This window comes from Neopelma chrysocephalum, unplaced genomic scaffold, assembly GCF_003984885.1.
Source record: "Neopelma chrysocephalum unplaced genomic scaffold, ASM398488v2 Primary Assembly neopelma1_159, whole genome shotgun sequence".
In the NCBI taxonomy this organism is placed as follows: domain Eukaryota; kingdom Metazoa; phylum Chordata; class Aves; order Passeriformes; family Pipridae; genus Neopelma; species Neopelma chrysocephalum.
The window spans coordinates 1,341,733-1,413,821 of record NW_020897821.1 but is presented as its reverse complement, the minus strand read 5'-3'; the positions used below and the strand labels follow the sequence as shown (position 1 = coordinate 1,413,821).

The 72,089-nt window shown below is 39.6% G+C and overlaps 2 long non-coding RNA genes across 2 annotated transcripts; one reads left to right on the top strand and one right to left on the bottom strand.

The window, feature by feature from the left end:
* The first annotated feature begins 36,340 nt into the window (after positions 1-36,340).
* On the top strand, positions 36,341-37,324 carry LOC113976384. Its single transcript, XR_003537081.1, has 3 exons — positions 36,341-36,480; positions 36,599-36,735; positions 37,191-37,324. It is a non-coding gene; the product is annotated as an uncharacterized LOC113976384 (long non-coding RNA).
* A 15,624-nt stretch (positions 37,325-52,948) lies between these two features.
* On the bottom strand, positions 52,949-63,250 carry LOC113976385. Its single transcript, XR_003537082.1, has 3 exons — positions 63,109-63,250; positions 60,178-60,182; positions 52,949-52,959 (listed from the first exon to the last, which is right to left on the bottom strand). It is a non-coding gene; the product is annotated as an uncharacterized LOC113976385 (long non-coding RNA).
* Positions 63,251-72,089: the final 8,839 nt, after the last annotated feature.

Here is a 72,089-nt window from a genome sequence, read left to right as displayed (position 1 = left end):
TGGGGCTGTTCAGCCTCCAGAGCAGAGTCTGAGAGGGGCCCTCCCCAGGGTGTGTCAGGGGCTGCAGGGAGGGGGCAGAGGCTGGAGCAGGCTCTGCTCGGGGGGCCCAGCAATGGCACAGGGGGAACGGGCAGGAACTGATGCCCAGGAAGTTCCACCTGGGCAGGAGGAAGAACTTTGCTGGGCAGTGACCCAGCACTGAACAGGCTGCACAGGGAGGGTGTGGAGTCTCCCTGACTGGAGATATTCCAGAGCTGTGTGGTCACAATCCTGTGCCATGTGCTCTGGGATGGCCCTGCTGGAGCAGGGAGGTGGGACCAGATGAGGCACTGTGGGCCCTTCCAACCTGACCCATCCTGGGATTATTTCTATTTGCTTCATGTTTAAGTTTCTCCTGTAATATAAATTGACCATATGAACTTACAAGTGATACATATACACACAGGTATTTTTGTACCTGTACACAGGTCATTTTTGTTTGGCTACCTGACAAGACAACACCAAAGCAAAGAAGCAAAAATTGTAAGAGGTAAACATCACTGAGAATGTGTAGGAAAGGTGAGACATAAATATTATTTACTATTTCATGATCCTGATCAGTGTTTTCCAAGGGCATTAGAAATTCATACTAGAATTCTTTAACCACAAAAAGCTACTCTTACATGACAACATCATGAATTTGAGAGATATGGAGAAATACAATACATAGTAAACATAATATGATAATATATATGTACAGAAAATATTCAGTTGGCAACTGCATTTCCTGTGCTTATGGCAGCATAGAAAACAAAGACAATACCTCAAGCCCTCTATCAGTGTAATTGAGATATTTACAGAAATGTCATTGAAATTTTTAACCAAGGATATTTCTTACCAGAATTTTTAGCATATTCAATAGATCTATTAGTTTAATTTTATTTCTTTTAAAGCAAACAAAAAGTGATAGGACTCCAATTCAAACCCCACTTTCATTTCCACTTACATGTGCTATTCTTCAGTGGAATAAATAAATAATGGCCTTTCCTTTTCCATTTTCCAGGTTCCATCTTTACATAAGCCATATGAATAATTCAGGAGTGTAGCTACTTAGCTGCTCTCTGACATACTATCAAGCTTTTTTCTTTGTACTTTTAATTTTGTTTATACTTTGGACATCTTAGTGGCAAATAAGTGAATTATTTACTGTAATCCATACTGTAAATGAGAGAAGTTCTGTTCTGCCCTGTTATAAACTGGTTTCAGCAAATATATATCACATGGAAGGGACATGTATTTACTTATTTTTATTCATCTTAAATTTTTCCAGTGGAGGTTAGTTAGGTTCCCTCCAAAAAAAATAGCGTGTTGATAGAGGAATTAAAATTAACCGCAGAAATAATTATTGAACCAGTTTTTGATGAGCTGCATTCCTGAAAATCTGTAAACCTGAGGGATGTCCAGCTGTGAGGATGGCACTGCAGCTGAAGGACATTCACAGAGTCCCCTGGTGTCTTTTGATGAGTTACATAAGTGAACGGAGACTGTTGATGTTCCCTGTGTGCTTCCTACTCCTACAACAATTCCCCTGGTTCCTCAGCACAGATCAACCCATCTTAACACATCCACTGCCTAAATTAAGACTTCCAGAACATTTAAAAATTCTCAGCAGCACAGACACAGAATGCCAACAATGTGTGACTGATTAAGAACTGTCGGCATAAGGTTTTTAATCAAGAAAGAACTGTAGAAAAATTACAAATACAGTAAAAGGAAGACTCTTCCCTCACATTGCACCTCGCTAAAATTACGTTGCCTCTGAAAACCCAGCACTAGAAACACAGACTGTCCCAAAAATGCTGTTGCTCTGGGGATATCCAGCTTCAGAATATTCCTCACAATTCCCCCTCCCTGATAACCTGAGGCCAGGAATGCTGGGTGGGAGTCTATAGGCACTTTCAGGTGCTGGTGAACAGTTCTTCACAGGATTTGGGTACTGCCACACCACCACCAGAAACATCTGAACGACTTCCACAGCCAATTTCCTCACAACCTCCTGACATTTTAAGAACTGATTAAGCGTTTGCGTAATACCAGAAGTTAAGAAGTACTTCGCCACAGTTTCACACATTTATTAGAATTCCATTCTCACGCTTGTGACAAAAGATTTTGAAACTTCCTAACAATCAAACCTCTGTTTTTCACCAGCCGAGAAGCCTAATCAAGCAAGTACTGAGAGCTTCCCTGAATGGCCTCAGCTCTCACAGTAATCAGCAGCAAAGGCAGGTGCTCAGCACCTCGAGAACCAGCCTGGGGAACTAAATATTGACATTTGCCTTCTGATGCTTGCAGTCCATGTCAAGGTTACTGGGGTATTTAACAGACACACACACCTTTGACAGAGTTGCAAGTGCTTACTAGCTCCAAAATTCATACTACACCTAGGCATCTAAAATTGGGCTTGTAATTAAGGCCATGTTTCAGAACTTTAGCCTTCATGAGTACTTTGTCAGTTGTTACAGTTCAGTACCCCTAAGAAACTGCTGATGTTAACAATTTAAAGATTTAAATCAGGTAATTGCAGGCAGAGGAAAATCCCAACTGCCCTTCCCTGTTCTGGAAAAGGGGGATGGAAATCTTAACAGCACGAGTCTTCCCAGAGTTCTACTCTTCACTTTAGAAAATGACTATTTGAATAAAGTCTGATGGGATTTGGGTATTTCAACATTTCTGTGTCCTCATCAAAAGTAGAGATGAACTTTCATTACGAAGTTCACTTACTTTTAATAGAGAACCCATTGTCCCAACTAAAACTGGATTAATATATAGTCTAGATTTTAGATAAAAGATGTTCTTCTGTTTGAATCAGTTAATCTATACAAAAGATGATTATTCAGTAGATACTCTGGAAAATTCTATGGTACTGCAGATGTGTAACAAAGTAGTCTTCCAACAACACAGCAAGAAACTATAATCAGGTATCCAGAGTTACTTTTTCCACATTAATCCTTACTGCAACATGCTATCAAAGAAATTAAAAAAGGGATTTTTGGGAAACAAAGTGATTTTTAAAAAAAATTTGATTCAGCTTCCCTTTAGTGCAAAAGTTTGAGATACACAAAATGTTTTACCTCAAATCCATCAAAACCTGGGGAAAAAGACATGGAAGAAAACCAGATCCTGTTCTGCTTCCTGCTGTTTCATCCTAAATCAGAACAACTTAATATTTCTATCACAACACTGTTTAGTTATTATTCATATATGCAGGTTTAGTTTACTAATTATTTAAATGTTTAATTATGGTCATTTTAGATATTTATCTGGGTGAAGTGTAACCAACACAAAATCCCTACTTAATATCCTAATTAGTGCCTAATTACCAAAGTCTGGCTTATCCCTCACTTACCAGGGTAAGATGTCTTGCCTCTTATATAGAATGAGATAGTGGATATAGAATTCTCCACTAACTGGACAAAAAGTCTTTGCTTGAGTGTGCCAAAAATGCCTGAGACAAGCCAAGAAGGTTCCTGCCTCGTGTTGGCAATGGCTTTGGGAACTCCAACAACACATTGGTGTTAAGTTAGAAGTGAGATTTAGTAAATGTCCACATATTTTCTGATGTATTATAATTATTGTGCACGGAATAATTGCTCAGAACTGTGCACAGGCCACAGGTTCCTTTTGCTCCAGGAGGTGCTGGTTTGTTATGATCCCTGTAAGGTGCTCAGCCCCTGCAAAGTGTCAGCTGGAATGACATTTGTTGGAGCATGGATGGTATAGATAATTCTCCATCCCTTCTCATGCTGGGTGACACCGAGTGTGCCCCCAGCCAGGACACAGCATGCCATGGAGAGTCTGTCTGGGCAGAGGGATTTGTGTTCTTACAGCATTTCCTGGACAAAAACAATTCTGTTCGTTCTTTCTGTCAAAAGGAAAGGATGTGCACGTGAGGACCTGTTTCTGCTCTTTCGGATAGGAGCAGGGATGCAGAGTTGGTGTAATCACCAGCCCTAATTAGAAGCCCACAACCTGCCCTTTTACCCTGAACTGGACACATTTCCCCTGCAGCCAAGCCCAGCACAGATCTGAAGGCCAAGCTGTGTGTGCAGCACAACCCAGGCCTGAGGCTGCCCTGGTGGCTGAACATGGATTACTGAGTTCCCAGGGTAAGGTGATCTTCCAGTTTGGAAGCACAGCAGTTACACCACAGAGATCAGAACTTTGTTTCTGGCAACATACAAACCCCCAAACTCTTTCCCCTAAACAAGATGCTGTTTTCAAAATGCAAATTTTAAATGCAGTGTGCTGGGATGCATTTTTCAACGTATGGTCTATCAAATGCACTTATTTTACGCTTTATTCAAGTCACCCCATACAGTAACAAGGAACAAATCTTGTCTTATCAGGGATGCCTAATTTCTCCCTACGTGCCTAGCTTGTACCTTCACCGTTTTACAACACATGACATTCAAAAATTATGAGCAGAGATGAGCACATATCAAAGACACAGTTGGACTTACCCCTAAAGAATGGGGAAAACCAAAAGAATATGAAGAAAAGTCAGAGGTTCTGCTCTACTGACAAGGAAAATGCAAGACTGAGTGAGGAAGAATGGTACCAAAGAAGGAGGGGAGCAGGTAGCCCTTAACTAGACTCTGTTTTTTTTACCATCTGGTAGCACAGTGGAAACCAGGAGACTGATTTCTGCTCTTGGCACTGACCTTTGAAATCATTTTTCTAAGTCTCTTCTCTTCAATTAAGATTTTTCATCTGTAAAATGGGGTAATAACAACCAAATTCTCTTCAATGTGCACTGGGAGCTGCTGAAATATCCACTATATAGTAGCCAGGCATTATTTACTATTAGTTTAGACCAAAGAAAAAAATCTTCTCAAATCACTGCAAGGGACACAGATTTGAGGTAAGATTTTTCTAATGCTTCGAGCTGACGAGAGAGAGAGCAGACAAGTACTAAGATAATGGTGAAATAAAAAAGAATTTTAAAAGAAAAAGATTTTTCTGCATATCTTTTGTATTTCCTTTAATGAAAATTTTTTTCTAATGAAAATATAATGTAGAGCAAACATCTAAACAATCCTGAACTATTTCAGAGCAGAATTCATATTCAAGTTTGAACACCCATAGGTGTTAACAAGTGATGCTGTTGTATGTTATGTGTAATGTGTAATTACTCTGGTTATGCCTTTACCCCGTGACAGAGAGTGTATCTCTAAAAGCAACTCTTTTTGTGTGTGTTATGTGTAAAAAATAACAATGTGAAGAGCTTTAAATGACACAATAATTTAGGAAAATAGATGTAAATTGCTGAAGTTTGTCATACTTCTAAAGGAATTCAGTGATCATTTCAAGAACAAGCTTTCAATTTTTCCAAACAGAAAGAACAGGAAATCCATTATCTCATTCCTTTCATATAATGTTCATATTTCCATAGTGAACACTGAGCTTCTCCTATAATAAAATTATGTTTGAAAAAGTTAGGTAAATACAAGCAGAGAAAGTATTTTTCTCAGGGGTGTTGCAGTGCTGTCCTTGCCTTTAATACTGTCAAGGAGGAAAGATGGAATTCGGGCTCTGTTTATTCTAATGGTCTGAATTTCTCACTCTTCACACTGATCCATTAAGACTTCCATAATTTTTTCAAAATGTGATATGCCATCATTCCTTCAGCTTCTAAAGAAATCTGTCCCCTTGTATAAAATCGTATAAAATGGTTAACAAGAGAATTAGTGGTAACAAAGACAATCAGGTAAGATGGTTCAATATCTTTTTTCTTTATGGACCAGTCCAGTTGTTGATTTCCCCTCCTGGCCTTTTTTCCTTCCTGACTCTATTCTAGTTTACCACTCCAGGGTGTGTTTGGAAGGCCAGGATAGTCACTGGGCTCATGTCTAACACAGCCATTGATTTGAAAATAGGAATACAACTTTAAAATAATTTTAATAATTTTTAATAACAATTAACTGTGGGAGCCCAAACCCAGCTCTCAGCAAAAGGAGACTCGGTGAAGCTGAATCACAAACCTTGGAAAACAAGACTGGCAAACCTCTCGTGATTCAAGAATTTTGGACCCCTGTCCTGAGACCTGCTAATGTGCAACCCGAAGATATAAACCTGGCTCCAAGAAGAATTAAGAAAGGACTATTTGAGATGATTGTTAAAATCATGTCTAAACCCCTGTAATCCCTCTATCCCCCATGTAATCCTACTAGAAGAAAAATTAACTATTTGGAAACTACAGCAAAAATTTGTGTAACTCCCCAATTAACATAGCCAGTCCCCTTCATTAACATGTCCAGCCAGAGATGCCTTTAAATTGTGTTCTCGTGCCCAATAAAGTATTCCAGTTCCCCCATAACTGGGATCGTTTTTAGCTTTTATTTTTCAGACCACCACTATTAACAACCAAATATGAATTAAAAAGTGATCAGAGACAGACCCTTTGGAATCCAAGCATCAACCCTCTGTAAAGAAATCAGTATTACAGATAGGGAGAAACTGGCTTTTTAACACCTGACTCTGCTTCCACCTCCTGAACATTCCCTCTTTATATTCCTCCTGCAGTTCCCACCTGGTATTCTTATCTTGGGACACTTCCCACCCGGGGTTCTTATCTCAGGACGAATCACACTGCCCAAGAGAGACAATCCCAAGGGAGAGGGAGGGGTGTGTGGGAAGATGCACACAGAGACCCGACTATCTTTCATTCCAGCCACACTATTCTAAATCATTCTTTGAAGATTAAGATTTAAAGCCTAAGTCCAAAATTAGACTTTTGTAGTCTTTCAAGAAAAAAAAAAAAGAATAAAAAGAAAAAAAAAAAGGAAAGAAAACATCCCTTTTATTCAGCAGAAATTTGTGCCTAAATTTCCCCAGATTACCTGAGGTATTTATTTTTGCTCTTTCAGAGGGAAAGTGTTACAACTGTAAAATACTGGTAAACAAGTTTCTGTTTGTACAGTAAACATTTTCCTCATGAGTGCCACCTGACAATACGAAGAAGTAATAGAGGATTTTTGTTATGTTTAAGTATCACATCTATTTCAATTGCAGTAGCACCTTCACGAGACTGATCGTGCAGCTTGACTACAATTCCCTGCTGAATTTGATCAACAAAATACAATCAAGGAACTCAGTTTCTTGTATTCCTTGGATTAACTGGCATGATTAATTCTGGGTTTAATATTATCTTCCCTATCATTATATTCTTCCCTACAGCTGCAGACAACTGAGGCCATATCCTTCCATGAACAACTTACAAAAGGCTGCTCACCTGAAGGCAGCTGAAACTCTTACAAATTTTAGAAGGTCAGATGTTTTTTAACTCTGAATCATTTAGAAACCATTTACAAAATCTTGCCAATTGGGTTTGTTGGGTTTTTTTGGTGGTGGTTTTTTGTCTCCTTCATTCTTCTCTGGGATAAATGGAGGAATTAGCTGTCTCTCTGCAGCACCTTAGGATGCTCAGAAGAGACACTGAATTTCAGGATTTAATACCTGGCCCACTGCATTCTAATTTAAAAGTGATAATTCTGGAGGTAAAAAGAAGAATTTAGAGGTGTCTACTGCATATTTATTTTTTTTAATTCCATTCCTAACTAGGATAATGTATTTCAAAAGTCCCCTTTTGTTTTCACAAAGCAGAGAAGAATATTGTATAGTTACATCACATGGTCTCAAAGGTTTCATGCTTAGCTTTTTTCCCCCCAATGTATACAATTTTTTTTACATTTGGCCATGTTCATATAAAATACAGCTATATTAAGAACAATTAAGTGCTTTCCAGTGCATCACAATGTATACTGCTACATAAAAGTAAACCAAACTAATTGCTTGTGTTTGACTGACTGTGTTACTATATTTGCTCAGAAAAGGAATGCTTAGTGCCTGCAATATTGTCACTTTAAACCAGACCCATGGTAATATGTGTTTTTGTATGAGAATAATACATTAAATTAATAACCACATTACAATCACACAGATTTAAAATATTGCTTACCCATGGCACTAAGAGGATTCCTTTCATCTTGAAAGAATATTTAAAAATTAAAATATGATTTCACAAGCATTAATCTGTTTCTTGTGCAGGCCCATAAGGCACATTCTAAGTGCTTTAATGCATCCCTGAGCTGGTGGTTTATATGATAAGATGAGGTTATAATGAGCCACTTCCTAACAATACAATGTACTTGTGTGTTATTGCAATGTATCTTTGCTTGGGAGCAATCTGGAACTCTCATAAAAGAAATAACTATCAGCAACATAAAATAAAACAAAATATAATTTTTTATACTGTTAACCTTTACAGATTAGGATTTGTATCACATGTATTGCATTTACAGCCCCCGTTTCCCCAGCAAAAATTAGTCACACGCTCCCTTCAGGATTTTCCCACAAGTGAAGATCTTCTTGAGGGGAAAAAAAATCTTGTACTTTATAATGCATGCTGGCTTTGGGGACCTCCAGAGTCTTTTCTCCAATTAAGTGCTACAGATGAGACTTCACATAAGCTTCATAAGATCTTCAGTGGCCATTTAAGAGCCACATTAAGGCTCCCCCACAGTTAAAATGATCCTGCATATAGTGCAGCTATTCACATCTTAGCATAAAAATTTGAATATTTTAATAATCTAATGTACTAGGAACTGCTCAGTGTCTCTGTGACTACTGTCACAGAAAAGGGCCTCTAAACTACAAACCTTGTTCAAGCACACCCAGAGACTGTGCTAAGGGACAGACTACAATATGTGATCCTTCCCTTTGAACAGTTCCACATCCTACATATTCTTAAAACAGAAGTGAAAATACTTTTGATGCAGAACCACAGAATGATTTGGGTTGGAAGAGACCTTAAACATCATCTCATTCCACCCCCTGCCATGGGCAGGGACACCTTCCACTAGCCCAGGTTGCTCCAAACCCCGTCCAACCTGGCCTTGGACACTTCCAGGGATCCAGGGGCACCCACAGCTTCTCTGGGCAACCTGTGCCAGGGCCTCCCCACCCTCACAGGGAACAATTTCTTCCCAATATCCCATCTAACCCTGACCTCTGTCAATGTGAAGCCATTCCCCCTTGTCCTGTCACTCCAGGCCCTTGTCCAAAGTCTCTCTCCATGTTTCTTGCAGGCTCCCTTCAGGTCCTGGAAGGCTACAGTCAGGTCACCCCAAAGCTTCTCTTCTCCAGGCTGAACAATCCCAGCTCTCCCAGCCTTTCCTCCCAGCAGAGGGGCTCCAACACTGATCTCCTGGTGCCTCCTCTGGACTCACTCCAACAACTCCATGTCCTTCCAGTGCTGGGACCCCAGAGCTGGAGGCAATATTCCATGTGGCATCTATGCCAGGAAAAACTGGTCTATCTGCTGCTTTACCCAAAATTTCCAGTAGGAAACATGGCATTCCAGAGCTAACAGCATTTGCTGGTTTTGTTGATTGACCAAAACTTAGTGTTTCTAAACCAGAAACATTATATTCCAAATAACAGTAACTCTACCATAAGAGTTTCTTTTCAAGTCCCCTCACTATACCAGCATAAATCACTTATGTCTTTATGTGTCATTGACAGAGACATGAAATTTAACTGAATATGTATTTTCTATTAATATGAAAGTTTTAAGACACCCAGAGTCTTATAGAAGTTATCACTGCCACCCCTCCCTGAAAGGACCAAATCTGCAATGGCAAAAGAGACAGAAATGCAACACAAGGTGGGAGTAAATTCTTTCCATCTCTAAGGCCACCTGCTATCGATGCAAGAGTACGTTTGTGGAACTGCACTCCTGGGGGAGTCTTGTACACTCCCACAGCTCTGCCACCTGCAGAAAGGGTACTGTGTTCTCTGTTAATATGTATGACTGCACAGGGGCCAGAGCAGTGCAGGATTCATGCACAGGCAGGAGGAAAGCAGAGAATCTATGCAGAGGTCTCAGCAAAATCTGACAAACTCTCACCAAAAATATCCTGAGCTCAGCACTAAGTGACCAGTTCACACTGTCCATCACCAACACTGCACAACATTCACACCTACAGCTCCTGCTCAGGCTCAGATCTCCCACATGAGTCCCCAGAAGGGCAAGGAAATGCTTTAAATTCTAGAGAATAAAAAGATTTCAGGAATATTTGGTTTTCAGTTTACATTCACCATTCCTTGATGGTAGCTATGCTGACTTTTAGAGCTCTCATGCTACACAAATTGTAGATTACTCAGGATAAGTCTCTAGCAGAGTGTAGTTCCCTACCAGATGCAGCAGCTGCTTGCTACTTGATTCCCTAAATTTTGAATCCATTTTCAAATGACGACTGAATTCTTATCACTGCCACTGCTTCCAGTTTCATATATTTAAATATATGGGGTTTAGCCATTAATAGCAGATCATAGAGTGAGGGGGTACAAACACCCTCCCTTTCCCAGTGGGTCACCTTGACAACAGGTTGCAACTCCTCTTCCTTGGAGAGTACGAATACAGAGGGCAAACTTCCAGAAATACTCTCTCCCTTTCCCCTCTGAGAAGAAAGATGTGGTGAGGAGAAAGGCAGGAATGGAGCATGCAGAGATCTCCTGGGTTCCAGGGAGATGTGCACTCTCAAATGAAGGAGCAGATTTCCTTCTCTCATCTCAGCAGGGAACCCCTGGCAGGTGGGATGTTTGGGAGCACAGCAAACCCAGGGCACAGCTGGGAAAAAAAGCCAAAAGTGGGCACAATCAAATCTGCATTTTCTTCACAGTCACACCAGTTGCTTGCCCAGTAGATTCTCATCAAGAACTACACCTAAATATAGCATTGCCTTCAGACTATACTAAAATATTGTAAATGTCAAACATGTAAAATAATTACGGCATCATGTTGATTACATTTTTATAAGTTTCCTTTTCAAAGGAAAGTGCAAAGAAATCATGCACTAAGTCTCCCAGGACGTTGCACTAACAAGCTAAAACTGAGATTATAGCACCATCTACTGATTTAATTTAATTTTTACCTAAACTACAATGCTGTTTTCCCATTTAAAGCCACCAAGAACACTGCAGGCAGAAAACACATTCATGGTTATATTGAACTTGTTTTTACAACCTGAGAAAAAAACTTCCCAGATGGCAACAGTGTTTTTGTTTGGGAATACATGGCTGTCACATATCCCACTGGCTGTTCATTAACATCAAACCAGAGGGTCACACAATTCAAAGGAGTGACAAACTCTAGAGAAGCAGCAGTTATTAAAGCATCAGCCTGGGTACTTTTAGAGTCCAGACAGAGATCTGTCAAAGAAACACAGCAAGATTAAGTAGAGCTGAAGAAGAAAAAAGGAAAACAAACAAACAATACTAATTTTTAAAAATCCAAATGTCCCCAAGAAGATACACACAAAAACCTCTCATGCAAGGTAGAACAGCAGGAGATTTCTTAAAAGGGTATTTGAAATCTTTTCTAGCTACTTTTGTGGTTTTAACCACTCCTTTTCCTGTGTTTGCCCCCTTCTATCTCTACTTCATTCTTACATTGATTCTTAATTTCTTTAATTTCTGAAGCATTTAAAAGGGAATAGAATGCTATATTCTTAAAATCTAAATTACCTCTCTTTTGTTACTCTAAGCCTCGTAAGCACAAGGAGATAATTCACAAAAATAATCATTTGTCAGTAATGTTGAAAGACAACCTCCTTTTAGCCTGAAAGCATCAAGTCAAAATACAAGACACATTTGGAGTTCCCTATGTCTAGCTGTTGGAATTTTAAACATGAGACAGTGAATGAAAAACCAAAAAAAACTATTTTGGGAATTTGGGGTATTGCTTTTTCCTAGGCTTTTTTCTTTTTTTTTTATGGTGTAAATATTATATTGATTAAAAAAAAACATAAAATATTATCTTAGACTCTAATGGAACAGTTTGTGACAACAGAAATCCTGATGATATTCATAGATTGACACCTTGTAACACCAGGTAAAATAGATATTTTATATATATATATATATATATATATATGTAACACAAACATAGACATTATAGATTGGGCAAAAAGTGCCATTGATAGAATTAAAACTACAGTAAGCAGTGCTAAAAGGAAAAATTTCATAGTCATGGCTCAGGGAACATTGTACAAAATTCATAAGACATTGCAATTTTTGTAAGAGAAAACTTCTGTCCATCCAGGTTTGTCCATTCATCAAATTCCTGCAGTTTTATTTATACAAATGAAGATTCAGGTCTTTATTAATAGTGTTTAATTCCCATTCATATTTTTATCCCAATCTAGCAAAAAGTTTGTTTAATAAGAACAAGCAAAACTTAGTTGAGGAATACCACGAAAACCTAAAAAAAAGGTATAAAATACTAAATTTTGAATCCATACACTTTAACCAGACAATGCAATTCTAAAATTAAAGCTGGAAATATTAAGTATTAACCTAGAAATGCTGCACAATGTGCTTCTAAGCATGATTTAGTTCTTACTTTTTAAAAACTCTTAAAAGCTGTTGCCCAACACTGGCCTAAAACAAAGCCAACCAAGTTGTTAATGAAAAATAGGCTTTTTTTTAAAAAAAAAAGAGTAAATATTCATAGTCTATTTACATTTAAGTCACTCAGAAAAAGGAAACAATATATGGAAGTAATTGCTTTCTATGACTTTTTTTTTACAGCTAGAACTCCTTCCAAGGGTACTCAACAAAAATTATTTATTACTGCTATGTAAGAGAGAGATATTCAGTAATGACAGGAGGAAAAAAAACCCAGCCCAGTTGAATCATCTCTCTCAAGATGATAGTCTCAAAAATAGGTTTTTATCGATTTAATATTTTTTTTTTAAGAAGGAACTTTTTGAATCTACAAGATCCATAAATGTTTCTGTTGAATTTAGCAAAGCACCCGTGGCTTGTCAATGAACTGACAAGGCATGAGATTAGTGAGGGACAGAAGACAACTCCACATCTCCAGATCCTGACAGAACAGACAAGGAGAGCAGCATCACAGGTCACACTCAGAGCTGAAGGCAGCTGCAAACAAAGCTTTCTAAACAAAAGCTTCCAGGCAGTGCATTAGGCTGGAGAGAGAAGCTCTGAACTCAGAACTTCCCTCTGAAAACTTGAAATCTAAATGAATTTTAGGAACAGTGTACCAGAGTGTTTCCCCTCCTCTCTGTACTGGTACTGGAAGCTGTAAGACAACACGAATACAGTTTGCACTTGAACCAAGTGTTTCAACCTGAGGCAATGGTAAATTATTCCCTATTTCTGAGCACTACTTTAATGGGTTCTCAACGTTGGTGATGCTTTTCTGGAGCGCCACAAGTAGACAAATTTGGCTGAGGAGAAGAAAGCAACACCTACAGCACTTCTGAAGTATCTCCTTGTATTGAAGTGAGGCAAATTCAAAGAATGGTTTCAGTTGGAATGGAACCTCAGAGGTCATCTAGATCCAACCCCCTGCCATGGGCAGGGACACCTTCCACTAGCCCAGGTTGCTCCAAGCCCCGTCCAACCTGGCCTTGGACACTTCCAGGGATGGGGCAGCCACAGCTTCTCTGGGCAACCTGTGCCAGGGCCTCACCTGCCCTTCACAAGAATCTCTTGTGAACCCCAACAAAAGAATCTAAAGCCACCCACCAAGCAACCACATCACCAAAACATCTCACACACAACAAAGGAAACAAAACATGTTCTGGATAATCCAGGATGATTGTTTCCAAAAATGGGGCACGGGGTGGACTTGGAGATCTTCCCAACCTCAGTGATTCCATGAGTACTCCCCCAGCTTGACCCAGCTCCTCCCCTGAATCTACAATATTTGACATAGACCCCTGAATGTTAGCAAGAGGGAATGGCTTCACACTGACAAAGAGTAGGGTTAGATGGGATATTGGGAAGGAATTGTTCCCTGTGAGGGTGGGGAGGCCCTGGCACAGGTTGCCCAGAGAAGCTGTGGCTGCCCCTGGATCCCTGGAAGTGTCCAAGGCCAGGTTGGATGGGGCTTGGAGCAAGTGGGCCAGTGGAAGGTGTCCCTGCCCATGACAAGGGGTGGAATGACAGGAGTTTTAAGGTCCCTTCCAACCCAGCCATTCTATGATCTTATATGCAGTCCTGCGAAGAAAATCGGTGTCCTGGTGGCAGGTCATTAAACTACTGACTCAGAAAGAATATGATTTTAGTTTTTCCATCTGACCTGTATCTAAAACTCGGCATTGTGAGGCAGGTTTGATCCCAGGCACTTAAGTCCATCCTTTTTTTCCCCCCACTTTCCTCTGTAAGCAGCTTCTGTACCCTTAGTTTAACCTATCCATAACTGTTATGAAAAGATAGGCTGAATGTTTAAGTATTTACATCTGTTTGTTTAAACAAATAAGCAATTAAAAAAAAAATCCAAATTCAAAAGTGTGCCTGGAGTATGCATGGCAGTAGCTGGCTATAGCTGTAAACATTAATACATTCATTTTTAATTCTCCAAATAAGCACTGTAGACTTGCATTTACAGTACTATCTTTAATTTTAAACTTTAGCTGTAATGGATTTATGGAGACTCACAAAACTTCTTTCCTCTAACAGCTTTTATGTGTGAGGTTAAATTCTTTTCTTCCTTTTCTTTTTTTTTGATTGCAAATGCCATGACCCCCCATGATCCTACACAGAACGCTTCTCATGTATTTCATGACAAGTGTAACAATGCAGACTGCCAGTTCTGCTGCACTCTGGAGTCACAGGAGTACACCAAAGGAATTCCATATGTGCTACCTCCAGTATTTCACTGTGATTGAAGTGTTACCCAGCTCTGAAATACTGATAGCCTTGAGAGGTCATGCCAGTGATAAAAGTATGAGCTACAGCTTTCTGTATCCTTTAGGACAAAAAAAAAACAAACCACAAAAAGCATGGAATTATTCTGCAGGAATAAATTAACAAGGGTCATTACTCTCTATTGATTCATTTATTTACCACCAGCATTCCAAATTGCACTCCTTTGCTAACTGCAATAGTCATAGTTTGTTTCCTATCCCCCTCCCACTGTTAAGTTACTCAGATCCTCCCTCATGTTTCTAGCAACTACAAAGAAACATATGCACTTCTGCTCTAATCAGTGGTAAAAATACACTCCCTGTGCAATTACTGAGTTTAACTGCTTGCTGTGTTCTAGGAACTGGAGTCCTATTGTGCACGTGCTGGAGCAGTTAAATTGTGTTACATCAGGTACTTGTGGTGAATGTTGTCACATCCCGTTGGGCCCAGTCCTGTTTAACATCTTTGTAGATGATCTGGATGAGGGGATCAAGTAAGATTGCAGAGGAAACTAAGTTGGGTGGGAGTGTTGATCTGCTGGAGGGCAGGAAGGCTCTGCAGAGGGATCTGGACAGGCTGGATCCGTGGGCTGAGGCCATTGGGTTCAACAAGGCCAAGTGTTGGGTCTTGCCCTTGGGTCACCACAACCCCCTGCAGCTCCAGGCTGGGGCAGAGGGGCTGGAAAGATGCCCAGGGGGAAAGGCCCTGGAAGTGCTGGTCAAATGAGGCTGAACGTGAGCCCAGGAGGGCAAGAGGGCAAGGGCACCTGACCTGGAATAGGAATGGTGTGGCAGCAGGAGCAGGGCAGTGATGCTCAAGCTGAGACTGCACCTCAACTGTGTCCAGTTTTGGGCCCCTCAAAGGCCCCCTGTTGCCTTCATGGCAAGAAAGACATGGAGGGGCTGCATCATGTCCAGGGAAGGGAACAGAGCTGGAGCAGCAGGAGCAGCTGAGGGAGCTGGGGGGGCTCAGCCTGGAGAAAAGGAGGCTCAGGGGGGACCTTCTGGCTCTCTGTAGCTCCCTGAAACGAGGGGGGAGCTGGGGATGGGTCGGGCTCTGCTCCCAGGGAACAAGGGACAGGAGGAGAGGGAACGGCCTCCAGCTGTGTCAGGGGAGGGTCAGGTTGGACATCAGGAGGAATTTCTCCCTGGAAAGGGTGGTCAGGCCTTGGCAGGGGCTGCCCAAGGAGGTGGTGGAGTTCCCACCCCTGGAGGTGCCCAAGGAAGGACTGGATGTGGCACTGAGTGCTCTGGGCTGGGGGACAAGGTGGGGATGGGGCACAGGGTGGACTTGGAGATCTTTCCCAACCTCAGTGATTCCGTGAGTACTCCCCCAGCTTGACCCAGCTCCTTACCTGAATCTACAATATTTGACATAGACCCATTTCCCAACAAATTCGAATTTGCACCACTGTTCTGTAAGAAAACAATATCCTGAATTTCTGCACGATTGATTCCTGATGCCAGTCTTTTCCTCGAAATTCAAACATCATGTGGATAACTGAAGGGGAAATACCAAACTCACATCAGTCCATGGGTCTATGTTTTTCAGTTCAGCCTAATAGTTCCAAATAGGTCAATTCCACAGCAAACATCTTGAATTTCTCTGTGGAACTCTTGAAAAAATTAAAGGATGGCAATGTTTTTGTTTTGTTTTAAGCAGAACAAACTTGTTCTATGGAAAGGTTCTTGGCATTCGGAATGAGTTGTGGGACTTGGAGAGAGAGCTGAGCTTGGCAGAGTGATAAGCTGAGTGACTGGCAATAATAGATTAAAATGTGTAGGAAAAATATGATTTGAACTAGACTTGAGAAGCACTTGAAGACAGCCATGAAGTATGAATATTAAATCAGGGAGGTGAAGGAAACAGCCTGGCTCTTTCCTAGAAGACAAGATAGGGCACAGAAAAGCTTGAACTTTCTGAAAGACAGATACAGATGAGAGGGAAACATGTCCCACAGGCTTGGCCAAAAGGCAGCCTCCATGGAGCAAAAAGCCTATTGAATTCAGATAACTCATTCACAACAACATGGAGGTGGCCACAGATACCTCCTAAAAATCATTAAAATATCTTGAAGTGAAGAATCCCCTTAACTGTTCCCTCTCTTGAGGTGTTTTCTAATGTTGGTGAGAGAAAATTACATTTTATACTGACCACAAATTTGTCCATATTTACAAATATTTAAAAAATACCCCACTGCACTAACTGTCAATACTATTAGCTATTTAGAAGGCTTTAAAGTGTCAGGTTTTTATTCACATTAATTGTTAGAGACAATAGTTTTTGGCATGAAATCCCAGACAGCAAAAACCCCTCCCTCTCTCATCTGAAGTCAAATGCTGTGTCACCATAAATTGATCCAAATCAACTACTCCAGGAAAAAAAACCAAGCCAGCTGCAATGGATATAAAAATAAATGTGGGGTGGGTATTCTGACACTTCCTCTCAGTCTGAAGGGAAGCAATTTCAGGGAAAACACAGAAGTTGAAAAATCCTATATAAACTTTAATGGAGACAGTTAAACTTCTTTTCACATCTGTGAAATACGTTTAACAAATTACTCCATTCATTTACATGATAAATGAGGACTTCTATGCAAGCTCTTTATTACATCCAGCAAGGAAGAATATAGCTTTTACATGCTTCTGCAGTTGTTATTGTTTTCCCTTCCCTTTATTCTGTCCATATTTTCAGTGGGAAAATGTGACAGCTATTGTATGCCAAGAAACTGATAATTAGTGTTATATGGCTGTCTTTATGTTGGCATGGCTTTTCTAAACTCATTTTCACACAATTACCTATTCCACTCCTATATGGCCTCTTTCAAAATGAAACTTTTTCATTTAAGCAAAGGAGTAAAAAGATTTTTTCCAATTTTTAAGACTTACACGTTTGAGAAAGACTGCAATAAAGTCAGACCAGACAGATTTAGTTCTTGCTTTCTGATGGACCAGAAATGAGAAACCTGGATGCAGATAAGTATCCTAAGCTAAGTATAAACCTAAATTTCCAAACACTCGTTTCAGCTTCAGCTTCATAATATTTTAAAGACTATATAAGCAAAGGAAAAATATTTCAAACCTGCTGGAAAATTGGACACAACTATTTGCAGAGTATCTAACAACCAGCAAAGTGATAACTCACCAATTATTCTTTACTTTCCCATTCAGAAATAGCTGGAGACACCTGATGCAGTCGTGTAAGGGAGTGAAGGTGCAGTTTTACACCAGCTGAGGGTGTCATTCAAAGCAGCCCCACAAGGCACTTTAAGGGCTGGATTAACCAGGTTGAATGTGCAAATTTCAAAGCCTGAAATCTCTGGCTGGGTTTAAGCACAACTGAATTCCACACGATCTACAATTTTTAAAGAGCAGGTGTTTATCTCAATAAAATTTCATTTTAAAAGGATTGCTGTTGATGGCACATTCAGGAACACACACCAAGGCAAGAGGCAGCAATGAGCCAAAACAAACCAAAAGCTGGAGGGCACCAGGACAAGTCTCAGGAGCACCTCCAATCTCCTGTGTTCAGAGCCCACCAGTGGAGACTTACAGACAAGGTGTCCTTCACTTCTCCCAGAGCCTCAGAGCTTGTCCAATTCTGCAAATAAGCCGTGTCCACCCTATGTCCCCTGAATACAGCACTAACCCAGAACAGTCAGGTACAATATCCTTCTCATCCTGACTTCACAGAATATCCTGAGCTGGCAGGGACCCACAAATCCCTTCAGTCCAACTCCTGGCCCTGCACAGACACCCCAACAATCCCACCCTGTCCCTCAGAGCGTTGTGCAAACCCTCCTGGAGCTCTGGCAGCCTTGGGGCTGTGCCCACTGCCCTGGGGAGCCTGGGCAGTGCCCAACCAGCCTCTGGGGGAAGAACCTTTGCCTGAGATCCAACCTGACCCTGCCCTGACACAGCTCCAGCCATTCCCTGGGATCCTGTCCCTGTCACACAGAGCAGAGATGGAACTGCCCCTCAGGAGGAAGGTACAGGCTGTGATTTGGAATGAGCTCAGTCCAGGTCCCACTTCTTAATCAAGTGCCACAGCAATTAGACCGTTGAACACAGGGGTGGAACTCTAAACAGATCTTACACTGCTGTTTCTCACACAAGAGAGGACTGATGATACCAACCATTCTTCCAGACTAATTCACCTTTGCTTAAGGGATTATGACACAAGGCTGCTTGCAAGAAACAAATCATTCCCCTTTAAGCTCTGTCTATAAAAGTGCGTAAACACAAAATTTTCAAATCTTTTCATTATTTATTTTTAGAAGTGCAAACTGTATTAACTGTGTATATGGAACTGCCTTAAACTACCCTATAGCTGGGCTTGTGTCCTGGTTTCAGCTGGGATAGAGTTAATTTTCTTCCTAGTAGCTGGTCCAGTGCAGTGCTTTTTGGATGGACCCTGAGAATAATGTTGATGAGCTCATTGCTGAGTAACTCTCACCCTCAGTCCAGGTGTTTCAGTGCCCCACACTCTGCCACCAAGGATCTGTATGAGAAGCTGTGAGGGAGCACGGCCAGGACAGCTGCCCTGAACAGGGTCAGGGATATTCAGCTGTCCAGAGGGATATTCCAGAACACCATGCCCAGTATATAAACTGGAGGAGGTGGTTGGGAGGGGTCAATCACTGCTGGGCATCAGTCAGCTGGTGCTGAGCAATTGATTTGGGCATCAGTTGTTTTTCTTGGGGTTTATTTCTCTTTTTTCCTGTTGTTTCCATTTTCATTGCATTATTATTATTACATTTTGCTTTATTTTGATTATTAAACTGTTCTTCTCTCAATCCATGGGCTTTATTTTCTTTCCAATTCTCCCTCCATCCCAATGGGCAGGGGGATGAACAAGTGGTTGGGTAGTACTTAGTTGCTGGCTGGATTTAAACTACATCTTTCACATGCAACCCCAAAGTTACTTCACTTTTAAAAGATGACTAATGAGTCAGTTATGCTGAATTTTCTCCCTCTCTTCCTCTCTATCCCTCCCTCCACAGTCTACTTCATTTTCCCCCCCTCTCCAAACTCAGTGCTTTTCTCACACTCACTAATAGAAAAGAGATTCTGAGTGCTAGTTTGAGTTTCAAATGCTACCTTTTCTTTTTAAATGTTAGAGAATCAAAACCTAAAGCATGGAAGCACATTGCAGTGACTCCAGTGCATTTGCATGCTCTGCCACAAGTCCCAACAAGGCCCCTGCAGTGTTATTTTCTTCCTTGCACAGACCCATAAATCTGTACCACAGTTCCCAGCCTCAGGAAGAGGGGTTTGGCCTAGAGGGATTGGACAGTCTCCTGAAAACACTGCTGATGTTGACTCCAATATTTTGTAGCTAAATAATGAACAAAACACCCATTTTCAACTTTTTGGATGATGATTCTACCTATTGAACTACAAAATTGCCCAACTGGAGAATTTGTTAGCAGGTGGATGCTGCTACTAATTCCTCAATAAGCCATCAATAGAAAGAACCCGTAACTAAACTTCTAGAAGGCTAATCAACAGGGTTCATCCAGAGAATATCCACTGAAATGAGTTGTACTGGGAGGTTAGGTGGAATAATTAATGGATTCCAGAGTTTGGATTAAATTTTGCATGATGGGCCCCGCGCTGCTCAAAGCCTGATGCATTTAGGACACACACAGAAAGAGAACTCTGTGTACCAAGAGAGCTTTAAGCACTACACAGCAGCTGATCCTGAGATTTCTACACAAGTTTGTGATCCTTCAGTGAATCTGGTCCACAGACACTGAAATTCTGATCCTGCATCACCTTAGGCAAAAGAGCACAAAAGGTACCTTTTCAAATTCAAAACTTCATGGTGTGATCCAAAGGACATTTGGAAAATTGTATTATCTACTACAGAGAACACAGAACCCTCTACTTCAATGCATTGCTTCTGCATGACAGGCCAAGCAATCCTAATAGTATGTGGTATGATTATCCTTTCAAGTTCTCTTTCCTATAAAGTACCTTAACATGGTCCAACTTGTGTAAGTCAATTGGACATCTTACAGTAAATTAAAACATGGTTAAAAGTAAGATCTCAATATTTTTTAATGGTTGCTACTGAATAGAGTTTTCTTCATCATGACCAGGTTGAAATCAGTATTTGAATTAATTATGACAGCCATATAAATTAGACATAAGAGACTTCTAAAGCTAATTAGAGTCTGAGAGTTTTAATTTGATGTCTGTCTCGGTGTAATATGGATTAAATTAATAAAATTAAGACTGCATCATTATAAATTTCCACTTTCATAGTTCCATAAGGTTTACAATTACATGCCATATTTGAATGATAATTGAATGAAACAATCATTATGTCCATGTCTGCTTTCCTACAGACTTAAAAATAATAGCCCCTATTTTCTTCCATTCATAGAAGTCATAACTGCTGTAGTGATCCCAATCCAAAGAGCAGTGTACACCATGGAATTATCAATCCATGCACCTGAGGCAGAGCAGGCCTGTGCTGCACTGTGCATATCCCCTGGCAGGTTCACTGTGGTGCAGGAGACTCTAAATGCAGCTCCCAGCAATAACACAACCCCCAGCTTTTGCCATTATATCAAATTTCAGCAGCAAGCCCTTACATGATCATCGCTGTTGTGTGAAAAAACAAATAACAAATGAGTTTTTTCCTTTCAACAAAACCCACAGCAGATCTCGGAAGACCAAGAAGGCAGGTCCCCTTCATGGTCAGGATCTGCACAGAACACTGTGCCCTGAGGAAAGACTTGTTCAGTGCTGCACAAATCAGGGTTCCCAGTACAAGGATGAGGCATAATCTCTATTGTTTTGGGGTTTTTTTACAGCTTTAGCTGCAATGAACAGCATTTTAAATAACATATTTCTTATTAGGATCACAATGAACCAGCACCTCCTGGTATGAAACAGCTACTGAGTTGTATTTCATAGAATCACAGAATGTTTTGGGCCAGAAGGGACCTTAAAGCTCATCTCATTCCACACCCTCTGCCATGGGCAGGGACACCTTCCACTAGCCCAGGTTGCTCCAAGCCCCGTCCAACCTGGCCTTGGACACTCCCAGGGATCCAGGGGCAGCCACAGCTTCTCTGGGCAACCTGTGCCAGGGCCTCCCCACCCTCACAGGGAAGGATTACCTCCTAGTATCTAATCTAAACCTACTCTCTGCCAGTCTGAAGCCATTCCCCCTTATCCTATCACTCCAGTTCCTGATGAACAATCCCCCTTCAGATCCCCTGTAGCCCCTTCAGATCCCAGAAGGTGCTGTGAGGTCTCCAACACAACCTTCTCTTTCCAGGCTGAACAGCCCCAACTCTCTCAGCCTGTCTCCCTGTGGGAGCTGCTCCATCCCTCTGATCAACTCCTCTGGACTCTCTCCAGCAGCTCCATGTCCTTGCTGTGCTGTTCCCCAGGGCTGGAGCAGCTCTGCAGGGGGGGTCTCATCTCAGGGGCAGAGGGGCAGAATCCCCCCCTGCCCTGCTGCCCACGCTGGGGGATCAGCCCAGAAGACAATCAATATGCCCAATAGTGGTTTTGAACCAGCATTTCTGAGAAGGACAACTTGGAATTACAGGAAATATATAAGAATTCCAGCTAAGCAAAAAAGAAGTTCCAGGTTAATTCCAGAGCATTCAGCACTAAGGACAGTGCAGACTCATTCATTTATATCCACTAAGAAAGTTCTTCTCCTTTGCCCCCAGCTGATGAGGAGTTCTGTGCGCAAACTGTGTCACACTATCATTTAACAAACTCTACATTATGTGCCATTTGATGTCCTTGCAAGATGATGGGACATCAAAAAACCTGACACATTAAGCATAACAGTTTCTGATATCATACACAAATAGATATTATCCTCTACTTTCAACTACATACATCACATACTTAGCTCTGATTTGAGACAAAACTTCAGGACATTCTGTAGAAAACATATTTGACATGAAGCAAACACTTATTTTACTTTTAAATGGGGACGTAACATCTGTGACAAAGGATCATAATCTTGGCTCAAAGATTTGCTTTTGACATTTGTATTTTCACAGGCAATTAAAATTTAATTTGGCCTATGATGAAAAACAAATCCTTTTATCCCATAGTTGCAGTCACAAGGGGAACATATTGCATTAGAAAGCAGCACTGTAGCTTAAGGTTTCATATTTGACATTTGTGACATCGTGAAAAAAATTAATAGACAGGAAAGTTTAGGTACATACATATCATCCTTATACTTTCCCACTTATTAACTAAATTTGATGTCACTGGTATTTTAATCTACAAACTATCAATTCAGATTTTAAGTAGTGTTTAGACTGAGGGCTACCTGTACATCTAAAAGTCTAGTGTCTTATCATACCAACTAAATGTAAAAAAATGTTGCTGGAGGCAGTGAATAAATGATAAATACAGAAGACAATATTAGTTCATGTTCTGAAGGATGTTAAACAATAACATCTCTGCAGATACTGTTCCTTATCCTTGCTCAACATTCTTCTATATTATACAGGTTTAAATCTTTTTTCTCCAAGTTAGAACTTACAAACCCACAAAAATAACATGAGGCGGTTGTTTGGGTTTTTTTTGCTATGAGCCAGAACAGCACCAGAATTTTTCTAGAAATCAGCATCTCCACGGATTCATGAGAAGAACAGCCAATTTCATCTCCATGGAACTCTTCCTTTTTATGATTCTGTGGCACTCACACACACACACAATCGCCAGAATGGACACATCAGAGAGCAACAACAATCTGACTGAGGTTCATGGAAAAAACAGTTGGTAAGGTTTGGAGACTTGGCAGGGAGCCAGCTCTAAACCATAACATCAACTATTCCTCAAGTAGTCCAGAGAACAACATGGAAAAATGGGGACTAAAATCTGTATATAGAAATACTATCAGCATTTATGCCAAAAGCCACTCCTAGTTCAAATAACTGGCATTTTCTTCTTTCTGCTGTTTATATTTTTAACCACCACTTAGAAAAGAAACTGGAAGTTTCAGGCACATGCTCCAAGAAAAAAAAAATCAGCTATGGGCTGGACTATTCTCCATGCTCAAATCCCAGTTAAGACCTGCCATGTGTTAGCATTCTGTGTTCTCCTGAAACCACTCACAATAACTAAGACTCATTTTTGGGAGGGGCAGAATCCTCCAACACTTCAGAGTTGATCTGCTGCACCTTCCCCACCAATCCAAACCTGATTCCCCGACGAGGTACAGCCATGTCTGGCAGAAAGAAGGTAAAGAGTTGAGAAGGGAGCAAGATTAGCTTTCCAAAGACACCTTTTTATTGGTTCTGCAGTTTGTTTGATGTCCCTTATGAGTGGATCTTGATTAGGTCTGATTCTCTTGGGCTCTTCCAAATGTCACCTCAGCACCCGGGTGGTCCTTTAACCGCTTTGTGGGGCCATCTCTTGAGCAGCTGATTTGCAGTGGGGCTGCAAGTCGTGTGTGCAACTCAGACCTGTGCACTTCATGTCCGGTGCACCCCAGGTTAATTAGAAATGTTAGTGAGTTTAATCACTCAGAACTCATTTGGTACTGATGCAGATGCCACCTGTAATTCCATATATAACCTATTGTAATTTAGCATTAATTAACATCCATTTATACAACAGCATTGCCATAAATCTCAAGAGTGATGTACTCTGGGATAAAAGCACATTTAAAACGACAGATCCAAACACAATCACTGCATTATTTTAAAATATCACAATTTGGGATATTTTGCTTACTCTACCATATAAAAATGGTATAAAGTGATAATTGGCAAAGAATTTATTGAGCTCTGAAAAGGATATAAAATGTAAACAGTAATCTATTCTTATACATGGATGACAGGAGAGAATCATATCTGTTCTTATCACTCTGCTGCAATAGGCAAAGCAGCTAAATTCTCAATAATAATCATAGAGAAACAGCCATATTCATGTAAAATAAAAGTATTTTTCCTTATGTAAAATGCTATTAGCCATATTTGAAGGCATTATGTTCTGATATTTTTCCATTTCACTAAATGACAGCCATTAAATGCAATGGCAACTGCATGACAGGGATATTTTTTATTACTTCAAAAGGAAGAAAAGGATTAAAATGAGTTTATTCAAAAGTGTGATTTGTCAATTTTTTCTTATCAAGGGCTGTGTGGGACAGCTTTAAACCTAAACACTGTGATCTGACCTCCTATTTGAATAAGTTAATGTGATCCAGTGTTCTTAGAAAAGTAGTGAAACCTATCTTTTATATGCAGAAGTCCCAGGAGGAATCTGTGCTTTTATACGGTCAGCTGCAAGGTGCCATTTCCTTTTCATCATTGCTGCTTTTATCATATTGTACTTCTTGACAGCTTAGAGGTTCTTTTCAGAATCTGGTGGATGAGCAACTATATAGAGACATTTTTTTGTATGAAGGATTTCTTTGCAGCCTCCAAGGCTTTGCAGTCAAACAGAATTCCGCTGCCAGAAATCCCTCGCTCATATTCAGGAGGGACTAATCACCATATTTGATAGAGCAAGCATCTTACCTAAACATCAAATGGAACTATAAATTACGACCTTAGAGCATTAAAGAAGGATTCTACACACGTCAGGTTCTTGCATTATACATCCTAGGAACTGTAGTGAAAATTATTTCATATACGTACATCCGTAGAGAGAGGCAACGTCTGGCTGGACAAAATACTGCTCATTAGGGATTTCCTTGGAAGGATTATCCTCCTTCCAGCAGCTGGTTCCCATAGGAGATCCTATACAGCACATAGCTGATTTTTTCAGTGTTCTCTGCACATATTTTCCCAACTGCTTACACTAATTTACATTTGAAAGCATTTATATAAAAAGCCGTGGTAATTTAAAGACCAGTATATTAATCAGAAAAATTCAATCCAAAAGTATACATGAGTTTAGTATCTTATGTATACTGATATTTTAAAGCTCCTGCATCTCTTGCCTGACTTCTTGTAGAAGCTTGTTCCTTTCAGAGTAGAAAATTCTCAAGGCTTCAATACAGGAACTAAAAGTTATGCAAGCCAAAGTCCTCAGCCAACCTAGAACTACTCTGTGGGCTTTGACAAAACAAAGCCAATTTCTAATGGCTGCAAATGTCATTCAGCTGAAAGCTCACAAATCAAATAATAACATCAACAAATATTGGAATTGGGCCATAAAGAGCAACCTGAGACAGAAACCCTGGAAGTTTAGTCTCTCAAACCAAGCTATTCACAGTCACGTGTAAAACTTTTTATGTAATAGTTTAAACACTGCATAACGCAAACGGCTTTTCAGTCTGTAAGCCAAGCAGGTATTTTGATACAGAAGCATGCTGGTAAAAAGAAGTACTACAATTATCTCAAATAATACTAAAATTATCTCAAATAATTAAAAACTAGCGTGGAATTACAGCAGAAATCCACGTGGGCCATATCTTTACCCATTTCTGCTGTTAATTTGCCATTACACGTTGCAGAATTGTTATGGTATCAACAGACACACTCCTTGAACATCTTTCCTACTCAAGACTGCAAATTAATACTTTATACTCCAGTTCTATCTAAAAATATTGCTTATTTCTAAGTCTGGGACAGACATTTGGTGACTGAGAACAGTTCCACCAAATCCAGTTTAGCTAATCTGCTTTGAACCAGAGAAGAATTGCACAATTCTTAAATTCTCCTATTAAAAATAGAAAAGGGCATAGAAATGATGAAAACACAAGAGTTAAGATGCACCATTATTACACACCAGAAGTGATTCCTTTTCTGTGAGAGTTTGCCTTGGTCCCACGTGCAAAGGGACATTTCAAACAATAAACCCACAGTCATTCCGAGGCAAACCCTTCCAGGCCTTCCAGCTCCTGCACTACAATCACGTTTCCACATCTCCCTGTGGGTTTGCTATGAAAAGCAGACACGAAGGGGTCATAGAGCAAAGGCAGCCTTTGTGCAAGGATTGTCAGAGAAAAGCTTTCAAGCACACTTGGCTTTACCATTTGTCTCAATTCCTGACCACACTTTGTGTTTACAATAAAGCTGTTAACTTGCTGAAGCCTTTCTGACTAGTTTATGTTGGCTGATTTCTTTTGCATTTCATGTTTTTGATTTGAACATGGAGAATCACAACTCAGCAGCTGATCTCAGGTTTAATGCATCCAGTGACATAAAACAACATAATCAGACTGTTCAAGATAATGAAAAACATGATCTGAGCACGTGAATTCTTTGCTAACCAAAAGTAAACCATAGATTAGTGGAGACATCCAATTAAATAGGCTTACTGAACATTTAAAAATTTAAAAAGCTTAAAATATACAGTCATCTGACAAGAGATAGAGTAACTAATTGATGCAAAGGGGAATTTCATAAAGATTTTTTTTAGCAGGTAATTTAAAGCAGAAAGAAACTTACTGCCAATTTTTTCCTGGTGCACACCTGTTCTTATCCTTTATTCTATACTTGAACAAGCAAAATATCTTGATCAACTAGAGGAAAAGACCTTCCAACTGTCAAAGCTTTGCATGGGTTTGGAGGCTTGTGTTTTCCACTGCCAAAGAGATGCTCATGTATGTGCACCTACACATGTACAGGGGCAGGATGAAGCTGTTCCTTAGGGTTCCCTTCTTAAATGATTCTGTCAGTGAAAAGTCAAGTAATATTTCATAGATTATTAAACCACACAATACCAATGAGGTTGATCAGAGGGATGGAGCAGCTCTGCTGGGAGGAAAGGCTGGGAGAGTTGGGATTGTTCAGCCTGGAGAAGAGAAGCTTTGGGGTGACCTGACTGTGACGTTGCAGGGCCTGAAGGAGCAACAGGAAAGATGGAGAGAGACTCTTGACAAGGGCCTGGAGTGACAGGACAAGAGGGAATGGCTTCACATTGACAGAGGGCAGAGTTAGATGGGATATTGGGAAGAAATTCTTGGCTGGGAGGGTGGGGAGGCCCTGGCACAGGTTGCCCAGAGAAGCTGTGGCTGCCCCTGGATCCCTGGAAGTGTCCAAAGCCAGGTTGGACGGGGCTTGGAGCAACCTGGGCTAGTGGAAGGTGTCCCTGCCCATGGTAGGGCATGGAACAAGATGAGCTTCAAGGTCCCCTCCAACCCAAACCATACTATGATATTATGATTGTAATTTTGTGTGTGTGTAACATGTAGTTTTACCATTATCAGTATAACAGACTTTAAACTACAAGTTAGTTTTCCCATACAAAAAAGCACAGCAGCTTACACTGATGTTTCCATCATTGAAAAGTATTCCTGCTACTGGATTTTTTTTTTAACAATATAGAAAGTCTGTATTTGAGTAGTTACCAATCACTGTATGGACATAATATAGAGGTTTTGCACAGGTCATTGTCTTCGGTATCAAAAAGCGATGCCAATAATAAGCAATTTAATTGAGATATTAATATTCTAAGTACTTGTTTATGATATAGAAAATGAGCCAATGTAAGTTCTGTAAATACAATTCAATATTATTAAAGAAGAAAATAAATGCTGTTAAGTGACTTAAAAACAGAATGATGTCGACAGTGACCTTTATATCCATAAGATAACTGCAAAACAAATCACCTTTTTTCCACAAGAGTAGCCTTAATTATTAAAATTGATCCATTTATTTCACAAGAACACCTATTTTGCAAGTAAATGTGTATTTTATTACGAATTCTTTTATCAAAAATTCACATAGATCACTATATATTCTACTCAAAGCAATGTTATTGAACAATGTTTGCACCAGTTCTTACCTGAAAGAGTCAAGATTTTTAGGTTCATTTTAATCAAACAGCATTAACCCAGTCAGACCTGTCAGGTTTGATAGCTTTACAGTTTAAGTGAGTAAGATGAACTACTTACTCATTGACTACATCATTTCTAATGCCAATTTGTGCATGTGTTTGGACTTAGCAATTCAGAATGACAGCAGTGCAGCCTGTCCAGAACTAATTGCTGTAAATGTGCCAGATGTTCTAAAAAATCTGGGCATATTCATTTTCAGGGAAAACGAAGCAATAATGTAAGAATGCAGGAGTGTGTGATTTAATGGTGTAACCTTTTATTTCCAGCATTATAGGTCAAATAAATATAGTCACAATACAGACCATTTACTTTCTCTTTAAATTTTTGTCAAGATTATAGATATATATGTAGATAGATATACTCTAACAAGACTGGACTATAAATTCCAAGGTTTGCTCAAAGGGCACCAAACCCATGGTTAAAAATAAAACCAGTGTCCATGGGTGCACATTCTGGGTGGCAGTAGCAGGGTTGCCCTATTTTTTGCTTATTATAGCCAAGAGCACATATATTAAATGAGAAAAAAATTATAACACTCCACAGTCCTTAAGAAAACCCACTGTAACAGGCATATTCAAGTTAGAAATAAGATCTGAAGCTACTCAAGTGCCGTCTGAATTCAAGCACTGTGACCTCAATAATAACTACAGACACACAGCTGAGGGCTGAACTAAATTCTGTTTCCCCATAAGCTGTGTCACATAAAACACACCAGGAACCCATGAAAAGCTATGAAATATACCCAATATAAGTTAGCTTCTTAATATTTCTAATGAAGGCAAGTTTTATAAGAAATGCTGTTTTAATTTATTGATATTTACCTAAGTAGAGTGCACGTACTGCCTTGGTGTGTCACTAAATTCTGAGGGATGAAATTCATACAGGTGTGTTTTATGCCATTTCCTTCCAGTGTTTAAAGGTAAGAAATGACCAATTGCACAGGCATAAGTTCTGTCATTAAACACTGAGTGGAAACTGCTTTAGGTTAAATCATAATTAACTCCCAAGCCAACAGAAGCTCAGTTTTGCTTCCCTTGTCTTCAGTTATCACATGATTAATTACCACCAGTCTTACAAACATTTATGCTCAAACATTCCTCCACTGCTGTTTTTGATGCAAAGCTAAGGACGAGGGCCAGAAACAACAAAAAAATACTGTCTACAGGATATTATTGGCTCAAGTCAGACAACACAACCACAGACACCTGCAGGTCATGGTTGATTTTAGAGATAGGTTTCTTTTATCATAGTTATTAAACGCTTCCAAACCACAGTCTGGTGCAGCTGTTCTGTTATTTTTTGGAACACCAACATCTACATGCAAAATATTTACCAACCATTATCACAGAACCTTTGCATCAGTTGCCTTTCAGGGTCTAAACCCACACAACTGGCAAAACAAATATTCATTTAGAACTCACAATTTAGCATTTAATCAGATGCTTTAAACCCATTTCTTTGCAATATTCAGGGGGGGTGTTTCACCTTCAGATATAGAATACCAGATAACCTCCAACAGCCTCTTTCAAGCCCATAGTTGCTTCACAGCATAATATTAAAACTTTATTTTGTCCACAGAGAGTAAATTGCTTGTGAAAGTAAAACAAAGAACTCTTCAAAGCTGAAGAGTCAGTTCATTCTTACTGCAGGGACAGAAAGCACAGTGTTAACATCATTTTAAAGGTATTCCTCCAGGAACCAGGAAATCTATGAAGGAATTTGAGATCAAATCTGTCAAATTTCTATATTTCACAGGGCTAAAAAATCTGGTCTGTAAAATGCCAGCAACAGGTCATGTTTGAAACTGATGTTGACCTGCACCTAAATTTAGTCAAAGTGTTCTAAAAAATCCTAATTTGAACATAAACACACCTGAACTCATATCATATACAAGACAAAGTTCAATAAGCCCTTTACAAGCTTTTAGAGTCCCTCAATTTTTGATACAAGCCACATTTTTTCCAAGAATATATAGACTATTCCATGCCTTTAATGATATCTAAATATTTCCCTCTCACCACCAGTGAATTAGGTTCTTCTAATAAAAAGAAGGGCATAAAGGCTGATATCTCCATTGTTTGGGGCAGAGAATTACAATATTACATCAACAACTAAGTTATGAATAAAATACACACAAACCAGACATTGGCTTTCACTTTTCTGATCAAGTCCTTCAGTGTTTCCCTCACTGTTACTTTTTTAATAAAGTATTTTTAGCATTTCACTCTTCATAACTGCCTAAAATTCATAAATTGTGACATCAACACCAATTAAACAGAGTGAACCAGTTTCTGGAATTGTTATTGTGTATTAAAACAGGTATTATCTGAAGGACAAGGGCAGTAGGCAAAGCACCATTGGATGAAGTGATTTCCAGTGCTGTGGTTTCCATTGCCTGTGGGTTTGTTCTGAGCAAGGAAGGAATTCCCAAAACACACAGTAAATCATGCAAACTGTTCTGACAGGCAGGAACAGTGTATAAACATCAAACTGAATGCTACACAAACTCCACAAGATCCCACAAGATCACCCATGTATTGGCAAAGGCCAAGCAGCCAGTGAGATTATTTGGGAAGATGGCATTATGGAAAAGGAGATGAAGTACTCAGGTGTCTTCTGGCAATGCCATCAGTTATATGCCAACTTTCCCTTAAAATCAAAGCCATGGGTTCAAATCCTCCTGGGTTCCCTAAGCAGTGAAGCTGGACAAAGCTGAGGCACATGGTGGGATTCTTGGAATTGTTCTGTGCAGGATCAGGAGCTGAACTTGATCCTTGTGGGCCCTTTCTAACTCCATATATTCTCTGGTTCCATGAAATGAGGGGAAAAGTATGGGGAAGGCCATACTTGAGGACTAGAGAAAATGGAGATTTAGATTCTGGGAAGTCAGCTTTATCTTAAAAGTATCCACAAGCATATGTTACCATGAGAAGGACTTGGCTTGGGATTCACAAGACAGTGCTGAGGACAAGTAAATGTTTCCCCTGTAAAGGGGCAGGACATGCAGTACAACAGATCTCAGATCCAAAAGGTGTGGTTATAAAGGATTATTTCATTCAATTATTTTTCAGCATAGAAAACAAGCTTATAATTTGTATGTGTTTTTTATACTTTATCCTAAAAATAACTTCACTCAGGTATCGATTCAGCACTTCAATGACTGATGAGAGAAATCAACCTCTCTACAAAAAATACTGCAGAGAAATTTGGCATTTTGAAAACTTATTACTAATTTTACTTTTCAACTGAAACATAACATTAATAAGACTGCAGTCAAAGGCTAAGAACATATGTTATTTGATGTTTTAGATGAATCATGCTATGCAGGAGATGTTCCCCAGTCTCGTTTTTAAGAGGATCATCAGTGTGAAAGCTCTTAATACACTGCTTTACTCTGTCAAGACTTCTAATACCTCCAGCCAGACTGCCTGATATGCCTCAAGGTACATCTCCCTTGTTCTCACACCATCCAACACGTACAGCATCGTAATGAGTGCATGGAAAACTGACACATCCATAAGGTGCTCCCTGAGAAACATTTCTCTAAAGTCTGATTATCCCAGGACCCAGGCCCAGCCATCAGTGTTAATGATGGCAGCTGGCACAGCACAGTGCCCCGGGCATTCCTCTGCAAGGTCATTCTGCAGCAGTTTTGTTTCACATCCATGTTTATCATTGCCTTTAAGCACAAATGCAATTGCTTTCCAGTGTGCCCAGACTTGTGTGGCTCCTAAGTCACTGAAAACATGAAGTCACAAACCACAGCAGTTCTCTGCAACGCTTCTGTTCCTCTCTTAAAATTAAAATATCACTTTTAGTGTTTTGTTTTTACGGTACTTAAGCAAAGATCGCTCAAACCTGCACCTCCCTGAAAGGAGTAATTCCTAACCCTAAGAATAAGGGTTTCCAGCCTGACAGTTAAACAGTAGAGTATTGGGTTTGTGGGGGGGCTGCAGTGGTGGTTTCTCTGCCAAGATTCCAAAAGCTTCTCCCATGTCCAGTAGAGTCAATCCCAGCCAGCTCCAGGACAGACCCACCACTGGCCAGGCTGAGCCCGACCATGACAGTGGCAGCATCTCTGGGGCAAAGTATTCAAGAAGGGAGAAAAAACCCTGCACAAAAGCTGGGAGAGAGCAGCGAGGATGGATGCGAGAGGAACAGCTCTGCAGACCCCGGGCAGTGCAGCAGGAGGGGCTCCAGGCACAGGGGCTGAGGTTCCCCTGCAGCCCCTGGGGAGGCAGCTGTGCCCTGCAGCACAGGGGGGTCCTGATAGATCAGAGACCCCCTGCAGGAGCCCACACTGGAGCAGGGGTTGCCCAAGGGAGACTGTGACCCTGTGGGCATCCCACACTGGATCAGGCTCCTGGCAAGATCTGTGGAGCCATGGGGAGAGGAGTCCTCTCTGGAATAGGTTTGGTGGCAGGACTAGTGACCCCGTTGGAGCAGCCTGTTCCTGAAGGGCTGATCCCATGGAAAGGGCCCACTCTGGAGCAGCTTGTGAGGAACTGCAGCCCGTGGGAAGGACTCACTTTGGAGAAGTTCATGGAGAACTGTCTTCCCTGGGAGGGACCATTCACTGGAGCAGGGAAAGGACTCATCTCCCTGAGGAGGAAGGAGTGGCAGAGACAACCCATGGTGACCTGACCATAACCTTCAATGCCCACGTTCCTGCACAGCTGTACCATAAATGAGGAACTGTGGGACTTCAAGGCCCACCTGTGATCCAAGGCTGATGTCCATAAAGACTTGCAATAATACAGTTTGGAGAAGTGGGGAGAGAGATGGAAGTAGAGTCACAGTGAGCAGACAGCCAGGACAGTGAAAGTAAAGGATAACTGCAGTGGCTCCAGGGAGGAATGAGCCCTGGAACTGCTCCAGGACAGCACACCCTGCACAATTGGATCATGTCTTGTGAAGAGTAAGTACAGGTTTCTCCACCCCCAAGTATTCAAGGAAACAACTCATGTGGCACAAAGCAAAACCCTGCATGTTTTTAGAAGCTGATGCAAATTCAAGAAAGGGGCAGGAAAGGCCTCTCTTTTCTTTTCCTTTATTGCTGTTATTTGGATTACATTCCTGTAACATTTTTAAGGTGTTCAAAGACTTGTGGTGAATAACATACTTCCTGGTCACTTGTCTGTCTAGCAAGACCTATTTTTTCTAAGATTTATGCTGACTGTCTAATAAGAGTGGTCTGAATGTCCTCATAAAAGTAAAAAATAGACAAGATAAGGTCTATTTCTTTTTAGAAGAACCACAGTACATTTCTCTTTTAAGTCCTATTTCTGTTTATCCAAGCCTTCCAGAGCAAAACTCATCCCAAACAAACAGCCACAGCAGCCAATTGCAAGGATTTCAATCAGCACAAATGTTTAACAACATGTACTTGCTGCCCCGGGGGCTTTCAGTAAATAGTGCAGTGAAATATGTCCCCTCTAAACCAGGAGAGACTTAAAAATACTTCTCAGAAGAAAACCAGATAAAGCACGGATAGAAGTCCTACAAAAGAATTTAAACAATTTTGTTCAAGCCACAGGAAATCATCAAGATGAAGAGAGAAGGATGTAATTCTCTGGATACACAATCTCACTGATTGGTTTGTGTGTGTCAAAGCAGCATGGAGAAGAAACAGCACAGAAACCACTGTTTCAACTTCCACATGTGTCCTTGTGGTCCGTGAAAGGATGAGGAAGTTCACAGCCATGAATGTGTGAGAAAAACAGCCACAGACATGGCTAATGAAACTAAAAAACAGTCAAGTCAGAGGTTGTGTTTGGTCTCTCACTGGTAGCACAGCAAGGTCATTAGAGAAAGCAATATCAAAGCATTTATCTTGCTATTACTTGGACACTTTTCCCCCACACCATCCCTCAGAAGTGTTCTGCTAATTGTCAGGCACTCTGTTTACTTTCAGTTTCAATCTCTTTCTCCTCATACGACAATTTTTGGAAAATATTTCCTTTTTCACTTCTGAGAGCTGTGGAAGCCACCAATCTGCTGCCATGCCTGGTTAAGGATCAGAGTCCAGTGACCAACAATGTGAGTTCAGATGCACTGTGTCAGAGAACTTAATCCTCAGGAAAGTACAAAAGCAAGAAAAGAAAAAGGCTTCTGGACATTTGCTTTAGAAGATGGTGAGAAAAGCTTAACTTTTTTTTAAGCTGTTCCTGTATGACTCCTACTTTCTCTTCTTAGGAAGTTAAGCTGGTTCTATTTAAGTCCTATTTTTCATATTTCATGCAACGTGGGCCCAAATTTCTGAAAAAACTGCCCAATTGGGTCTACTATGAGAAGGAACATAGGCCATGCAAAATAGAAAGGGCATGCAAAGGGAATATTGTTAAGACAGGAGAGTTAACAGCTTAAGGGTTCAAAGGGTAAATGCCAACATCAAAAGCTAGAAAACACTTCGGGGGATTGCACAGGGTGTGAAGAAAACAACACCCTTTATGCACTAACCATTATTTTAACTGATATCTTCCTCCCTCACCATCTATTAATGTGAGAATCAGAAAATGAAGAACATCTTTTGCTCTCTACTTAACAGACACATCTCACTGCCTTTAATAGAGCAGAAAAAGCAGAACTTGCAGTGCATTAACAAAGTGCATAAAAGATGCATTTGAAACATGAAAACTAAGAAATAAAGATGTTTTCATCCTTGCTGATGTCAGGCTATGTTTTTCAATAGAAATAGACTAATTCTAACCAATGATTAGGATATTAAAACTTTTGAAAGGTACAATAAAAAAAGAAAAATATATAGTCAGTAAGTATAGCTTCCAAGTGCACATGTACAGGGAATAAAAAGGGCATTTAAATAATAATAGTGATAATAATTAGTGCATTTAAAGATCTAGTCAAAGGATATTACATTTTTCTTCTTAGAAAAAAATCTTGTAATAATTATCCATCTGCCTTTCATTGTATGAAAGCAGCCTACAAACACTGTAAAAACATTTGTATGAACTAATGTTCAACTACACATTAAATGTTTAAATTGCCTCTTTTTAATTGTGCAGCCTATATTTCCCTTAAATTTAATTATAATGGACCTCAATCTTCTGTGAGTGTTACACACCAAAATTTGTTTATAATTTCTTATTTTAATGCCATGCACTTTTATTTGTGAACATTTTCTGGGATTGGGTTTTAATCAATAACCAGCTACTGGGTTAAGTTAAAGTATCAAAGTTACAGTAAAGGAGGGTGGGGAATTGTGGATATATGATAATACCTGTCCGAACCAAATAACTCACAACATCCCTTACAAAGAAAATAAATCTAGGTGACAAACAGATAAATTCCTCAGAATTACTTGAGCTGAGGCAACGTTCACCAGCATCCATTCTAGCACAAGTCAAAATAGTTTCTATTACTAGAAATTATACACAGAAACAGCCCCGAGCTCTGATGAACACAAATATTTTGATTTTTCAGTTTTAAAAGCTTTACTGTTATTCAAGGCCAGGTTGGATGGGGCTTGGAGCATCCAAGGTGTCCCTGCCCCTGGCAGGGGGTGGAATGAGATGATTTTTAAGGCCCCTTCCAACCCAAACCATTCTGGGATTTCTCCAGGCTGCAGAGGATTTCTCTCCTTTTTAGACTTATACTCAAACCTTACACCAAGTATCCGAAATAATACATTAAAATAAATCTCTTATTTCATCAGTGATGGAATTTTGCGTAACCAGGTACAGAGGCATTAAAATGGCACTTCCACTGACATCACAACCCCTCAGGCTCCTGGAATGACATGGAATGACAGCTCTGGGGCTGTTACCACATCAATGGGAGCGTGAGAGACACTTCATTGGCACTGTAACAGCTCCAGAGCCTGGAAAGTGAGAGTAATGACTCTTCTGGGGCTGTTATTGTGTCAGAGGAAATATTAATGAGACCCTTCATTGATGTTATAACAGCTCTTACACCAGGCTCGTAAGTAAAACCCCAGAAATTTGTCAATAAAAATTATCAAGCTTAAAAAAAAAAAAAAAAAAAAAAGGCTACAGTGCTCAAGGAAAACAGAAACATTCAGAAGGTGAGTTTCTTTCAGCTTCACTGAAACAAGTTTATGTACAAACATACTACTAAAACCAACAAGCACATCCGGCTCCTCACAGGAAAAGCATCAGCAGGCACAGGTGAAAACAATGCCAAGAACTGCTCCCCATCCTTAAAACCATAATTAAGGTACTGGCCCTTTATGACTTGTACTTACAATAAACTTTTCCTTTAAGGTACATCTGTAAAGAATAAGTGTTTTTATTAATGCTTCATAACTTCAAGAAAAGTAACTTATGATTAAGAGTCAAAATAAGTGATTTTCAGTCTGTGGTATTTCATTATTTACTTGAACTCTTTGGCAAATATTTGTTTAAAAGATGTAAGTTCTGCAGCCCTAATCCTTAAAAAAATAATGCTCATGGGAAAAGTGCTAATGTACTGAATTCATTATCTGAGGCCACAAACTAATTGTCAATCCATGTGTGATTTGTTAAACTAAAATAAATCCAATTAGATTTCCCCAGTTACATATAACTGACAGAAATTTAGAATTTTAATAATACTATAAACCACGAACAAGGGCCTTATTTCTTTGTGGTAAATTTAAAAAAAAAATTAACTTCATATTTTGCTCTTTGCAGCCACTTCATGGATTCAATTTTTTCTGTTAAGAAAATCCCCTTGAATAGATTCTGCAAGGACTGCTTTTGTGTGTCTTGGCCAGGACTGCCTGAATCACAGACCTAGTGCTGAAGGTCCATGTTCTATAACCTAGAAAGCCACCAGGAAAAGTTTAGGAAAACTTAATAAATAAATAAATAAATAAACACAAGCCCAAACAGTAATGGCAACACTCTGCTAATTAAAAACAGTGGGGAAGGTCATTACAGACACACATTGGGATGATGCAATATTGACAAACCAACCTCCTCACATGTCCCAAGCTGGGGAGAGTGGGGTAGGGACTGCAGAAAACCCAGAAATCCATCAAGACATATCTTTTCCCCTACAGCAGAATTGTCCCTGCAAGAGAAGCTCAGGAAATGAAAGCAAAAAAAAAAAACCACACCAAAAGTCAACTAACCTAACAAAAACCTCCACCAGTACTAAAGGAACTCGCAGCAAAGATTAGATTAGGAGCCTATTAAGTCCTTGCTCTTATCAAGAAGTTGTGGTACCAGGTGGGGTCAAGATGATTCAGGAAAAAAAAAAATGAGAGAAGGGAAATCAATTTTTGTTTGTGGAAACAGGGACTATTTGAGATGCTGAACATGTGTATTGCTCTGAAACTCATTAGGTACAAGAATCCACATATTGAGTAAATCTGATGAGAGCTAAAAGGAAAAAGGAAGCCAGAGTTTCTAAACAGGTGTAAAAAAAAAAAAAAAAACAACAAAAACAAATAACATGAGAAGACAAACATTTCCCAACACCCTCAGAGGGGATGTGGAAAAGAAGAGCTGCAGCTGACCAGTTCCAGGTATCCTTACTGCACATTTACAGGCAGGAGACCAAACAAAATACACAATTGTATGTTTTTCAGTATCTCTGTGACAAATATTTTACTGCAGCTTCTATTACTGATGAAAGAGAGGTACTAAGTGTTTACACTGATGGACCAAGTGAAAAGCTGCTGAAAAACCCATCACCAGTTCAGTAAAGAACGTGGGTTCTGTGAAGAATTTAAACATATGCTTGACTTTAACAGTCCCTAAACCTGACAGAAACCACCATGACTTCAGTAGATAACAAAAGCAAATAACAAGTTCCCTGACAGGGAAGGACCAGGAGCTTTATCTGCAACAAATGCCAACTTCAGCACAGACAAGGCTGAATTTTAACACCTGCCCAAAGCACACAGACACAGCTAATAAAGTCAGCTTTAAAATGCACAGTCAACTAAAAACACAATGGTAAAAATTTCCAACTTGAAATGTCTCAGTTTCATGTTACAGCACTGCCTGTTTGTCCTGCATCCCTGCTAACACACAGAATATTCCACCTTGTGACGTTTAAATAAAAACTCTTGCTTGTAGCTTTGGAGCTTTCATTCATCTATTTACTATTGTTGCCATAGTAGAATATTTTAAAATGAAAAAGCTTCTTATTAATTTGCTTAGGTAGTTAGAACACGAATCTGCTGAAAGATTTGATTATTTCTTCATATCATCCCCACCTGATACTTTCATTTTTATCCTCCACTAGTTTCTTGCAGAGTTTTGATCTTTATTTTAGGTTTAGATGGCAACACCTCTGTCCTGTTAATTCAGGGCAGCTCCTTTGTGCTCTTGCAGCAGTTCTTTCCTGGCTGTTTATGAATGTACACACATATTAATTTCAGGCACAAAACAAGCTTGCACACAGTAGGTTGAGCAGGAAAATGATGCAAACACCGGCAGGTTTAGAACTGTCATTCCTTTCTTTGCTGTGCAGTGATGAAGACGTGTAATGTCTGCAGCAAAAGTCTGTGAGGCTGTGCCAGCTGGCTGCCTGCCCCAACTCCAGGGAATCCAGGGAATAGGAATAAATGAAGCCCAAGCAAATGGCCACCATCTGGGTAAAGCTCAAGTGAGCTTGTCTGGACAAGGCTCCAGGGTCGTGTCGATGAAAAGGACTTTAATGTTAAGATGCATCTGTGAAGGTGCAATTGCTCCTCCTGTGAGTCTGGCTGGGCTCAGTGCAGGTGCAGGGAGTTGGCAGGAGCTATAAACGACCTATAATTTAGAGGTGTTTAAAGGTGCACGTTTTTTAGGTGTATAAACAGACACCTCTGATGCCTATCTACCAATACAGCCTTGAAAACAGAAAGACAGCCTTAAAAAGGAGTGAAAAGTGCCTGGAGCAGCCACATAAGTAATCCCTTCTAGAGGGCTTATTCAGACCTGTTGATTCTCTATTATTTTTTCCCAGTACAAACACCAATGTTTTGCTGCAGTTAATCACTTGTACATCTGTAGGACTTCAAGATTTTTGAATGCAAACCACAAATTTTGCACTTACAATACCTGCTGAGAAGCATCTGCAGTTTTAGCAGCTACAATGTAATGCATCACCAAAGGTCTCTGATTCTGAAATCTTGGTTCTAGACTTAGTTTTTCTACTTCTGATTGTTGTTACACAGTGTTTCAACCATTTGTGTTGTGACAAGATACAGGAGGATTTGTATTTTTGGATCTCGTTCACTAAAAGACTTAGCTTTCAGAAGTTAGTTAATTATTGTTGAATTTAATCTATTCTGTGACTCTTGGGATGTTCAGTTCCTTTGTCTGTTTTATTTTACTCCAGTCTGTGCTTGATGGTGAGTGCCCCTTTGGAAGAACCACTCAGTACATCTGTGTATCCCTTGTAAGTTTGGGAATCCTGAGTCTGTAGCTGCAGTTCTGAGTCCTTGGATGATATTTTTGTTACTTGACTGACAATGTTTTTTCCATACAAAGCCATTAGTCCTGTAATAGATGCTCACTAATATGAATATTTTTCATTTGTATATTTGTCTTTATGCATTTATATGTTTCAAATGCAAGTGATGTCATGTTTCCAAAAAAGAAATCCTCAAAATTTCATCTGTATGATGTTGAAAATTCACAAACCTACCCACAGTGACAACCACTGCAAGCCAATGTTGCCAATTATAGGTGATCCAAGCATTACAGACCTGCTTAAAAATACGAAAGAACTTCAACTCCTAGTTCACAGCTTCAGATTAAAGTTTCTTTGGCAGATTCTGGCAGCACGGTGACAACCACAATCAGCACTGCAATTTCCAGCCCCTGTCACACACATCCAATGCCAGGTGGGTTTCTATTTATGCTTTTTCCTTATTTGTACAGGACTTTATACCTGCACTGAAACTTATTCCTGTATGTCTGTCCAGGAAGAAGAGAGAACAGTCTGTTTCTGCCAAGCACTATTAAATTTTCCAACCCCCACTGCCTCAACCAAGACTTGCAATTATTGACCCTTTATGCCACAGAACTGAGACCCAAGTGAGGATTCTCGTGGCTCATAAACAGCAACTCTTCCAGCTGAAATACAGGGATCATCCTTCCCGAGGAGCCAGGGGGAGCTGTGCTGAGCTGCTCGGCTGGAAGTCACTCTGCATCTGGGAGAGACTGATGTAAAATCATTCCTGCCAGGGCAGCTGGGGTGAAGAATTTGTTTTGGAATTAAGCAGATGCCCCTCAAAACTATGCACTGCCTTTTAAAATCCAGTTGCCATAACAACTGTACAGTACTTTTGCTCTCAAACAAAGCACTTTTTTTGTGTGTGTATTAGGAAGCTTGCACTCCAGGAGAGCAGCTGATTTACTTTCCCTGAGGAAACACCATATGACTTGCAAAATGTCAGGGAGTGAAGAACACAAACTGGTGCTATAAAACCACATTAGAAATAAAACAGTTTATAACCTCTCTGGGTTCTTAACTCTTTTTTTTTTTTTTAAATAAATGGAAAGATTAAGTCAAAATGTACCACTGACAGTACCAAGGCAATGGCTCTGAGACATTTTGAGTTATGAAAGGGTTGAATGCCAGGCCCTGAAACCTCTGACAAAGTAGGTTTAGATTGGATATTGGGAAGAAATGCTTCCCTGTGAGGGTGGTGAGACCTTGGCACAGGTTGCCCAGAGAAGCTGTGGCAAGTGTTCAAGGCCAGGCTGAACGGAGACCTGAGCAACCTGGTTTAGTGGAGGGAAAAATATTACAGGAAAAGTTTTCCTGTGGAGAGTAAATCAAACACCTGCCTATTGAACTGGTTAAAACTGCAACACTTGATCTTCACTCCTAGACCTGAGATCCCCCTATGTCCCTATGGAAGGGGCAGGGACCATGACAACTAGCACTGAAATTAGTGCATTCCAGCTTGGAGAACCTCAGTGTGTGAGAGCAGAGGCTGGTGATCAGTTTTTTACATCACCAGTGATATATGTGTTGGCATTTTTTTACATATGCAATATAAGCTTGCCCTGTACTTCTTCCTCATTCTTCTCTAGTCATGCTGTTTGCATAATTTTCATTTTTCTTTTGTATTTAGAGTGCTCCTCTTCACTCTGTATCCACTACAGCTCTTTCTTAACTGGGAAAAGTAGATTCCCCATGCAGCTTTATTTTGCTGACAAAAAGCAGTAACCACGTTTCTAGAAAGCAAACACTGTCAAACAGCTTTGTCATAGTCTGAGCAGAATTAGGCTTGCATATATTATTTATCAAATAACACACAGAAAGGAAAAAATGCTGCACGTAGCACTGACCCCATCACCCGAAGGCACGAGGGTGTCTGACTTGCACTGACTGGGAGGTCCTTCCTGGGTCACTGCAGGCTTGAGAAGCTGCAAGTCTGCATTTCTAATTAATTTAATTACCCGGGGATCAGAAGTTAAGTGCTTCTTGTGTTTGCCTCAGCAGCCACTTGGTACTTTGAGTGCATCCCTGTTAGGAGTTGCCCGTGTGAGCAGAAGTGTCAGCAGTGTGTGCACACACCGTGGGGGCAGCACTGGCAGCAAATACCTGTTTATGCTTTTGGCTCCATTTGTTTAATTGATAGTCATTAAACAGAGTGACTCCATTACTAAGAAGGGCCATTATACTCCTCACACATGCTAATTTAGTAATTGTGACTGCCTATGTTTTCATATTAATTCGTTGTTAGGACTTTGCTAAGTCAGGGGCTTAGTCCTTTTCCTCCTGAATGGGATTTTTGGGAGCACAGTGAAAACAAACTGCATTCTATATTGTGCAATAATCCACCAAATACCCAAACCTAATCACCCCAAAATTCATGTTTCCCAGCATGGAGATGTCTATAGAATTGTATCACTTCTGGCAGCAGAGCTACAACATCTGCAGTTCTGTTCTTCTGAGATATTTTCATGTCCAGGGGTGAGAGGCACTGAATGGTACATGAGAAAGGGAGGAATGGGTGGGAATCTCTAATCTTCAGGGAGGAAATATCTTGTTGAGCATCACATAAGAGCCAAGATCAAAAACTGGGAATGTGATGGCCTCATGCAGAGACACCATGGTACTGGAGCATTTAAAATTTCAATTTTGTAACTAAAATATTTTGGAAAATATCTGTCATATAATGCTATGTGTTTGAGTAGAGAAACATATATTTAGCAGTTAATAATCTATTCAGATAAATGATGGCATCAGTATATAAAGTTTTATTCATTTTAAGCATGATTTTAAAATTTTGGGGGGTTAATTATAACATTTTTTTGAGCATCATGAGAGATAACATTGAGGTGTGTCATCTTTCTGAAGTGAAAAGATGCATTACATTCAGTCTACTAATAAAAATGCCTCTCAGCAATAAAGAGCCATCATTACTTCCAGATTGTTTACTATTTCAGTTAATAACGTATGGTATCACAAAAGCCATCAAGGCTCAAAAGACAAAATGTGTTTTGTGGAAATGAAAGGAAAATACATCAGTATTTTTCAAAACTAAAATTTAGAAACTAAAACTTTGACCTGATTGCAAGTCATCCTTTTCTCATGGCCATCAATACAAATAGAATTCAGGATTGTGTAAATTGTAAATTGAATATTCTTCTCCAGAAATGCCAGTCACTGGTGGTTTCCACAATGAAATAAGATGGGCATTAGTGTGAACCAATATCAGTCACATTTTCTTGACTGCCTGCTGCTTTTCAATATGACCCATGATCCCAAGTAATTTTAGCTCTCCTGTTAATAGGGTAGGAAAAAATATAAAATACCTTTACATTTAAGATTAGTTAGACACATCATCACCACCTGTTTTGTCTGTAGAGAAAAGAGAAAATAGATTTTACAATTTCAATACATGTGGGTTTTTTCCCTCCTTGCATATCTCAAATGTAAATTACATTTTTCTTTTCTTTTGTTTTTTTTTTGTTTGTTTTACATTCTAAAAGAAACAATTTAAGTTCTTTGAACTCAGGAAAAAACAAATTATATTTGGTATCAAACACTGTCCTGAGAGATAGAGCTGTTGCTATTAAAAATCAAGACAGGTAGCATAAAAAAAGAAGTGTCTGATTGCTTTCTTTACAATTGCATTGTTTTCTTTCTGGTTTCAGAAAATTGTCTTGAGATTGGATTTTTCCTTACTTCCCCATACAGTAGCATGCAATAGAAAGTAATTTTTTTGTTTCAAATGCATTTTCCTTTTGGTGCTATAGAGGTTTATTACATAACACAAGAGCATTTCACCTTCAGAGCACAAGGATGGTGTTTTGTTCAAGCACCTTCTGGGCTTAAACAAAACTTTTAGTAGTGAATCGCTCACATAAATAATATTTTATATATCCTTTATTTAGATTACAAGGCCATCGAATTTCTTCACATAAAAAATCTGTGTTGGCTGTGTTATGACTCTGGGTGTATTTTAGTACTGAGCATTGCCTTGCTGAGGAAAAAAAGAAGCATAGCTTTTTTCTTGCATTTATAACTTTCCAGATGAGTGGCAAGAACCTCTGTTTCAGCTGTGGGTCCTCAGGATTTTGAGAACTCTGTGCCTGTCAAAAGTGTGGAGCCTCTATGAACCTCTGTCAGTACAGTTAATTAGGTTTAAAGAAACATAATCAACCTCTGCAATTAGTTAAAAGCAAGTTGACGTGAAAATCCCTTTATTCATCTGCTCGATTTCGAGTGCAGAGGACAATGATTTAAATTTTGCAATAAAAATCTGATTAGGAAACTACACTCCAAGGGATTTCCTTATCTGACAGCTGGGATAAAATTCCGTGGTGTATAACAGTATTTGAGCAAAAACTTGGTCTAGTGGAAGGTGTCCCTGCCCATGGCAGGGGTTGGAATGAGATGATCTTTAAGGTCCTTCCAACCCAAACCATTCTGTGATTCCATGTTCCCCTATACCTCATTCGGGTGAGAAAGAAGAGATTTTATTTTTATCAGTCAATATCTAAAAAGGAAGAGTATAATCCTGGCCATGAACTGGGAAGTCAGAGGTGTTTATGGTTTTAAACAGCATCATTTTTAGTGTGGTCTTTGACACTGTGGATTAAAGACAGAAATAAATTCTCTAACCACTGTGAGTGCCACTCATTACTTCAGCAATATCACAAGCTACAAAATAGAATTAATGAGAAGTATTGGCCAACTCCTATAGTTCATTATCTTGTTTAAGAAAGCCCTGATTTTGGTAGTTAAGTGTCATGGTACCTCACATCTCAGTGTTGCAATTAAATACAAGGAAGCTCATCTGTAATGTGATCTGAAACACTCTGAGCTACTGTAACAGCTGGGGGTTTTTCTGTTCAAGAACTGAACTCAGCAACTTCTACATTAGTACTAAAAGCATATAATTGTACCATAAAAAAGAAAAACCTCAATACAAGTTACCTAACAAAGGTAAAAAAGAAATTCCACTAGTCTTGCCTCTCTTATTCCAATGTACCTGCTTGTATTTAGGGCATGTCTTCACCTTTTAAAATCACTTTGTACCTTTTATCGTATCCTCCTTAGAGAACAGGGATTTGCCTCCATTCAGGAAGTGTAAAGGCAAATGAACTTCTAAATTTTAAAGTTAAATAAAAAGGTCACTTTTTAGCTGTGTTGCAGCTTTTTGTGCTAATTTACAGCTGATACTGTTGCATCACGTTGAAAGGTGGGTGTGCTGCTTTTTAGCCCTGCTATTAAGAGTGGCAATCTTAAATGTTATGTAAATAATTTCGAGCTCAAAGAAACAGGAAAACAGTAACAAAGCTGATTCAGTGACAGGTAGCTGTAGCATTCTTTGTACATTCCTCAAGGGAACTTGGTCCTTTAGTGATTTGCAGGTCATATCATCAATATTTTTGGTATTGTTACACCATGAGACCTTTTGCAATGTGTTACTCACTTTAGGCCATCACTGTAGTTTAAAAAGATACTTTACATATAGAAGGAAATTCTTTCTTCCTTTTTTTTTAGTATTAAGACTTCAAGCCCCACATTTCTGCTCATTACCACAAAACAAAGGTACTTACAAAGCTTTCTAAAAATCACTCTGCTCAGACTGTTTCCAGCTGATGCGTGGAGATTTCTTTTGAATTACTTCAACTGTGCTCTGAAATAATAGTGTGAGTTGTCAAAATTACTGAGAAAAACAGAGATTGTCTTTATACCTGTGTGTGCTTAACGTTAACAACAGAAAGGGTGGTCAGGCATTGGAAGGAGCTGCCCAAGGAGGTTTGGATTCCCCATCCCTGGAGGTGACCAAGGAAGGACTGGATGTGGCGCTGAGTGCTCTGGGCACAGGTTCTTTCTGTCCTGTGTGCCTTACAGTGACACTCCATCTGTAGTCCCTTACAGTGTATGAAAAGATCAAATGGAGATAATTAATGAGTTGCATGTCAGTGGATTAGTCCTATAAAGTGAATATTCTAGTACTTTCTTGTTAGGTATTAAGCTCTTATTGCCTTGGGTATTCATTAGGGCTCAGTACAGAGACTTTGCTCACACTTCAAGGTTCCAGCTCCTTCCTTTTTCCTACTAAATGTTTTTATTTTTCCAGTTTGTATACAGTGGAAATGAATTATTAAACAAACGGAAAAAGGAGCTGGACTAAAACCTGCTCGTTTGTGAGCCAAGTTCTTGAGGAACTTCTGAACCGTGTGTGCTACACTGGGGCACTGGCAAGACAGTGTGATGGATGGATTGATTGATTGATTTAGAAAGGGATGAAGGTGGTAAAGTGGAGGTATTTGGCTGGCAAAAAAAAGGAAATGAAATATGAAGCAGGTCACATGTTTGGGTGTGTAACTCTTTAGTAGCTCTGTGCTTGTCAGATTTGGATTAGGATAAAAAATTTGTGGTTCCAAATATACAAATACTTAGGTCTGCCTTGTTTCTACAGTCAGGAGGGACCTGGTGGGCTTTCATAGAATCCCAGAATGGTTTGGGTTGGAAGGGACTTCAAAGCTCATCCATTTCCGCCCCTGCCATGGGCAGGGACACCTTCCACTAGCCCAGGTTGCTCCAAACCCCGTCCAACCTGGCCTTGGACACTTCCAGGGATCCAGGGGCAGCCACAGCTTCTCTGGGCAACCTGTGCCAGGGCCTCCCCACCCTCCCAGCCAAGAATTTCTTCCCAACATCCCATCTATCCCTGTCCTCAGTCAGCCCTACCCTAGTCTTGTCACTCCAGGTCCTTGCCAATAGTCTCTCTCCATCTTTCCTGTGGGTTTCTTCAGGTACTGAGATGTTGTCAAAGGATTTCTCTGTCCCTACATTAAAATAGAAGATGTTTTTTATATGTTTAGACACACTGATGGTTCTTCTAGAGTAGAACTGCAGGAGTTATGCAATTACTTAAAGATTTCCCTTTTTTTATATGACCATTCATCATATGCTACAGGAATACCTGCAAATATTGGCAAGATTTTCCTTCCTGAAGGGTTTAGAGTAAAAACAGCCTTATGAATGTGGAAAGATTGTAAAAAATATGAGGAAAATAGCTGAAGGAATTCAACACCTCATTCTGGAGTCCATGTGCATGTCTGAGAGACTCTTAAGCTTTATGCAGCAAAGGTGACTTTTGCTAATGTTAACCTGTCCTGGCAGAAAAGACAAACCACATTAACACTTTATAGTTGTTTTTCTTAGTACAAATGTGTGTGTGCTGCAGGGGAGGTTTCAGAGTAGCTCCACTAGCGCTATTATTTTTGGTAAACCAAACCAAAGGAGTGTATGCAGGTAAAATTCACTACTAAAAGATTTTGGAAAATAATCTTTTGCTCATCTCCTTACAAGATCTGCCATTCATGCCTATTAAATGATAGATGGGAACTTACAGTAGAAGAACAAATATTAAAATTATTACTTTTGACTCATTATAATATTTACAGATTTAACAGTACGAGTATTTTATTTTATTATTCTGTTATCTTACACCATGAGGGAAAATCTTTTCTTTGACAGATTTTTATAGCCATGATACACAATCTAATGTATTACTACAGTGAAAACCTCTAGGATTGAAACCAGATGCAATTAGATGAAAACCAGAAGACTATAATAGTGTCCTTTATTAAAATCATACTGCTCAGTCTTATCTTTTATGACTTGGTGCTTTTATTTTTGCTCATTATTTTAAATCCTCTCAATTATCAGTCCTAAAATATTGATTCACATTTCTTAATTAAGCACTTTTTCTACTTTATTCTGCCAGTCTGATAACAAATTAACAGCTATTGAAGTGGGTTTAGTACCACAGTCTTACAAAAACAAAACTTGTGGAAAGAAATTTTCCACTTTTTTCCCTTGATTATTGTGGAGGGAATTACTTTAAGTGCAGCTCTCTAGTTGTCTAGAAAATGAAAGACAAAAGGATTATTTTTGTTAACTTAGAAGTGTTACCACGATACAGAAAGGTAAAAATAATAGGGAAGTATATAAATTATAGTTAATTCCCAAGCACTCCTGCTGAGTCCCTCATCCAAAGGGAACTGATAAAAAGATAGAACAGATGTAGGACTGAAGTGTCCAGCTGGAAATGGACAAAGCCAGTATTGGCTAAATCATTGAGTGCATAAACTATTGTAGACAGAAATCAAGTTTCAAGGCAAAATCTTAAAGTGATTTTTTTTTTTTTCCTTATTGGTAAAGTATTTTTGGGAGAGTGATGGAAGTCTTCTTGGGTAAATATTACAGAATCCAGGATGCAGAGATGGTGATTTATTATTTCACCACCCTCTGAAGGATAATCTACAAAGATCTGCTTTGCTTCCTATCTTTATAAACAAAGATTTCCATAGCACTTTGTGCCCTTCCCGATTTTGGATAGAACTGTGACTGGTTTCTACTCTGGGAGAAATTTATCCCCAAAAATATTGATGTTTCTTGACACCAATATGGATGCTGAAAGAATTCCTGTGTTGTCCCAGACTTTTCCTGTAGGGTTTGCCATTCCCCTCGTTTTAACACCAATGCTAAAAATAGTTTGATATATTGTGAATTCAAACTGTGATGACATTCCCTCACCCACCATTCAGTCCAGAGATTTCCTCCTGTCACGCCACTCAATTTCTGCTCCGCGGAGAAATTCCATCATTTGAAAGCTGAACATTTATTTACAAGCAAGCAAAGAAGAAAAGTCTTGGTGCAAGAGAATGAATAAAAGTTTCATAGGAAAGGCGTTGGAACAGGAGGAAAATTCTAAAGCATTAAGTTTTCATAGCATAGTAAAGTTCTTGCACAAGCACCTAATTTGAGCTTTAATTTATGTAAATAGGCTGGATACTTCTGCTGGTTTAGCTGAGAGTTCTTTGGGGGGTGGGGGGAAGTGTCCTTTTTGTTTGTTTGTTTTTGCTTTGCTATCCTTTATATTTTACACTGGGGTAGAGGACTAAGGCCAGATTGAGCCGTTGCAGAACCATTTTATTTATTTTATTACTTTTATTTCATGCCTGTCTACTTGCATTGCTATAAAATACCACACTTGTTTTTTTGCTGACAATCTATTTTTTTTACTCAGTTGCCTTCAAACTTGCCCCTGAGTGTTTTACCCAATTACCACTTTGCAGTATTGGTGTTTTCTCCCTTTCTTATGCTTCTCTGTTTTTTTGGCAGTCCTCAGGTATAACTATTTTTTCTCTCCCCATGTGATTGCAACCAACAGCACAGACACTCTCCACCCTTCCCTATTTTTCTATCTTTCATATCACTACAATTCCTTTGGGGGAGTTTCCTACAGCCTAAATCTGTTATATTTTCTTTCAAAATGTTGTCTTCTTCACCCCTCCATCACTTTATTCGTGGTGAAAACCTCTTCCATGATTTCAGGTGTTCTTTCCCACAAGTCTTTGGAAGTCTTGTATTTGTCACTGCTCTCCTTTAACAGAGAAAAGGATTTTATTCCTTCCTTTCTCCTTTTTAGCAAGTGCCTGTAAACGCTGAATTGTCTGAATTCAGTGTTTGTTTCCAGGGATGTTTTTTTTGTACAGGATCTTCTCTTTCAAGTCATGCAGTTGTTTTCTATATAAAATGAAAGAGTAAAGGGATGTTAGGAAAAAATGGCCAGTTTAAAAAAATGTGATTATTAGTTCTTTGAGTGTGAAAATAATGCCATGGACTTACATCCACTTAATTTTTAGTGGTAAGCTACTATCTACTTGTTGTTAATAAGTAAATATTTACCACCATTACTTGTTTGTAATAGCCACAATTTATAGGAAGCATGTTATATATGGTCTCTAGTACCAAGCTGTTATACTATGATGTGTTGTGGGTTCTTTTTTGGGTGTTTTGTTGGAGGTTTTTTACATCAATTCAATATATTGTTAAATAATTTCAAATCAGTTCTTCACTTGTCTGCTGATCGGGATAGTTATTTAATATCTACTTCAACATATTCTCTATCAGACCCATGCTGGAATTCTTCGAGAAATGTTGGATAATATACAAGACACTGGATGTTTTATTCTGTTATACCAGTGGGAAAGAAATAATTATTTTTTTACATCTCATTCAGTAACTATTAATCTACTGTTGAATAATAATTTTAATTTTAATTTCTTGAATATATTTATTAATTTACCTCCTGCTAATATGCTGCTTTAGATGCCACTATTTTGAATTTATTTCTGTACTTAAGTATCATTTGCATAATGGCATTAAGAGGTCCACTCCTGAGTGTTTGGTGGTGGGATGTTGGACAGAGTGGATAGGTTGTAATTAGTGGCATCTGACCTTCAACTTCATTAATATGCAAATAGAAATACCACAGGGTGCAAAAGCATGGTGCTATTAAAACAGTCCCTTCTGTGTTTGTCAGATATTTCAGTCTTGGTGGCTTGGTTTTTATTTCTTTCATATAATATTATATTATTTTATATAATAATTTACCCTTCTAGAGGTGTATATATGAAATTATACATGTAGAGGAGCAAAGGATTGCTCACACTAAAGGGGAAAATTAAGTGTGCACATAGATAGTTCTTTGGTTGTTTTTTTTTTTTATATGACTTTTCTTTCCCTAATAACCAGATATATCTGAAACATATTCAAAGATAAGAAAATGGATATTATAAGTTTTGTTGTAGAACTACCATGACGGACTTTCTAACAGGGTTTTATAGGAGAAAGGCAGGCAATGTCTGCCATTGTTTTGTTCAGTTTCTCCTGCTGCAGCTCAAGAAAAAGGATTCAAAAATATTTTTTTTCTCAGCATTATTTTGGGGATTTCTCTTCTCCATCTCCTTATACACTGTACATAAATAAGCCACACATCACAGAATCCCAGGATGGGTCAGGCTGGAAGGGCCCACAGTGGCTCATCTGGTCCCACTTCCCTGCTCCAGCAGGGCCATCCCAGAGCACATGGCACAGGAGTGTGTCCAGATGGTTCTGGAATATCCCAGTGAGGGAGACTCCACACCCTCCCTGTGCAACCTGTTCAGGGCTGGGTCACTGCACAGCAAAGTTCTTCCTCCTGTCCAGGGGGAACTTCCCGGGCATCAGTTCCTACCTGTTCCCTCTTGTCCTGCTGGTTGCTTTTGATGCCTGGGAAGAATTTAAATTAATCAACTAAGCTAATATGTTAAGTATTTAATTTTTCTTCAAACCAAGGTTCTTAATTGTTTAGCCTACTCACTTATTTTTCAGACAGCCTCTTTACTTTGAGGAGACAGCTTTGACTCCCTTATAGGTACTTTATGGGGCAGGGCATCAAAAGCAGTGTGGCAGCAGGTTGAGAGAGGTGATTCTGCCCCTTTGCCTCACTCAGGTGAGACCCCCCTGCAGAGCTACCTCCAGCCCTGGGGAACAGGAAGGACATGGAACTGCTGGACAGAGTCCAGAGGAGGCCACAAAATTGGCAAGGGGGACTGAAGCACCTCCCATATGGAGACAGGATGGAAATGCTGAGGTTGATTGGTCTGGCAAAGAGAAGGTTGTGTGGAGACCTCACAGCACCTTCCAGTGTCTGAAAGGACCTGTCAAAGGTTCTTCATCAGGAACTGGAGTGACAGGACAAGATGTAATGACTTCAAACTGGAAGAGAGAAATTTAGGTTACACATACAGAAGAAATTGTTGGCTGTGAGGGGGTGAGGCCCTGGCACAGGTTGCCCAGAGAAGCTGTGGCTGCCCCATCCCTGGAAGTGTCCAAGGCCAGGTTGGACGGGGCTTGGAGCAACCTGGGCTAGTGGGAGGTGTCCCTGCCCATGGCAGGGGGTGGGACTGGATGAGCTTTAAGGTCCCTTCTGACCCAAACCATTCCGTGATTCTATGATAATAAAATTGTGCCATTCTTCAACATTTCCTCTCCCTTGAGTACTTCATCTGTTATGAGCTTATTTAAATGCTGGAGAGGTGTCAAAAAAGTTTTGGGTTTCATTTTAATGAGTCTATTTTTGGAGGGTTAAATGACACATTCACATCCATTCCAGGCACATGCATCAATCAGCTGTATAAATCACACTGCCAAAGCTCACCCTTCTCTGTGGGCACAGAAGAGTCACAACAAGTCCTTTTGGATCAATAAGCAACTTCTCCCTGGAAACTCTCCTCTCTCAAGTGGGTACAGCTAAATTGCTGCTGTGTGGCTGTACCCACATCAGCCTGACAGAAAGCAAAGCTTGGAAAGTAAGCAAGAGACTGCACAGCCAGAGGGTGATCATGTGTTTGCTCCCTGGAAACAATATTATTAGTGTTTAGAACATCCTAACTCGCTCAGCCCTTGCTGAGTGCACTTGCTCTTTGGCATGATCAGAAAAGGTGTATTTAATTGTTATTCAAAGAAGCAGAATTGCTGTGCCTGCTCTTCCAGGCAGGATCAGCACCGTGTGATGAGCAAGGAGGGTTTCACTTCTCTCACATGTGAAGGGACACTCAGACCATCCCTGGTCTGCATGTGGGATTTTCCCTTCTGCTCTTCTACTACTGAAGTAGCTGTAGTTTAAATTAGTTTTAAATTAAAGAGGTGTAAAGTTGTGTGAGGAGAAAGATGAGACTTAGAAAAAAAAATCCCATATTTCTGCTAATAACTGAGATTCTTTGGAATTCTGCATCCTGTGTGACATCCACCTGCCTGCATCACCGAGGAGCAGCAACGAGCTTAGTGGTTCTTTTAGCTTTGACAGCTCCCTCACCTCTTCCTTCAGATTGTTTTGCCTTCTTTATGGAATTATTGATGTAGATGTGCTAAGAGGGGATAATTTGCTTTAGCAACTGGTTGTAGTTTAGGGGATGTTTTGTTACATGGCACTTCCACTGGGAATTCCCCAAGTGATCACATAGCTGAGACCTAGAATTAAAATTAAAATACTAATGGAGGGATCTGATGGACCAGCTCAAATGAGAGATAGTAGGAATTGATTTCCTTACACTTGCCAGATAAGAAGTCTTTGGATTAAAGGGTTTTGGCATCCCATGATTGCAGATATTTCCCGACACATTTTATACCCAAAACATCCCTATGCATCTTATAAAGTCACGGTATTTGATCAATGCCAATTCTGTGCTTTCACCTGTAAAACAGAAGTGAAACTGGATAATCTGTGGTGAATAGTTCCCATGAAATCCAGTTCCCAAACTGGCTGGGAGAACTTTCATTTCTGAGCTCCTCTGCTTTTCACTTACATGAAAAGCCAATTATTTGGAAGTTATGCTGGGGAAATGGAATGTCTGCAAGATCAGAGACTATATTTTCAATGCAGTTACTTCATGCTTCATTGCATAAAGGATATACAGATTTTCTTAAGACTTTTTCTGTCACTTCATGCCAGCTATCCATTTCTACAACACAGAATACGAAAATATAGAGCAAAGCTGAAACTGTCATTTATGTGATGATTTATTTCCAGGAAATCTTTATATTCTATAAATGCTTTTTGATTTTTTTTTTAATTTAACCTTGCACATGTCAAACCCAAAGAATTACAAAACCAGCATCCAAAATTCACAGTTACAATCTAGAGTGTCTAATTATTCTGAATATTTAATTCTTTTGAACAATATGCTTCAGAAGGATCATTATCACACTGAATTCCCCAGCATTATCTATTATTTACACGAGTGGCTATTCGTGCCAATGTAACCTCTGGCATGGTAGATGGGATGGTAAATCCAAAGCATATGTGCCCTTTTGGAAGCAGATGGCAGAGCAGTGCCAGCTCAGACACTCTCTGAATTCTCTAGTGGCCTTTACAAAGTTCATAATTATTGAAGAGATTATTGTAGCATTTCTTTTTCAGAAAAGGTCAATAAAGCTAATAAAAAAATATACATACAAGTAGAAACAGAAAAACACTTTTTTTTATATTGTTGTTTTTACACATAAACAAGATTCCTATCTTTTTCTCAACTCAATAGTAAATTCCAGTTGCCTTCAGTTTTGCCAGGATTTCATTCAAGGGCTGTGTGCAGAGTCCAGAGAGTGGATTTATGCTTAGAAAAAACGTTATTCTTTTGAATTCAAAGAATTTTAAATTTACATTTGGAAGATTCTAAATACATGTAGAGTTCTTATTTTTTTGAAGCATATTCTGATATATTGAGAGAAACAAATGATAGTTTTAAAACTGTTCAGACTTAGTCTGTGTCTGGTTTTATCTTATGGCACTGGCAGATTTCTCATTAGTAACTAGAGCTAGGTAACCAGTAAAACTCTGTTTTACATCATTAGACATACTTTAGATCACAGATATTGTTTAAATTATTTTTAAATTAACTACGAGCAAGGCAGTGTGTGGAGTAAGATGAAGTAGTAACAAAATTAACGGGTTTGTTCTCCATCCCTGGGAATTGGGAAACTTCCTTTTGCTTACCCATGCCTTTGATTCATGTAATGTAATTGCAGAAGTCAAGCAGAATTTTCTAAAACCTTGAATAAACTTTCTGTTACAGTCTAAGCTTTCTCTAAGCATCTTGGCAGGTCACAACGAGTGGACCCGTAAATCACGGAATCACAGAACGGTCTGGAAAGATCATCTCATTCTTTATATTCTGTGTATGCCACAGGCAGGGACACCTTCTACTAGACCTGGAAAATATGAAAGTACAGTTTAGAGTTTCTTTTCCAGTGTGTCCTGTTCAGGAGCAGGTTGCCTAGATGGTCCTTCTTGTTGGGGATAATGCTCTTCCACACCGGGCACGTTCGCTTCCTCAGCTCAGCCAGGAACGCTAAGGATGAGCGAGACCGAGGGAGTCATCCAGTGCCCAGGGAGTCTAACAGTGTGTTTGGGAAAGGAGGGCAAAATAATAAAGCTAAATTTCAAGTTTTAAGAGGAGAACCGTTAAAAAAAAAAAAAATCAGAATTTGTGTCTGTGACAACTGTTTGAACGGCCAAATTCCCGAGCCAATCCCGACTGGCACTAAGCTTCCCATCAGTAACTCCGGGTGTAGTCTGTTTTGCTAATGGGACTTGTGACAGACTTTGGGTCTGTTCATTAGCAGACAGTTTCCTGCCTTTGATGATGTTTTTTCCTGTAGCAGTCTCCATTGATTTCGGTAGGAACTTCAGCACATGCAGATCAATGACAGGATCTGCACTGGGGATGGAGTGGCAGAAAACAACAGTAAGGAATTTATAGTGGCCTGGGCCACTCCCAGCAAGTTTCTTATGCATTTTGAAATTGCAGAGGCTTTAGAAAACAAAAGAAATAATTTCCTTTGAGAAAGCCATAATTATTTGCTTTGGGAGCCACGAGAAAGAAGCAGTGAAGGAAGAAATGGTTTATAGATTCCTTTCCTCAAACTAACATAACAAATTTTCCTGAGAAGAAGAAAGATGTCCCTGATTTTCTGCAGTGTGTTATTTTTAAAGGGCATCCCAGAATTGTTTTCTGTTTCCTAACAGTTGGCAATGAAGGCTTGTGGTAATTTTGCAGTAATTTTACTTTGAACATCTGCCGTAAATGCCTCTACTGGACATAAAAATTTCTGTTGTGAAGGGATTGCTGTATGCATTAGACCAACTTAGGAACACTGATCCCTGCAAAACAGTTTCCCAAACTAAGAGAATAAAATGATTGGTGTTATCTGGAGCTGAACCAATATAATAATGACACTTCTATCTGCCCTCTGTAACAGTGTTGGGTTTTTTGTACCATAAATTCCCTATATGTTTTTTGGAAAGCAGGTGTTTTCTGTCTTGTAAAAACATCTCTATCTCCATGTGTTTTAACTCAGCTTAGAAAAATATTTTAGAGATTAACCCCAATACCACTTTCTGTGTGTAACTGCAGTTACATTATGATAGAACTATTTAAAATGGAGGTGTGAAGCTCTAAATCTGCACTTCTACTGTATCATCTCTAAAGAAAATACTAATGTGGGATCTTCTGAGGAATAAATTCATTCTCTTTTCAACTTTGCACCAGTCGATGCTTTTCTGGTAATACGAATGTGATTCTTGGGGTTGTCCTGTGCAGGGCCAGAAGCTGGATTTCAATGATCCTGGTGGGTCCCTTCCAACTCAGGTTATTCTATGATTCTATGAAATTTAATTTTAAAAGTCTTTCTTTAGTTTTCCATTTTCATGTTTACCTTCCATGCACAGAATCACATATTTAATCAAAACTCCCATTGAAATCACAGTTGCCATTCACAAAAAGTAGTTCTTTGTCACAAACACGGGAGGGACAGGTATTAAAAACAGCTTCTCTTGAGCAGGTCATTTGTGGGTTGCATAATCAACCACACCTGGCCTCAATTTAAAGGCTAGATGCAAGTTTGTTAAGATAATTCAGAAGCAGATTTAAGAAATACCTAAGTAGTGCATTTACAGAGAGTATTTATGCCACAGCAACCTGAGGTTCCAGTTTCCTGCCTATCTGCTGCATTAAAGTAACTGCACAGAGGGGGGGAAATTATTAAATAACCTTTTCTTTGCTGTGCAAAGTTTGGATTCCATCTTCTATGTGGATGTGTCCCTGAAGCAGCAGAATAAATCAAGTACAGATAACTCTGGTAATCCAAGAAGGCTTTTCATTAGCTCTTCTTGTTGTTAATAGAATATCTAGTTTTTCCAAAGAGGTTACATTGCAAGTCTCATGTGAACAATTGCTAAGTGACACTGCTCTTGACACGAAGTATTTCACCCTGACTGGCACCAGGGGGTTTTCAAACACACCTTATAGCACTGTCAAGCTATCTAAGAGATCATTTTTCTGGCCAAGAATACAGCAGGACTTCTGTCATTTCTGTGAGACCTGTAAGTGAAGGTGCCTGAAAGAAAACTACATCCTCCAGAAGTGAATATTTGGGAAAGTCAATCCATTTGGTGTTGCTTTTAGGGTCAAAGCCATTTGATGTAGGTGGATTCTTTGCTTCAAATGTGTTTCTTTTTCATTTCATTTGGGGAAACGCATCCAAGTGTGTGAGTGCTCATTGTGGGGGGATGAAAAATTCCTGATAGTTGCCTGCTTACATTTCAAACTGCAATTGGTTTTCTTAATTATGAGTTAGAATCATGTAAAGCCTGAGGTATCACCCAGCTCTGTTTCACTCAGCCATCACTTGAGTGATAACTAAGACACATTTGGTTCTACAGCTCTAACAAAATAAAATATTACTGTTTGTGTTAATTGTAGCTTTGGGGTGGTTTTGCAGTTGTTTGTCATTATTACTGTCCTAAAACACATATGGTGTTTCTGCACAGACAGAAACATTTGGGGGATGTTTTAGTTGCAAATGGAATAGTGTGGGTGTAGAGCAGGTCTGGCTGTGCTGCCTGGTTTGGCCACGGTCCAGCACCTGCATTCCTGGTCCAGCTCTGCCTCCCCAGCTCGGAGAGCTGAAAGCATTTGGACAAAGAAGAAGGAATAGCCCAACAATTAATACTGAAAAGTTGCTGTGAGCAACAATCAGGGCAGAGTCAACAGCTTTTTCCTGAACCTGGGTAGAGCAAAACTGACCTGAACGGCTGGAAAGACCTGAGGAATGTCAGGAACTGAGTAATCACCAAAGTACTATTATATAATTGTTCTATTAACTAAACTGTCATTTATTTTTAATTGATGGTGATTAACTTCCTATATCTCTTTGGGACAAGTATGTGGGACTAGTTCCTGCATGCTCCTAAACTTGTACTCATTAGATGTCAAAACTATACCCTAAACTGCTCTTCTGTGTATACACATTTACGTTCCTGTGTATGACTTCATAAAGTACAGATAAAATTGCATTTTTTAAATGTTTTGCACAAAGAAAATATTGTATATACAGTATTTACAGGTGGGGAAAGAGATGATGTTAATTAGAAAGCAAATGAATAAAATTTATTTTAAATATCTGGCTTCAAAAGCCAGGAAGGTTCTAAATTAATATTAGAATCATTTTGAGGATATACCAGATATCAAGGCTAAGAAGATATCTTACCAAAAATAATTTTATTTGTGATGGCGAGGAAAAGGAAAAGAAGAAGAAATTGTATTTTTTGTTCAGAAGAGAAGCGTGATGTCCTCATATTCAGGAAAAGTAGCCTTGAGGATACAAGGGAAGTTTGAAAAAAATATAAAAAATAAACCTCTGACATCTTAAACTACAATTAATAAAATTTTCCCTGCATATTTTCTGATTCGAAAGTTAGAAGAAATACCTAAAAATCCCACTATCATCTGACATGTTTGATAATGAGAATGTTCATGCTAAGGACCAGCACATCCACACTAAGATTAAACACCTAAGGCCATTGCAGTGAGTGTCAGAGGCTGGTGTATGGCAACAAAATGGCAAATAATACCAACAATATCAAAAGGCCTGCATCAAAATGCATCTAAGACCTTGTTAGGCTCAGTCAGATCCTGAGCTCTGATAAAATGCAGGTCTAGGATCAGGTAAGGCACGTTTCTGTCCTACTGAAGTCCCTGACAGAGGCTGGGGACTCTTCCCTGGTGTAACAACGCTGGTCCTGTGAAGCTCCGTGAGGCTTTGCTGGGGAGCAAAGCACTGTGAACCATGGCTTTGGCACTGACTGAGGAGAGGGAGACACCAGAAGAAAACTGAAGCTGTTCAAACGTGACACAGCTCAATAATTTATAAATTACCATCTCTGTAACCTTCATTAGGCAATGAAATTCATAACAATAATGCTTTTCATCTCAGATGGTTCATTTGTCTTCAGGAGGGCTGGCACTGGCGTCACAAGGCAGACTCCTGAACTGCTCCTGTCTGTCCTCTGCTCCTGTTTAAATCCTCCTAATTCCTTGTCTAACTTCCATCATCTGGCAGTGTAAGTTCCATCTCTGTTGCTCAGCAGAAATTATTTATTTTACTGGCACATGGTATATCATCTGTCACACCTAAGGAGAGGAAAGATCTTCCTCCAGCGTCTTTTCTGCTTTTTAATCTTTCTATGGAAAGCTCCAACTTTCCCTTATTTTAAAGCGTTTCTTTAAAGCTGAAGGGTTCTTCTTTCCCCCCCACCACCACACTGGGTGCACAGGAGCCTTTTTGTGTGCTTTATGTAGCACTAGAAGTTCATCACACAATAGTTTTTCAAGTGTTAAATACAGTTACTAATATCCAAGCTGAGTATTTGCACATGAAAAACAGACAAGTTCAAATTTTTCTAGACTTCTACTGGAAATTAAAATCAAATTATTTTAGATGTATAACATATTAGAGGCAACCCAGACTTTCTACTGACAGCATGAACCTTAGTAGCATTTTGCTAATGAACATATTTCAGTGAGTTTGAAAACACGTTTTATTGCCTTTGTCTTCACTAAATGAATGGAGGATTATTCTGTCTGAGGGCAAAAGGTTTCTCAGAGATCTATTTAACTTTTTGGTGGAATTTTAAGTGAAAATCTACTTTCCATAGTAGAATTTTCTCCATAATACTGTTAAAATTTCCTATAACTGCCAGACTCTGTTCTGTAATAACGTTGTTTTGGCCACTGTGACGTTAAAGACATAAATATATTCGGGATATAACTAAGTACTATCATGCAAATTGTACTAACTTACTGGGCAAGTTAAGTTGAAGTTTGGTTGGATTTTCCTATCCCCTTGTGTGTTCCATTTCTCCCTGTGATTCTTCCTTTAAGTTGCTAATACTCTGGGAATTGTTGTTTCTATTTGATGAAATATTAGCCTGGGTAAACCACTTGTAGTATTTTATAATTTAAGAGTGCTAAATATAGATCAGAGGCTTTGTATGATCTTCATCTTTGCTGGAATTTTGTTTTTATAACTTTTATTTCCCAACACACAAATTGCTGGAAAACATTATCCAATCTAAAGGAAAATGTAAAAGATGGATATAGAAACAAAATGCTCAAATTCTGGTTCAATACCACCAGGAGCTAAAAGGTATCTTCCTTTGTCTAAGCTGATTGAAAAGTAATATAAACCCTCAACTTTTCAGAAGTTGAAATAACTCTAACAAGACACAGTAACGCAGATGTTTGAGTAGTTCATTTAATAAAATATGAATGAGGCATATTTTAAAAACCAGGTTTAAAAAACAGTACAAACCTTAGTTTATAGTTGCAGTTACTCACAGTGGACTAGATTTTTCCACTCACTGTTTTACTTTTTAACACACGTGTAAAATCTCAGACAAATGAGCAAATGATAAAACAACTGGAAAATAAATTTAAAAATCATTTATATTCATTGATATTTGATAAAATTTTATCCTTACCCAATTTTGGCCAAGTGTGTTGATACAATTGCTCTATTTTATGTAACTTTCTCTTTTCACTTCTAATTTTGTATGACTTAAGTTTGAAACTGAAGTCAAGCACATTGTTACTGTGGATTGCAGAAATGGTTTGTGATGTAGTGATTTCACAAAGAGTTCAGTCATTCCCAGGGTGAAAATCTGTGACTGAGGACAGTGTGGCAAAATCCCTGGTTATTTAAGCATATTCTGCTTTCTGTTGACATCCCTAAGTACAAAGTACAGTGCACTAATTGTGTCCCACATGCTCCTACTATCCAGGCTAAGTGTAAGTACTCAAAAAAAAATTTTCAGATCCTTTTCCTCTAAGAAATTGAATCAGCAGTGCTTATCCAGATCAAAAAGTGAATGTGAGCAAGCATTGTACTTGTTAATTCTGCACAAACAGAAATAAAATAGCCCATAGACTAAAGAAGGGCTTTTATCCCAGTCTTTAAAAAAACACTACAGAAATGTGAGGAGAAGTGAACTACCACCAGAAGTTCCCCTCCTTCATGAAATTTTACAGTTTCATGAGACATTGTGATAAGGTTGATCTGGTGAATCTATGGTTTAAAAAAAATAACAGAGGGAAACAGGTTGCCCAGAGAAGCTGTGGCTGCCCCATCCCTGCAAGTGTCCAAGGCCAGGTTGGACGGGGTTTGGAGCAACCTGGGCTAGTGGAAGGTGTCCCTGCCCATGGCAGGGGGTGGAATGAGATGGTTTTTAAGATCCCTCCCAACCCAAACCGTCCTGTGATTCTATGATAAATATTTTGCTGAATAAGTAATGGCCACCTGAGACTGCACTTAAGTTTAGCTTCCTTTGGCATCTCATTTCAAGAGAAGGGACTGCTGGAATTTTAGGGAAAGAACATATCATACCTAGGGTCATGTTTTCCCTGTTTCCACAAAATGTGGGTGTCTTGTACAAAATCTTGCACACAGATATCTATGTTTGATAGCTAATACTAAATCTATGTCCTTTGAACTTCTGTAATCCCTCTTTGAACCTGTATAACCCTTTATCTCCATACCTGCACGTAGCAAATCCATTGGTTGCATGAGAGAGTGTTCTGCTTTAAGCCTGATGGTTTCACTGAACAAACCCAGGTTCCTGTGTTTGCAGAAAGAATGCACATCCATTTGGTTTTTGCGTGCCTAGGAATTTTCAGGTCTCCTTTCCCAGTGTTTTCTTTAGGAAGGGGAAATTATGTAACCTACTTAATTTCCCCTTACACTGAATCTCTTCCGCATTTCCACTGATTGTATTTGTCTGTACCTATTCGAGTTCTCTATTCCTGTTTGACAGCCATGAAAATAAAGGGAAGGTCACTCAGCAATTCAGTGGCAGAGCCAAGCAGAGTGTAGATTTTGAAACCATTCTTCTTTAAGTGCATTATATGTTTGGGAGAAATGCAAAGTAAGCATCAGTTGGGGTTTTGCCTGCAGTCTTCAACCTGTAAATATGCCCTGCTGGGGTAGATTAGGATCTCTAATGTGTATTCTGATCACTGAAGTAGACACACATTTCACCAGGATTTGGGTTTTCTGAGAGTTGGCATCTGGTTACTCAGTGAGAAAACAAAGCAAAGTTAGAATACCTCCAGGAGTATCAGCAACATCTGCTGAACTGAGACGGATACACAGCCCAGGTTAAAATTCACAAGGTGCCCTACTATAAATAGCAAGGCACCTTTCAAAGATTATTATTTACACTGGCCTAATATTTTTCTTGGTGATATACTATGTTCTGTAAAGTAATGGCATAGTACAAAGCAAAATTAAATAAAAGAAGTAACAGTGCCTTTAAGGAAAAGCAGATTGCAGAGTAAATCACAAGCACCAAAGGAATATGTTTTGAGAGGACTGCATTGAGATGAACTCTTTTAACTGTACTACTTATGTATTTTCTCAGAAGATATAAACAAACAATAAAGCAGGAGCCTTCTGGAAGCCATAAACTGAATTAATAGCAATAACCCATGCAGTGTTTATTCATCTGAGTGAATGCCTAGAATGAGCACATCTCATATCTCTGGGACAACAAGCCTTGCAGTTTCGAGATGTTCACAAGAGGAAATGCAAAAAGCATACCTTAACAAACTTCAGATTACTGAACCCTCCAAGAGTCAGCATGAAGGGAGCTAAAAAGAGTGTGGTGGCAATTTCCCTCTGGGAGGAATCTTCATCCGCATGGAATTTTGGCAGTGGGACTGACAGTTGCAGCGCAGGGCTGAAAAAAGCAAACAACAGCCCTTCTCCCCAGCAAAGAAAGCCTGCAACCTTTGGCTCTCTGGTGCACTTGGTGGGCCAGCCTGGGCACTCCACGGGCAGCAAGAGCTTTCTGTCCTGGCACCTTTGGTCTGGGAGGAATCTTCGTCCGTAGGCAATTTTGGGCGTCCGACGGCCAATTTCAGCCTGGCGCTCCTGCCAGCGAACGACAGCCTTTCCACCCAGGAAAGAAAGCCCTGACCCTCCATCTCTTGTGTGCAGTGAGTGCTCCAATCTCGGCAGCAAGAGCTTTCTGGGCAGGCACCTTTGTTCTGGGAAGAATCTTCGTCCACACTGAATCCAAGCAATCGGACAGGCTAACCCTAACCCAAACCCTAACCCTATCCCTGACCTTAACCCCAACCCTAAGCCTAATCATAACCCAAACCCTAAACCCTAAACCTAACCCTAATCATAACTAAACCTAAGCCTAACCCTAAGACTAAACCCTAATCCTAACCATAACCATACCCCTAACCCTAAAACAAGCCGTAACTCTAACCGTAACCCTAAACCTAACTCTAACCCTGACCATAATCATAACTAAATCTAAATCTCACCCTAAACTTAACCCTGATTCAAAACCCCAAACTTAACCCTAACGACTGCCCTTCCTCCGAGGAAAGAAAGCCCTGACCCTCCACCTCTCATGTGCAGTTGGTGCACTGCTCCCAGCACTACCTGGACAGCAAGAGCTTCCTGGGCAGGCACCTCTGGTCTGGGAGGAATCTTCGTCCGTATGGAATTTTGGGAGTGGGACTGGCAGTTGCAGCGCAGAGCTGACAAAAAAGCAAACAACAGCCCTTCTCCCCAACAGAGAAAGCCTGCAACCTTTGGATCTCTGGTGCACTTGCAGGGCCAGCCTGGGCACTCCACAGGCAGAAAGACCTTTCTGGGCAGGCACCTTTGCTCTGGGAAGAATCTTTGTTCAGATGGAATTTTGGGAGTGCGAACGGTACTTACAGCACAAGGCTGAAAAAAGCAAACAACCCTTCTCCCCAGGACAGAAAGCCTGTCAGATTTGGCTTTCAGGTGCAGTTGGTGGGGCAGCCTGGGCACTCCGTGGGCAGCCAGAGCTTTCTGTGCTGGCACCTTTTCCCTGGGAGGAATCTTCATTTGGATCGGGTTTGGGGGGGCGGGGGGCGGCAATTGCAGCGCAGGGCTGAAGCAAGGGGACAGCAGCCCTTTGCCCCAGGACAGAAAGCCTGGGAGCTTTGGCTTTCAGCTGCAGTTGGTGGGGCAGCCTGGGTGGTCCGTGGCAAGGAAGAGATTTCTATTCTGGCACCTTTTGTCTGGTAGGAATCTTCGTCCTTATGGAATTTTGGAATTGGTACTTGTAGTTACTATAGAAGACTGAAAAAAGCAAACAACAGCCCTTATGCCCAGGGAAGTAAGCCTGGAAGCTTTGGCTTTCAGGTGCAGGTGGTTGGCCAGCCTGGGCACTCCATGGGCAGCAAGAGCTTTCTGTTTTGGCACCTTTTTTCTGAGTGGAATCCTCATCCATAATCAATTTTGGGAGCCGGACTGCCTATTTTGGCTCTATGATTCCTCTAAGTGCACGAAAGCCCTTTTCCACCAGAAAGAAAGCGTTTTCCTTCATGGTTTCAGGTGCAGTTTGTAGGTCCTCCTGGGCACTCCATGGGCAGCAAGAGCTTTCTGTCCTGGCACATTTTTTTTTCTGAGAGGAATCTTTGTCCATATGGAATTTTGCGAGTCGAACTGGCCCTATTGGCACTTGGGGTTTTTTTCTGCTTTTCCCTGTTTATTAGTGCATACCAGCAAGTAAAACAATATGAAACAACACAGCAAGAATAGAAAATCTCTTCAGTTGTTGTAGGAAGGTCTTTCATTTAAAGTCAGCCAGTGCTTCTAGGTGCATGTCATCCTGACAGACCTCTTATTTTGTGTCTTGCAGTGAGACAGATAATATCACAGCCTGCCATAAAAGTAAGGCAATCAGGGGCAACAAAGGACCAAAATATGGGACTTAGATTATTGATGCATTTAGAAAACACCTTTTTTTCCTGTTACTGTGAAGGTGAAATGGTTAAGTTTCATAGGGAAGGAGCATCATGGACTTACCTCCGTGCCATGTATCTCCCTGGCTGCTGTAGTAGCCAGTGTTTTGATTGTCATTATTGCAAATAAAAGTGTGAAAATACTTATTAAATTAACAGTAGCATGGAAAAGGGATTTCATTCAAGGAAACAACATTGCATTATTTGCCCACTTGTCCTTACTCTTCTGTTATTATGATGTTTTGGGTATTAATACATTCCTCTTTACAGCTCCAACTCCCTCATTATGCACAACGCCCAAAAAGACCCTTTTTGTGCAGGTTTTGCCAGGTGGGGCTGCTCAAGCTTTTTTCACTGTTATCCAGCAACTTGCAAACCCAAAGCCAAGCTTAACTTTGCTGCTATTCCCAAATGCTCAGGGTATTTACATTATTTCACACTCCTGGGCACCTCAGGAAGGTGGATTCTGCCTGCTGATGTGATTTCAACTTCACACTCCAAGGTGGGGGTTTTGGTGCAGCACATCCAAGTCAAACTGAGCAGGAGCATTTCAGTCTATATGAACCTGCTGCTGTTTAATTAAGTGGAGTATGGAATTAGGGTTGAGAGGAATCAGACCTTTATATATCACAGTAACTTGCATTGTCAGTGGTCTTTGATTTAAAATAAAATAAAAGGCAAATTTTTTCTTTTTTTTTTTGGCCTGCTTCAGAGTATGAATTTTGCAGGTTTCAGGTGGTTGTAGAATTAATTTCCTGGTTTCTCCAATCTGTCAAATCCCCTCAGATTGAAATCCAAGGGGAAAAGTGTGATTTTTACTTAAATCACCACCTTGATAGAGGTGTTCATCTTCTGCCATGATACATTCTCCACATTCAGTCCTGGAGAAGGTCACCAAACATGAAGAAACATGAAAACAGGACTTTGATTTAATTGAGAACTTCTGCATGGAGAATAGTCAGTTAAAAATAGGTGGGGTTAGTGCATTTTATTTGATTTAATGCATTTTAATTGATTTTACCCCAAACTAATCACTAGAAGACTGATTCTAGATTGCCACAAAACCAAAAAAAAGTAAATTTTTAATAACATTATACTCTGTAGCCCAACATTATTTATAGATTATGCATAACTATTCATGCAACTTAGGTCTCACTTATCTGTTGTATTTAGAAGAATAATACACAGTTTACTCTGAAATTTGTTTTTCAGCATCTAGGAGACCAAAAATAAACAAAACAAAAAGATGCCAAGGGCTTGAAAATGAAAAATATTCCTTTGGGTGAATCCAAATATATGAAATCAGAGGCCTTCAGAGATTCATGCTGCCTTAGTTTCTCAGGACTAACTATGAGAGAACTTCCTTTTCTTTGTAGTTGGATATGTGTGTTCCTCTTTATTACAAGTCAAATTTTGAGATTAGTTCTAGGCTTGGACACAAATTTAGGAGAAGATAAATTTTGCATATTGAATCAGTAAGTATATTTCCTGGAAAGCATTTTCTCATTTTAATATGTTCCTGTCCTTCAGGAATATATTCTCCCATGCACAGGAGAATTATTCTTCGTAACTGTCTCATGACAGAGAAATAGCAGATCTGAGATTATAGTCTCCTGAAACCAGAGCTTTGCCTAAACCAGCAAGTCTGACTGAGGGCTTTCATGTCTAAATTAACTTATAATGACCCTTTTCCCTAATGATTGTCTCGTTAGTGGGTTGAGCCAGTTTGCAGTTGACTCTGTCAGACCTTAAAGATACGTCAGAAGTCCCTGAGCTGCCTTCATGTCTCATTTGTGCTGGTAGAAAGCTGGAATCACTCTGTCAAAGCCAGCGGAACTGTGCAGATGCAGAGATATTAAATAAAAAAACAGGTTTTCCATCTTTAAAAGTCAGTTACTAAAATCATAAGAATGTGTGTTTGCATATATCTGCAAATTAAGATGGGTTGTAGTTGGTAACAGACACTTACAACTGAATGACAATCAACTCTTTGGACACCTCACAAAATTAAATTAATTTGAAACATCTTGCCTGAAAAATTTAAAAGCGAACCCCTATTTATCTTTCATGTTGTGAGCTATTTAAAAATATTACATGTTTAAAAATATATTAAAAATATGTTTTCATGAAGTCCACTCCACCCAAGCATAGGGTGCCACATTTTTAATCCTTTTAAGAATTCATTATTTCTACAAAATCACTTCTGCCTGATTTATCCCATGAAGAGGTATCAACAGCAATTGCTATGATTAAAAACATGAAGGAAAGGGAGCTAGCATAGCAATATTCACAAGTAATATCTCCCATTACCTCTTCAGTGGCCTACTGTGCTTTGTCACTGAGCAGAACTTGGGAAGTGAAGCAAATCCATAACCCTTGTCCAACAAAACTGAAGGAGGGGGATAACCAACTGCCTCAATTCACTGTGAGAAATGTGAGATCTGGGGCTATAAGCCATATCTTTTTTTTCTCTAAAATTTGATGATGTTAGGGGGAAAAAAGTGCCATGGCAACCCGGAGTAGTTTAGAGATCTGAAAGAAGCATATGGTGGGTGCAGATTTCGTACAGTAAAACTCATAAATCCCAAATTACTCATAAATACCTAATTGTGTGTAATAGCAACCAAGGGGGCTCTTCTCAGGGATCACAAAAAACTCAGTAATTATGTTTTGGTTGCTAATAGCTTAAAACAATGTTACATTCACCAATGTTTTTTTAAGAGAGGTGTGTGTTATGTTATTTATCCCCTCTCTTTGGAGGATACATCAATGCTGATCACTGTAACAGAGTGCAAATAATGAACGTGGAATTCAGCAAGTTATTCAAAAGACAAATAGAAGTGCACACAGCCAGGAAAGGGATTAGGATTTCCTGAATTTCTCTTGATAATCAGGAGTTTAATGATCACAGCTGGTCTTCTCAGATATAAACTTTCATTTGTGCAATATATTTCTGGCCCCTTTCTTACTGTCTTCTGACAAAGAAGGTGCTGACAAATTTTAGGGCAAGGAAAGCAATTTAGTCCATAGAACACTGGGCTAATGAGCTATTAAAGCATTTTCTGCCAGCTTTGGAGAGATGATGAAAAAGTAATTCAAAATAGAATAAGTGATATGGAAATGTGTTAATTTACCTAGGGGGGTATTTATTTCTTTCCTTATCTCCACCCTATGTCAGTTTTGATTGGCAGCTTAAACAAAGTTGGACCAGCACTGCCCAAGGCAAGTGCGTGACAAATGAGAATAATTTCAAAAAAGAAATCAGAGAATCACAGAATGGCTTAGGCTGGAATGGACCTCAAAGCTCATCTCGTTCCACCCCCTGCCATGGGCAGGGACACCTTCCACTAGCCCAGGTTGCTCCAAGTCCCATCCAACCTGGCCTTGGACACTTCCAGGGATGGGGCAGCCACAGCTTCTCTGGGCAACCTGTGCCAGGGAAGAATTCCTTCCCACTATCCCATCTAACCCTGCCCTCTGGCAGTGGGAAGCCATTCCCCCTTGTCCTATCACTCCAGGCCCTTGTCAAGAGTCTCTCTCCATCTTTCTTGCAGGCTCCTTCAGGCACTGGAAGGCCACAATCAGGTCACCCCAAAGCTTCTCTTCTCCAGGCTGAACAATCCCAACTCTGTCAGCCTTCCCTCCCAGCAGAGCTGTGTCACCTGCACTGCTCAGCTTGGTGTTGTCTGCAAATAAAACAGTGAAGAGTGGACATTTGGGTTTGTTGCTTGTTTTAAATCCTTCACCTACACAATGTTTTCCCAGTTTGAGTCAAGAATAAAGAACAAATGATCCTCAGTGTCCATTATCAGCTAAGCCCAGATGGTTTTGTGCTTTTCATCAATCAGTTGCCTTGAGGTGGAGAGGTGAAATAATGTCCCATTCAGTTCAGGAGCTAAATGCTCACCTTTGCTGCTGAAGGCAGGGGTCAGATGAAGGGCTGAAAGCCCACATAGAGTGGGGAGAGTTGAGAATATTCCTGCAGCACGAGATTCTGAAACTGAACTTCATTCTCTGCTGTGCCTCAGTTATTGAGAAATGATCCATAATTCCTGTTCCTCTGTGGAATTTTGGAGTGCTGCTCCTCTTTGAAAGGTCTTCAGCACCGGCTCCGTTGGCTGCAAAGTCTCTGTGTTCATGCAGTAGAAGCAAAGTGCAAAATGCTGAAACTTTTTCAAAGAATACATTTAAATCCATTTGTGCCCTTGTCTAATACATCTTAAAGCTTTAATTAAGAACACATAGCTAATACCAGCTTTATTATAAACACAGGAAATCAAATTCTCATAATTAGTCTTCGACTCTAAAAAAAGATCAAAAGGAAGCAGATGCACTGAAAGTCTTTCTCAAAATCAAAAATCATTGTATTAATCTGCTTTACTGCTTGGCACACAGGTCCTCACCACAGAAGATTAGAAAATTCTTTTTAGGAAAGTTCTCAGCTTGACTTCAGCAGGTTTGTTCTCAGAAGTCAGGTTTGCAGGCCACAGAGGAAGCTCTCATTTGCCAGCTGAGTGCATTACTATTAGCATTATTAATTGGCATTATTATGTGTAATACATATACAAATATGCTATGCACAGAGATGTCTGTGCATAACATATTTGTATACGTATTACACATAATAATGCCAATTAATAATGTCTGTTCTGAGTATCTCCATCCTACTGATCCCATGATCCATGCTGTGCTTGGTGGGATTTCTCACCCTGTGTTTCTGTCTGCCTCAGTCTGATGCTTAATAAGTTGCAGCATTTGTTTGTGAATTATTAGTTATTGTCTCTTCAGAGATGCTACACCAAGTATTTTTATATGCTAATGTATTCCTCAAGATTCTTCCAGGCTATGCTATACCTATGGCAAGAGAATACTGCAGTAATTATTTTGAATATTATGAGTTTCTCAAGGATCAAATAAACTGTGCCTGCAGACTTTCTCCATGACCTATCTTCTTTTCAGGTGGAAGACCATTCCCACCCCATCAGAAAGTGAATATACATCGATGTGTGCTCTACCTAAGACTGAATGGATAATTGCTGCAACCTGCCTGACCACTGGATAATGTTATTTACAGAGTTACAGGTTCTTCCTGTGAATGTTAAGAAGAGATTAGAGGTATGACTTTCATTTGAAAGGTATTCTGCTTATATTTGTGAAGGCTTGTTTGAACCTATTTTGCACAAGGTTTGCCAGTCTTTTTAAATGAAATTCAAGAACTTCTGCAACCTCTGGACAGACTGTAAACACTCTGTGGAGTCTCTAAAATTCACAGAACAGGTGATGATGCACACACCGTCTTTGAATTTGGTGTCCATATTTAGTTTTATTTTAAAGACATTTTGTCTTCTGTTGAAAGATCCTTTGTTTCAATTACTGTATAAACCTGGCAAACATCTCTTGTCTGCTCACATCTCTGCACACTCACAGTCTTTATTTTTGTGTGCCCTTGGGTGGCTTTCCCCCATGTGGTTCAATTCATATCAACAGTTGTGATTGAAGAACGTTCATTTCTTTACTGCTCTTTTTGGTTTGTAGTTAAATGACTGGGATTTGAAATCAATGAGGCTCCTTCTCAGAAGTTGTTCAGCACTAGTTAGGTCACGTTCCTTGTGCATAATAAGGCACTGAACAAGTTAAGGTTAAATGGATTTTTTAATCAATACATACAGACCAAGAACCAACTCGATGTAACAATTTTTCCTTTCACCCCTTTCTTTTTAGAACAATTACTGATGAGAAGCATTTCAGTAACCAGTTCTTATGGCTCACATAATTTTTTCATGCTCATTTAACAGTTATTTTATTCCACCATTTGCATTAAGGTACAAGTTCTTTGGGATAAAGCCCTAAGGATGGATGTTACAGGTATATGCGCTAAAAACTGTGTTGCCACTCAAATAGTGAAATGACAAAACACACCTAAGGACCTACAGCTTCAGAAAGCAGAGTGGAAAACTTATTGTAGATTTGCAATCACTGTATGGGCAAAAAGAACAAGATTTAGATCATAGAATAGAATCCCAGAATCATTAAAGTTGGAAAAGACCTCCCAAGGTCATCCAATCCACCCTTTTCACCCTGTCCCCCAGCCCAGAGCACTGAGTGCCGCATCCAGCCCTTCCTTGGACACCTCCAGGGGTGGGGACTCCATCCCCCCCCTTGGGCAGCCCCTTCCAAACCCTGACCACCCTTTCCATGGAGAAATTCCTCCTGATGTCCAACCTGACCCTCCCCTGGCACAGCTGGAGGCCGTTCCCTCTCCTCCTGTCCCTTGTTCCCTGGGAGCAGAGCCCAACCCCCCCTGGCTCCCCCGTCTATAATTACTTTATTTATTTTTAATTTGAGATTTGTTTGGAAACAACACTACGTGGCACTACATTAGCACAATGTGAATTTGGTGGCCATGAACTAATTAAAGGTAAAACAGGGTGGGCTGAGCCATTGCACTTAGAGACGTAAAATGATTCCCAAGATGCACTTTATTTTCTTATACCCACTGGAGAGAGTTCCAACTGTGTTGATTTCCTGCCAGTGGTGCTTTTGCCATTTCAGCATCTGGAAACCTGGCTGTTAAATAATCAATATTTATTATTAAACATGGAGAAACATTTACTAAACTTTCCTTGGAGATTTTTCCTGACATACCTTTGACATCCCTTTGTTAATGAAAATTCTGTGAACTGCTTTTCAAAATTGTTCAATGTATTTGCAGAAAGGAGGGCAGGAGAAGAGACTTTTCTAGTTCCAAACATCTCAAAATTAGCCAGATAAAATAAATAGTGCTTAGCAAGTAAAAAACTTGAAATTAGCATACAACACTATGATATTACCTCTCTTAATAGTCTTAAACTTTTTTTTTTTGTTAAAGGAAGAGTAATTCTGATTAATGTCATTGGAAGTCCATGGGAAAAATCGCATTTCCTTTATTGAGGAGCAGCCTCATAAGCATTTATTTCTTCTTCCAAGATACTCTGATTGGTCCTGAGTTTTTCCTCTGTTCTTTGCTGTAGATTAATAAACTGTTTAAACCTTTCTTGCTGTGATCTGATATTCTTAGCCTGGTATTAAAAGACTTGTCATCCCTTCAAATTTCACAACACGAGTAAAACATTTCATCTTTTCATCTTTTTTTCATGTATAAAAAGATTTTGCTTATTAAAAAGAAAAAGGGTCATATTCTAGATATCTGCTATCAAGGGCAGACTGGTGACTTTTTAGTGTCACACAAACATTAATCAAAAACTCAGCTTTTGTGAAATCTATTCCAAAACATGTTAATAGCATGTGCAATGTCCATTTCTGTTATGAAACTGGAAAAATATGGATTTTATAAAACTGGAAAAATATGGATTTTCTGCATAATCAAAGGAGACACACAGAGTATCCCAATGGCGTGTGCTCCTGTGAGACTCTTTGGTCTATCCAATTAAATATTTCATTGGGTTTGGGCAAATTCTGGGCTTGATTTTAATTATAGGGGGAAAACATACAATAGGCAGTTCTTTAGCCTATGAAAAAAACCCATTTGACTTCAATCCAGGTTTCTCTCCTTGTATGTTGTTTATAATTATGTAAATAAAAATGATTTCTTATACAGAGAGACATATATATATATATATATCAGGAGCTAAATTTGTGATGTATGTGAGT